Here is a 71,560-nt window from a genome sequence, read left to right on the forward strand (position 1 = left end):
GACCTCAAAGGTCGCGAGATCAATATTGTCTTATGTTTAGAGACTTAGAGTTTTTGCAAGAACAAAGCATCACACCTTTAATAAAAGTAACACTACAATCCTTGTCTTTTGGTCCCGAGCCTCCACTAAACCACAAACAACTCCATGGCATAATGCTTTTTTGTAGGATGAAATCTTCACAACTAGACACTCACAAGTCACAAACCACAACAAAGCAACATTTTTTTTTTGTGAACGTAGGTCCACAACAAAACGTTGAACGAGAATCAACATGGTCTCCTTGCATGGGACTCCTTGTCATGGAAGAAACTTGTGAACTAAGGAGGTGGCTTTACAAAATTCATCTATTGATATAATTATTTCCTTGGTACCATTTGCAATCCACCTTGATTAAACTTACAGAACTCATTTATCATAACCTGCATGATCATGTCGCATAATGCCACATGCAGTCTATCTTGTGTACCTATTGGACATTATATGCCAGAAGCAACACTTGCTAATTCAGTTTAAGACAAGTTTATGGTCTAGTTAGAGGTAAACATGGAGATCTTGTTCTGATTATGATGGATATAGAAATAAAGTAAACTTGGTCCATCTCTAATTCTATACCCATCCTAGCTTTTGGGAGATGTTGTCATCACACTAATCTAATTGATGACTCTCATGTTTCCTTTTGTTGGAATTTTGTTGTCTTTCTTATTATGCTTTAAAAAGCTTTATGCTTAGTTTGTTTGAATTATTTTATGTTTATACCTTCAAATATAGTTCATATCTACCTATCCCCTATGGTAGTCATGAGAAAGAAAGGGTCGCGACTAGAGCCTACGTCGCATCCTGGTGAGGCAAGGGGAATGCCATATGAGTGGAAGCTAGCATGAATGGAGTTGTGATGACATACGCATGAGCTTCTTCTTTAGAGGTGGCAGGTGGAGTATAATTGGGTGGCGTCATAGGCGGGATGAAGAAATTAAGTTCTCATGGAGGACAAGAAAGGTAGAACTTGAGAGAGACCGGGGATTAGTGGTGGGAACATTTATATCCCTACTATATACGGAAAGAAACGGAAATGGGCGTATTAGACAATATTTATGCCCGGTTTGTCAATTAATATTTTTCAAAGTACCCTAAAGTTCAGCTTAGCGTACTATCAAAAAAAAACATATCTTGAATTTCATGTTTTCGCGGAATTAGGTTGCGGATCTCCACGTGACTCCGGGAGGAGTTTCATTCACATGATCCCAAAAACATAGAATAGTACAAACAAAAGGATAAGAGTTATTTTGATTCAATGGATTTCATAGGTGTTTGATTTGGACGATTGCATCCCTTAGGTTTTTTTCCCTACGGAGCTTCTTTGCCTTGTAGGATTTGAAATCATAGGAATATATCCTATGGTCTATGAGTGTGACGTTTTGCAGGCCGAGCTTCATGTAGATTTTATTTTCAAATACATAAAATTCGTATTTTAAAGTATCACAAAAATTCGAAATAAAATTCCAGAGGTATCCAATGATGTATGCAACAATGGTGTAGAATTTTAGTGCAAACTAATTTGTATTCTAGGCTACACGAAGTTTAAAAAATGACAAATTTATAGTCTTGAAATATGCACTATTCATTACAAAATTTGTCACAATTTGTCAATTTTGTGTAGACTATAATATGAAGTAGTTTGTATTGAAATTTTACTACATTGTAGTATAAATCATTGGTTGTCCCCAGAATTTTGTTTCGAATTTTTTAAAACTTTGAAATACAAATTATGAGTGTTCGCAAATAATGGGTTGCGTGTAGCTCGTGGTCTCCGCTTTAAGTCTTACATGATCTACTTTGTGTGCAATTCCATAGAATTTTTTTCCTTATATCTAACCTGATGTAAATTTATTTTGTTTATATAAAATAAAGGAGTTATGCTCTAAAGGCAATAATAAATATTATTATTTGATTCTAATGTTATTATTATTGTTTATGTCTTTATGCTATAACTGATATGGTACTTTGATGTGAGATTCGAAGGAAAACTCATAAACACGTGTAGAGATGTAAATATCAAGTTTTTCCTAGTCACGCCTCTAGGACTAGCTCATGTGTTGTGTGATGACCATGTTTTCTTGGTCATGGGTATTGTTTAAAGTAACAAGGATGCCAACAACAATGAGAGTACAGTGTTGAAAAGGCAAGGGTACCGAACCGATACTATGAGATAGTTTTGTCGGTCGTTGTTAGTATCATCATTATCATGTCATTGTATTATGCACAGGTCTTTAGACCATGAGAGTATAAGTGACCTCGGACGAATTGATGCACTTTGATTATCATTAGATGTTGTCTGTAACAAGGTGATCATAATGATGATGATTGGGTACATCGGAAGGCACGCATAAGAACTTGGATATTTCAAGAATGGGATATTGCTCCTCATGGTGATGGATATATACACCGCGAGCTCGCTCGATATTATGATGTCACAATGTCATCTGGCCAAACAAATTATTATAATGATCACAAGGACATCGGAATAAATAATTAGAAAATAGAGCAATAACAGACTCAGGGTAAGGGATATACTGGTGACTAAGTGTTGTATCACGAGGATACCAAAGTCTCGCCTTGGGTTGTCATTTGTATCATGAGCACATAGGTATTAACATTTGTATCAACTATAGGCTGATATTATCTATGTGTGTGCTTCTGGGGGTTATCATGGTCGTCCAGGTCCCGCTGTTAGTTATTAATCTGAAGGAGTTTTGAAGTCATGTCTACATATTACTGAACTTCTTGGGTCACATGCTTAAAGCAAATCAATCTATTGTGGTAGTTTATTTGTGGTTTACGTTTGATAGTGTCATCGGAATTTTTATTGGGACATTAAAATTATTTCGAAGACATTTGGAATTATTCAAGAATATTTTATAGGACCTCCGAACTTTATGTTGAAGGACTGGAGGGGTACCAAAGAGACCTATGAGCTATAGTATTGTTGCGGCCCCATAGGTGACCGCATGGGCCATATAAGCCCATATGGGCTCAAGCCCCAAGTCACACAGGGATGTGTTCCTTTCTTTGGGATGAAATAAAGGTCGATCAACTAGGGTTGGTGGCGATAGAAGCCAAGGGGCAGCGATGAAGGGGGAGGTTGCACCCTAGGGCTGCCCCTCCTGCAAGATGGTCCTCCGAGCCCCGCCTATATAAAAAGGTGCAACCTCTCCCCTCGGAGCACACATAGTTTCTACTCGGGTATAAGGCTCTTACAATATCTCTCTCTCCCACGCAGATCTCTCCACCTAAGCCGAAAGGCTAAACTACCCTTGTCGTGAGCGCAGCGCCTTGGACAACGGAACACTCATGGATTGATTCATTATACACAAGGATACTAGCAGAGGGATCAACCTTTCGATTCTAGGAGCAAGGATGAGATATAATCCTCGCGGATAGACAAGATACTCCAAACTGCCGGAATCACTGAGTTCAGAATCATCACCGGGCTCTTCCACAGTAAAAAGTCCAAATATATTTTCTTTTAGTTTATCCGTAAAAATCCAAATATAATTTTCTTCCACTATTCTGTGGATCAAATAGGCCCCTGCCCCCGGCATTGATTGATCCGGCGGTCAAAAGGAGCACAGGAGCCAAACGACCCGTCGCGCTCACGCAAACCCGTCCAGCACGCGTCGTCTCCGATCGCCGCCGCCGAAACCCTACAGCCCAGCCCACCCGCCATGGCCGATCCGCCGTCCGCAGCCACCACCGCATCGCAGCAGCCCGACCAGTTCGCCGCCTCTGTCCTCAACCAGCACCAGCAGAACCCCAACCGCCAATTCCCCCCCAAATCCCCCTGTCCCCTGCCGTATCCGACCCGGCGTCGGCTGCTGCGGGGGGCAGATCCATGGACCTCCAGCCGCGGTTGCAGGCGCCTTCTCCCCCGCAGGCGGCGGACGGCTCCGGCGCCCTCGGCGCGATGCACCGCTCGGGCCCGGCCTCCCGCGCCCCTGCCGTCGGCCAGCCTCCACGGTACGCGGCAGCCGGCGCGGCGTACGGCGCGCAGATGAGCTTCCCGGCCGGCGTAGCGCAGGCCATGCTTGGCGCGCAGGGGCAGCCGAGGACGCTGCAAGGGCAGGACAACAGGGCGCGGTACGGGCTCCAGTTCCAGCCACCGATGATGGCGCAGCCAGGGCAGAGGGGCCTAGTACAAGGCACACAATTCAGCGCTGCCACTGCACAATCCATGGGAGGTATTACCGGGATGAACCAGATGAGGACTAACCCGTATAGCGCTCAAGCTCAACAGCGTTTCGCCCAAATGAGGCCACAGCAGCCATCATCACAAAATGGAGCTATGGTGCATATGTTGCCGACGCAGCAGGCGCAATCGTCGATGGCCTCGCCTCTTTCTCCGCATCAAATTCAACAACGTTTTGCGCAGCAAGTGAGGCCGCAGCAGCTACCTGCAGGATCATCACAAAATGGACCCATGGTGCAGATGTCGCCGGTCCAGCAGATGCAAGCGGCGATGGCCTCACCTCTTCCTCCGAATCAACTTCAGCGAGATCAGATGATGCAACTGGTACAACAACTTCAGCAGAGGGGACTGAATAGGCAGCAGATTGCCCAGGCGCTGCAACGGCTTCCCCACCTGAATGCCCAACACCTGAACCAGCAGCGGCAGCAACAGCAACCATCTCCAAGGATGCCAGCACCTGCCTCCCAGCCGATGACACCTTCGTCAGGCGGAACCATGGCCGCTGGTGCGGCAAATCCTCTCCATAGAGGACCACCGGGAGGAAATGTCAGCCAGCTTCTTGGGAAGAGAAAGGTACAGGATTTGGTTACGCAGGTGGATCCGCTCTGCGAGGTCGATCCGGAGGTGGAGGATCTGATTCTGGAGATCGCCGACGACTTCATTAGCTCGGCGGTCGCGTTCGCGTGCAGGCTCGCAAAGCACAGGAAATCGTCGGTCGTGGAAGCTAAGGATGTGCTGCTGCACCTCCAGAAGAATTGTCACCTGTCTGTTCCTGGTTTCTCACAGGAGAGGAAGTGAATCTGCGGAGAAATTCAATGTAGGTGTGGGTAGAAATGTGGCATTTACTTTGAAAACTCGAGTATTAGAGGCAGATAGATGGATATACCATTATAGGTAAATTGCAGAAAAAAGATAGATTGATATAGCCCCTATTAGTCGTTGCATATGTTCGTGCTTACATGAAGCACATTCAGTGTGTATATCCGCGTGTGATATATTTGTATACACCCAAAGAAAATTAGCCGTTCACACATTCCATGGCTCTTCTTCACCGGGTAAATGCTTTGTTCTCTCATCTCTTTCTAATGATCTTGTATGATATTAGAAAGTTTTACCTTGTATCTAGTATAGAAAAAAAAATAGTGACATCTTTCTGGCAAAAAAAAGAGTCTGTGTGTATGATGTGAGAAGACAGCGGTGTGTCTGCAATTAGAAAGTTTTACCTGATATTAGAAAGTTTTACCTGGTATCTTCTTCCTGTACCCATCATCGATATTCTCAGGGAGGTCGAACGATCAGGAATGAAGGAGATAGAATAAATAATATTCTGAATTGCAAGAAGCTATCGGTGTGTCTGAAATAGAGCTGAACTGCTGGACTATGTTGAGCGATCAACTCGACAACTCAAACAAAAATTAAGGAATGAATGAAATTACACAAGAAAACTTTGGCTTTGAAGAAAAGCAAAATAGAGGAATCGGCGAAATTGGTAGATGATACGATTGTACCGGGTCAATGGTGATTATACTCTGTTGAGTATAAGGTGGTTTTATCAATACTGTTTTCTTATAGATCAATAGGGATCATGTATGTTTTTCTTTTTCTTTTTATAGCATAAGGTAGTATATGGCGTTCTGCTCTTGCAAATTTGAAGGCAGTGGCTAACCCTAACTTGGGAACGTTTCGCTTTAACAAACTTATAGTTTTGAAAATACTGAGATGCCAAACGATGCCTTACACTCTATTTTGACAGACTGCGCCTACGTTACCGATGATTCTTACGATTATGTCAATTTATGTAAATTCTTCAAGCGGGAAATAGGCATGTGGAGCATCGCAAAACAGACTATGCATTAGCCTTGCTAGCACATCCCCACCCAGGGATCCCTGGTTGAATTGGCCAGCCCCCATCTGGATAGTACCCTCCCTTTTGTAAGGTGAGTTTTCTGCCTGGCCTGGTAGTACCAAGACTGGGTAGTTATGTACTCTGTCTAGATGCAATACCTTTTGTACGAATTCGATTGAATATTTGGTGATATAGTTCATGTTTTAGTTAAATTCTTCTCTATAGTCTATTCTTTGAAGTACCGAATGCTATTTGTAATGCCCTGCAAAATATAACTCAATTCTGGTTAGACGAATTCCTAAGTAAAGGCATGAAGGATCTATCCTGCATCTCCAAACTTGTTGCTTCAATCAGTTTGACGCGGTCTGATTTAGTAACAACTGGTAGCTGACTGTGTTGAAGAGACAGTTCCAATGCTTCCAAGCATGCCCGTAATTCTGCTGATCATGTACGGAGTATGTTTTTCCTAATCAACACAGATCATCCCCGATCTTATTGAAAAAGATCGATGAAACCTAAGCGAACCGATATTATATACTCCCTCCGTCTCACAAAAAATATCTCATGTTTATATCCTCTACAGTTTAACATCTCTAAAAGTAAATGTGAAATTAGAGCATCTCCAGCCGTCTCCCCGACGAGGCCCCCGGTAGCCCTCTTTTCCATCCGGATGGCGCCAGCCCCGCCCCCGGCTCCTTGTTTTCCTCCGGATTTGGCCTATCCATCCGGAGAGCTCAGGCCATCCCCGGCTTCCCGAGGCCCGGTCGGGGATTCCGGACGAAACAAAAGCACGCGAAACGTCGAGCGGGCCCATGTTGTCGACGACAGAACTGGTAGTTCCCTCTATTAATTTCGTTTTCCCTCCAAAATGCGCCGCATAGAACCATTTTCCCCGCCGAATTTCGAAGGAGCTACCGCCATTCTCCCCCACAGTTGCAGCTCCTCCACTTCCCTTCCACCACCATGCCGCCGAAGAAGCTCGCCGCCGATGGCGCGCCGAAGGCGAGGAAGCCACGGGTGCCAAAACAGAGGCCGACGGGCTGTTGCGGTCAGAAACCCACCGGCGGGCAGCGACTGGCAACACCGTAGAGCCGGGGACAACTCAGAGCTACGGCTGGCCCCAGTCCCTCAGAGCGACGGCCCGCAAAGCCTTCTGGTCACACGTCCGATGCTGTCGCAAAGGGCGTGCCACCTGACCTATACCTGGTCAGGAAGGTGTTGGATGATGCCTCGCTTAGTTTCCTGCATGGCATACACGTAAACGTTAAATACGAGCCTCGATCGGCTCTCAGGTTATCCTGTGAATCGGCTCGAAGAGCCGATCCACCCATGATTCGTACAAGGTGTCCGAATATATGGTGGTCCTGCTTGATCAAGATAAAGCTAATGCGATCTACGACGATTTAGGGTTTTCACCGCATAATCGGATCATCCTACTCACGATTGGGCCTCGCGCTCGCGTACGGTGATCGTAAGCCGATCCTAGACAGGGCCTAAAAACCAACACGAGGTTGATCCCCGGAACATCCTGTCTAGGGCTAGCAAACTACACCCTACACGCCGCTGGATCCTCCAACCCTTTGTAAGGCCTAACTATTGCGGATATTAAACTAATCCTTGAAGAACAAGGAGCAACCGTAACGGATCGGATCTACTAAACAACGATCAAGCGGAGTGCCGCCCCTACACCTAAGATAGGTGTAAGGGCGGCTAGATGCATAAGGGTTGCACTACGACAGCATATGATACGAAGAACAATGCTAACCCTAACACATCTAAGATAACTACGTTGCTCGCCATCAAAAAGGCTTCAGCACGAGCAACGCATGAACAACGTAATAAGCTTGGACTTTCTAATTTAGGTGTGCACCTAACCGTGCACGGGTAAAACTCTAACTCCTAACCGACACGTATCTACTATGGTACAGATACACGGGCAATTAGCCCAAACTGGGTACACAAGGCCGATTCATGTATTTCTTCTATATATATATTCTTCAAGCCCATCTTGATCGCGGCCCACCTCTGACTCGGTCAAATTCTGGTGATAACACATGCCCCCTGGTTTTGGAAATGACATTTCCAAAATCATTACGCTTTTCTTTCGTCGGGTCATGTCGTGGCAGAGCAGAACCGCTGCAGTATCCTTCATCACGATGCCTTGCCTCTTCCACTTCTCCGCGTGGCCATATCCCCTTTTATTTAACTGTTCCAAACAGTTTGCTTCTCCTTCATCCTCCTCGCATTAGCACCCAAAAAACCCTCCTGCGCCACCATGTCTTCCTCCTCCTCTTCCTCTTCCGGTCTCTCCTATGGGTCTTCCTCCTCCCGCGAGACGCCGGAAGACATCCGCGCACCAGAAGAATGGGACCAGGAGGACCACGCCTCCTCCATCTGGTCCGAGGACGACCAGTCCTTGACCAGCGGGGATGAAGATCTCCAGTTCCTCGCCAATGGGGAACTGGAATCGGAAAGCGAGGATGACCAGTTCCCCTGGGACGGCTGCCCCTCCGAAGAAGAAGAAGAAGAAGAGGACGATGACGACGACTCCCTCGAGGGCTACCCGCCGGCGAAACGCCTCCGCATGTGGTGGGACGACGACAGCAGCGATGATGAAGAGGAGGATGAAGCTCCCGTAGAGGGCTACGGGAGCAGCGACGAGGAGCCCATCGGCAGCAGTGCCGATGAGAGCGCCGAGGATGACGACGAGGGCAGCGACGGCCCGTAGACTAGGATCCACTAGTGTAGGCCTAGTAATAATAGATTGGTCAACAGACCCTTCTTTTGTTCTTCCTTCTTTGAGCAGTCGGCTCTTTCTTTGTAAGAAATCTCGTTCATTAATGAAGAAGTTTCCCCAATTTGATTTTGCCGATTCCTTTTAAGCCGATTCTCAATGAGCCGATGGCAACGCATCAGTTTATCATAATCCGTCCTTCATCTCTTTGACGTCGGAGTGGTCGTGAACTTGGTCAATGTTCAATAAGCCGATGTCAGCGCACCAGGCCCTCATGATCTATCCTTCATCCTTTCGATCAATGAGTTTGAGCCACCCTTGACGAAAATCGCGACGCAGGACGAGCCGATGGCCACCCAATCGGCTTTCAAAAACAGAGCATCCGCCAGGCCAGCTGCCCCCCGAGTCTCAGTCAAGGCGAAACAGAGACGAGGACACGCCATTCAGACAAGTGGTCCTAGGCCCAATCCTGTCCGAGAGAGCTACCATGCAGAGCCAGCCGATTTCAACAAAATCGGCTCCCCGGAGCAGAGAACCTTCAGGCGAGCGCCCCGAGCTTCTTCAGTCCACCTTTTGCGCCTTGCTGGTCAGATCGGCTCCTTTCCTTTGGCGGATTTGATGCAACCCATCCTTAACCTGATCTGCACGTCCAGGCTGCTCTTGGTATTAGTCAGGGTTGCCCCAGCTGATACTGCGGACTTGAATACTCGCAAAAGAATTTGGAGGTTCTTGAAGAGAGGATCTGAGCCACCAAACCACTCCATTGAGGAGTTCTTCCATTAGAGTCTCTCTTCGTGACCCACTTCCTGCTCCATTGACCCTCTGCTTATAAAAGTTATACCTCTTGAGTCGATGGCCATGCATCGGCTTTCTATCCTTAAGTCGATGTCTGCGCATCGGCTGTGCTTAAAAATTTTGAATTTTTTTTACCGGCCGATTTATGTATCCGCCCCCATGCTTCAATACCCATCATCAAAGAATATCTTGAAATTTTGAATTTTTTACCGGCCGATTTATGTATCGGCCCCCATGCTTCAATACCCATCATCAAAGAATATCTTGGGCTACCGGGTATTTGAAAGACGCTTCTACTGCATATCCTCGCGTTTTATCCACCTAGGTGCCCCCCGAGCCGATTCTTTCAAGGGATTTGATGGTATCGGCTCTTTAGGTATTCCTTGCTGGATCAAATGTTGAACCCAGACAGAATGGATGGTGAGGATAATTTTGGCCGATTGCTGGAATCGGCCTCCACGTTGAATTGCTCAATGAAGGTTTTGTAATGTTCCTCCATAAATCCTTGGGGCTGATCTCTTGGATCGGCATCGCCACGTTTGTCCATAGACGCTGCGTTCGCTACACGGTCGGGTCCGTGGATAAGACCAACCTAATCCCATCCTGTGTCACGTTGATGCGCTCGCAGTCGTCGAAATTGGGTGCCTCGTGTAATCCTGGAGCACCAAACTCCGCTGGAAGGACGAGCACCATGTTTGTGCCAGCCGATGTCTCATCATCGGCTTTCCTTTGCTTGGGGCGCCACTCTTTTCTTTGTGGCCGACCTTCTTCGTCCAGGGTTCGCTGAATTTTGGCGGCCAGATCAGGCCGTGCCTTCCTCAACGTGTGCGGTATAACCTTTCAACTTCCTCCAACCCACACGGACGCCGAACCCTTCGCTTCGGGAACGGCTGAGCCCATCAGGGCACCACCTTCGCCGATGATACTTGTCTTCTTCATCATCGTCCTCTAGTTCCTCGAGATCTTCCACCCGAGCGGACTCAGCATGCTTGTTCCGAGGCGGGAGAGGCCCTAGACGTTTGAACACGGACACGTTAGCTGCATCCTTCTTCTTTTGTTTACATTCTGGGCAATTGCCGATTGTAGGCAATCGGCTCATTCCCGAATCCCAGCGGTGTCCGAAGAAGGGGCGGTCCCGGTGCCTATCCACGTCGTCTTGCTCCCTCGACTTTTCCTTGGCGTGGCGCTCATATCGCTCCTCGTCGTGATCATGCCGACGACGTCTCCTGTCGTCCCTAGCCGGACGATCTTTTTCATCATCATCGCCGGATCGTCGGCATTGGTCATACTGACTCACATACTTGTTGAGGAGGTGATCAGAGAGAGGTCGTTGATATCTTATGTTCTTCACTTCTCCCTCTGTGACGTAGCGCTTGCCGTCGTGGCGGAGCCGATCGCGTGGAGCGGCTTCCTCTGTGTCCTTGCTATGAGAGCAGCTGCCCTCATCACTACCCTTACCAGGGCGGTACCCAAATTCTACCATGTTGATGTTGAACAAGTGTTCTGGCTGGCACCTCCCAGGGTACATATCTTCCGCCATGTCGACGGCGTATGCCGGTGAACTCGGCACTTCCGGTGCTGCCAATGCGCATGGCAACGGTGGACGGGACTGGAGCGGCACCTCTCCTTGATAGGTCCCGAGAGATGATCCTGACAGAGGGTACTGATGGCTCATGATTTCCTGGATCACGCGCAGAGCGACACGCTCCAAAGTGTTCACCAGGCTCTCAGAGTGGCGGTGCAGCGAATGAGCCACCATGCAGTTGACCTCCTGACGCAGCGACCTGGTGCGTTCTTCTGACGGGGAGGACAGGTCTACTCCATCGAGCGCGCCTTCAGGTGAGAACCCCTTCCACCTGATGCCATGGGAGCGGGTTCTGTGGAAAGAGCCGATGAGGTCGGCTTCGAGGACTGCCTTGATCTCGTCATGCTTCTTCTTGAGCTCGTCGGTCAGATCCTCGTACTTGACCGGAGTGCTTTCCGCCATCTCGGATGTAGATGGCGATGCGGTGGATGTCGAAGATCGTCCCACCGGGCGTGCCAGAATGTGTTGCGGTCAGAAACCCACCGGCGGGCAGCGACTGGCAACACCGTAGAGCCGGGAACAACTCAGGGCTGCGGCTAGCCCCAGTCCCTCAGACGACGGCCCGCAAAGCCTTCTGGTCACACGTCCGATGCTGTCGCAAAGGGCGTGCCACCTGACCTATACCTGGTCAGGAAGGTGTTGGATGATGCCTCGCTTAGTTTCCTGCATGGCATACACGTAAACGTTAAATACGAGCCTCGATCGGCTCTCAGGTTATCCTGTGAATCGGCTCGAAGAGCCGATCCACCCATGATTCGTACAAGGTGTCCGAATATATGGTGGTCCTGCTTGATCAAGATAAAGCTAATGCGATCTACGACGATTTAGGGTTTTCACCGCATAATCGGATCATCCTACTCATGATTGGGCCTCGCGCTCGCGTACGGTGATCGTAAGCCGATCCTAGACGAGGCTTAAAAACCAACACGAGGTTGATCCCGGAACATCCTGTCTAGGGCTAGCAAACTACACCCTACACGCCGCTGGATCCTCCAACCCTTTGTAAGGCCTAACTATTGCGGATATTAAACTAATCCTTGAAGAACAAGGAGCAACCGTAACGGATCGGATCTACTAAACAACGATCAAGCGGGGTGCCGCCCCTACACCTAAGATAGGTGTAAGGGCGGCTAGATGCATAAGGGTTGCACTACGACAGCATATGATACGAAGAACAATGCTAACCCTAACACATCTAAGATAACTACGTTGCTCGCCATAAAAAAGGTTTCAACACGAGCAACGCATGAACAACGTAATAAGCTTGTGCTGCCTAGATCGCAAGATGCGATCTAGGCAGCATGGTGCTTACCGGATAAACCCTCGAGACGAAGGAGTTGGCGATGCGCCGAGATTGGTTTGTGTTGAACGTTGGTTGTTGTTTATTCCATAAACCCTAGATACATATTTATAGTCCCGGGGACTTTCTAATTTAGGTGTGCACCTAACCGGTGCACGGGTAAAACTCTAACTCCTAACCGAGCACGTATCTACTATGGTACGAGATACACGGGCAATTAGCCCAAACTGGGTACACAAGGCCGATTCATGTATTTCTTCTATATATATATTCTTCAAGCCCATCTTGATCGCGGCCCACCTCTGACTCGGTCAAATTCTGGTGATAACACATGCCCCCTTCGACAAGTGCTGGGCCGACGCAAGGGCGCACGCCGCCGGGAGGGATGACAAGCACGACGTGCGGTGGAAGGAGATGCTCGCCAACCAGGGCATCCGGATTGCCTTGCTCAAGGAAACCTTCGCGGCGAAGAAGAGGAACACCTTCCTGATCGGCGACAACGACGCCAACATGGACGAGGAGACGAGTGCTTGGTACGACGCCCATCGCCAAGAAATCCTCCGGCCCGCGTCGGCTGCTTCGTCCTCCATTTCGACGTCAACCCCCGCCGCTGCGATACCGGCAGATGCCGATGCTTCGCCGCCCGATGCCGCGCCAGACGAGGCTCAGGACGGGACCGCCGATGAGCTTGTAATCCTCTAGTTTCTGTTTCGATCGCCGGAATGTGGCTGATCCGATCGCTGGACTTTGGCGATTCTTTTATGTAGTGGAAGACGATTTTTTGAAACTATCGTCACTGATGGGCGAATGCCAGGGATACGATTGGAAAAATGTTGTCCCCCACGCCTTTTTTATATGCAGATGCAGATTTTCTCCCGGGGAACGGGCGGAGATGCTAGCACATCAACAATTCATCCACCAGGAAGTGTCTCAGACAGCTGGACTGGGGTCCACTCAAAGTCCAGTCCAGACAGACACGTGGGCCCTACTCAGAGCGTACCCACCCAGAGACAGCCGTCTGTTAGCCCGGCGTCCGCAGATCCATTCAAACTAGCCGTTACAAACCCCCCACTTCCCCCACTACCTCCTCCTCCTCCTCCTCCTCCTAGGATTCTTCTTCTACTACCTTCCACACGCCATTCCTCTCTTCGCAATCCCCCAAACCCCTGCAAAAATTTCCACTCGAAATTCCCCAATCCGCGGCGGGACAGATTCCAATCCCCGCTCCCCAGGCGCGGCGCGGCGCGGTCCGGCGACGATGATGTTCACGGAGGGCCTGGACGAGTCGGCGATCAGCTGGATCAAGCAGGGCACGGCCGCTCCGCCAGCCACCGCGAGGTCCCCGCTCGCGGAGCGCCAGATCCCGGCCCCGGCGCCGGCGCTGTACGGCAACCGGGGCCCGTGCGCCGCCGCCGCCCTCTTCTCCCCCAAGAGCCTGCCGCCGCCGGTGCGGACCGCCCACTCGGGCCTCCTCGGCCGCCACTCCTCCTCGCTCTACTCCGACGACGACGACGACGAGGAGGAGAGCGTCGCGTCGTGGGGGCTCACCGACGCCTACGGCGGCAACTTCTCCGACGACCGCACCGCCACCGCCGAGGACGACAGCGACTCCAGCCTCTTCCGCAGGGCCAGGGACCTCTACGGCGTCGACGACGAGGTCACGTCGCAGCTCAGCCGCAGGGGCGGCGGCGGGCTCGTAAGGGGCCACTCCAAGGAGAACCTCCAGGTCGAGGTGCGGGCGGCCGCCGCCGCGTTTGCCGGGAAATGCTCCCGTGCTGCTCTGGATACTCCCGTCGACTACACCGCTCATGTAAGGATGCTTGCTGCTGGATATTTTGCACTGCGAATTAGGAATAGATGAATTATGTCGGTTAATACTTCTATGTTCATACATTCTTCATCATAATCAGACGTTTGCGTGGATGCGCGGTTGTGCTTGCAAAAATAAGAACCAACTTCAACTGTTATGTATTATCCAGGAACAGTACGTTGACGAGAGCAGGTTCCAGGATTTCGGGCCACCCAGTGCGCCCCCAATCGCACAAGACGGGGAGGAGCATCGCATTTTCGACGCAGTTGGTGAGAGCATCGATCACTTCTTATGTCAAACAGAATTTGTTCGTATCCCATTTTGCCTGGAAGAGATAACTAAAACCATCACTTCTTGATGCGCAAACAGCAGACCCGAGAGGAGGCTTTGAGAGAACTGGGATGTCATCGGTGGCAGATATACTGGCTCAAGACGTTCACGAGCTTCCTACCAGGTACAGTCGGAGATCATGGTTTACACATAACACTAGTTTGTCCATGACTGCTCTTTTCCCTGAGATCAAAACTGCAATTCAGATCAAACGTTCAGGAGGATGGTGTTCAGATGCCGTACATCGAGAACAATTTGCTAGCGCAGATACCAAGCTTCACAACCAAGTGCGTTTTGATTTACTGCTTGCTTACCCATCGATAAAAGTTCTTGTCTGTTTCCTATTCTTATGGGCCGATGTTTTACCTGGCAGTGTACAAAGCGCATGGCAATCGTTTGTTGCGTACGATGCGTGCTTCCGGCTTTGCCTGAATGCATGGGCTAAAAACTGCATGGAGGCTCCGGAATTCCTTCGTGACGAGTGCATGGTGTTGCGGAGCGCCTTTGGGTATGCAACAACTCATGCGTGAATTAATTTAGCATATGTTACTTGACCGTGATTTTCCTTTGAGCACACAGCTTATGAACTCTCTATGTTGAATAGAATACAGAAATTTTTGCTTCATCCAAGGCGTAAGGATCAAGATGATGGAAAACACGCCTATGATAAGGACGAAACTTGTACCATGAAGGCAAGGAAAATTGTTAAACAGATTGAAGTCGAAGGTATGAATCACCCAACCACTGGACATCCTTTATCTCCTTTACTCCTTAACTTTTCCTTGCACTGAAAAGAGTTTATTGACAAAATTATTTTTGGAAATGTAAAGCTAACAATCAACTCTATGATGAATAGGTTAGGTTGTTTTTTGTGTGAATATGATGAATAGGTTAGTTAGGCATGCTTTCAAAAATTGGTTGTTTGCTCTCTCATAATCTGAGTGTTTGCTAACAGTAAAAAAGATACGTGTTGTACCGCAAAGGCCAAAGCTCCGCGCAACATCATCATTTAGAAATCTCTACATGCAAGCCGGCAGCGAGTATGTCAGACAGATTTCTAAAATACTGAAGAGCCAGCTTACCATGCTGACGTCCACATCAGCTACATCTTTGCCGGAAGGTTAAGACAATCACAATTATTTCTATGACCCATACTTGACAGAGTTTGTCTCTGTTATTAGTAACACAATGTCATACTTGCAGAAATGTTCACATGTACTCTAGAGTTGAAAAGCTCATGCAAAGGTCAACAAAGAGATTCCATTTCTCTGCAATATTTAAAGCCAGGGACTGGTGAATCTCAACTCTTGTAAGTTCTAGCATATCAACTTGCATCTCAATATTAATGGAATTGTAAGATTTGCTCAGGAAATGATCTTGAACCATCTATTAACAGCTAAAACTTATGACTCAGTTATCTAGAGAACCAGGGGGACACTATTCTTGTTGAAGTACAGGACAACAATAGGGCTGTCATAGGCCGTGCAGAAATTCAAGTATCATCATTCACTGATACCCATGTATGTACTAACCAGCGCTCACCCTCATTGGTCCATTGCTGTACTGAAAAGTAGCTAAAATTCACCTCTCAATTGTACACATTGAAACAGCAGGAGGAAATGACTAGATGGTGGCCTCTATACCTTGACGATCAAGAATGTGTAGGCAAAATTCAGCTTTGTATGAACTTGTCTGTGTCTTCCGACAGTTATGGATCTGAAAAGGTTTGCTCTTCTCTGTTCATATCCATGTCATGACGAATGTGCAAAACAATTCAGCATCTATCTTAACCTTGCATCGCATTGTAAAAATAGATGCTACAAGGTGGTCTAGCTGTGGATACTATTATATATGACATGGTTCTGGAAGCAGCGATGAGAGCTCAAAATTTCAACAGCAAAATGTTGCACATAAGTGGTTCATGGAAATGGCTGTTGGATGAATTTTCTGATTACTATGGGGTATCAGACGCATATAGAAAATTGAGGTATCATATTATTTAGTTGCGTACATTCAATGATGGCTATTGAATATAGCAAAGCATGATATTGTTATTAATGGCATTTTGCAGGTACCTGTCTTACATTATGAATGTGGCGACGCCAACAAAGGATTGCTTGGAATTGACATATGAACTGCTTCTCCCTGTCATGAAAGCACGGAATGATAGAACTCTAACGAGACAAGAGGTAATCTTTACAATAAAAAGGTTCCATCCATGTACTTCCAGATGACACTGAATACACAGATCAATAATCATAGATGACCTTGAGAAGTTCAAAATGCCCTATCGGACATATTGTGTACTAATTCTAGGGTAGTAGCACCTTGAATTTTTTTCTTAATGAGGAAGGTGGTTGGTTGGTTTTAACGAGACAAGAGGTAATCTGTGCATTAAAAAAGCTCCGTGCATATACTGCCAGTTGTAAGAAGCTTAAAATGTCTCCATTGACACAATTTGTACTAATTATATGTTACTAGCACCCCAAAGTTTTCTTTAAGAGGAAGGTGTGGCAAAGGTGCAGCACCCAGGGATCCTCTCTTGTCCTCACTTATGCCAGCAAATAAACAGAATAATGACAGAGATCAGGAAGCATTTTACAGGATCAATAGGCCTGATTATTTCTTATGTGTTTACAGAGAAGTTTACTGCTCGACTGCGAAGATAGGATCAACGTTCTTCTCGCGATTGTGTTTGAAAATTATAAATCACTGGATGAGCACTCTATTACTGGCTTATCGGAACTATTTGGCCCTATATCAGATTGTGCTGCACCAGCTTTGGCACCTGCAGTTCAGATATTTAGTGTACTGCATGATATACTCTCGAGTGAAGCACAAAGCATACTTAGGAGCTATTTGCAGGTCAGAATTCTAAATGAATACTTTAAGCATTTTGCATTCGTATACTGTTTATATTTTTGCTCAGAGCAACAAGCTCACAGTATGTACTATATAGGAATGCTCAAAGATTTATATTTACGATATTAAGAGATCATATCTTTGTCTTTTTCAGCCAACTATAACATGTTACTCCCTCCGATCCATATTACTTGTTGCTAGTTGGATGTATCTAGAACTAAAATGGATTGGAGGGAGTACAAAAACGTGGTTCACTATGATTGTTCAAACAGTGTATAAGTTAATGTGTTTAGCATTATGATTATTTCGAACCTTGGCTAAAGAGTACTCAATGTTTGTTAGTCCAGTTTGGGAACTTTACATATTTATCATCGCTGACCTCGTAATAGACCATGCATATGCAGTCGGAATGATTATTTCGAACCTTGGCTAAAGAGTACTCAATGTTTGTTAGTCCAGTTTGGGAACTTTACATATTTATCATCGCTGACCTCGTAATAGACCATGCATATGCAGTCGGAATGAATTTGAAAACATGGTTCATTGGTTGCATGGTGCAATTTACACTAAAAAAACATCCATATAAATGGAGTCATGTTTCACCTGTGGTGCAACTTGCATCCAAGCTAGCTCAAATAAAGGTTATAGACATTATAGTAGTATATACTTTTTGGGGAGTGGTGTTTTGGAACATGGGAGCATATGCTCCCTCTATTTTGAAATTCATCTTACACATATTTTGAATTTCAAAAAAAATGAAATGAAAAATTCGCACGTATATCTTCACGTGCTACACGCTTACAAAGTTGTTTCATAAAAAATGGACTTGTCATGTGACGTGTGTAAAAAAACAAAATTCAGTGCTAAAAATAATGCTTTTTTACAAGATAAATTTCCTCTTTTTTACTTAGACCACAAAAAATATTAATTTTTCGTGAAACTTGACGAATGCACATATATTATGGAGATGTACATGTAGAATTTTTTGTCAAATTTTTTTTACAAGTCAAAATATAATTTTTTGGTATAGGGAGCATACGCACCGGGGAGCCGAATTGAATTTCTAATACTTTTTGATGTTATACTTCTAGCCATCAGTAAACAGATAAATCTCCCTTTCACAGACTGCTGCTGCAAAGAGGTGCAGGAGGCATATGATTGAGACAGACGAATTCATGTCGAGCAATAATGACAGCCTTCTCACTGATCCTATGACTATTTCTGCTGCATATCTCAAAATGAAGATACTATGCATTAACATAAGTCTTGAAATTCAAGCAGATATCAAGATTCACAATCAGAATATACTTCCAAGGTAGCAAATATATGCTTGCTCTAGTAAAAATATTTCCATATGTTCAGATACTACTCGGAACTTCCCTGACGTTTTCCCCCTTCAGTTCGATAGATCTTCCGAACATAGCAGCATCCCTCTATAGTACAGAACTCTGCAAACGATTGAAGGGTTTTCTTTCTGCAAGTCCCCCATCAAGACCGCTACAACATGTTGCTGAACTGCTCATTGCAACTGCTGATTTTGAGAGAGATCTTGACTCCTGGCAATTGAGGTTAGATACAGTTGATATACCGTTATACCGCTACTGTTTTCTACAATTGATATGTTTCTCCAAGGCCCAAAGTGCACATACTTTTCAGCTGATTCATTTCGTTGCATTTATACAATTTTAGACCTGTCCATGGGGGTGTACTTTCGAGAGAGTTGTTCCATGATTACATCATGGTGTGGGTTGAAGATACCCGGTTGCACTTGCTTGATTATTGCAAAGCTGAAAAGGTAATCATAAAAACACATACTAGACAACAGATCGCTTGGTTGAGATTAGCAATTGGACTTCCTTGCTTAATATATCACCTGTCTTTGCAGTTAGCATACCCTGCAGCATCAACAACTTCACCATTTGTCGAGCAAATATACGAGCAAATTAAAGAAAGCATAAATGAGTATGGAGTGGTTATCAACAGATGGCCTCAATATCTGATGAGTTTGGAGAGTGTATGTCACACACTTGCACTCCATGAATCAGCTCCCTCTGTTTATCATGCAATTTGTTGATGTGCCTTTTCTTATTCAGGCTATTGCTGATGTCGAAAGAGAAGTTATGAAGGCATTGGAGAAGCAATATATGGAGACTCTAATGCCTTTGCGAGACGGCATACCAAAAATTCTTGAGAAGCATGTTCAAAGACTGACAAGAAGACAATCGATAGCTCCATATGCTGTGCCAAATCAGGTATATATATGCTTGCATCATATCACACATTTTGTTCAGTGACGTTAACGGGGGCCACAGTTCACTAATGACCAGTTGATTGTTCTTCATCACAGCTAGGAACATTCATGAATACAGTTAAAAGAATGCTAGATGTGTTACACTGCCGAATTGAGGATATTCTCAAATCATGGGCAGCATATCTAACCATAGCAAATGGGACCACGGTTTTTGGAGAGCAAATGAACTCCATCACAGTGATGTTGAGGAAGAAGTACAAGAAATATCTGCAAGCAATAGTGGAGAAGATTGTCAGTGATGTAAGAATTATTGTGACACATTCAAACACTAATGTCGCTCTTCATCCAGTTTGAACTGAGACAGATCACACATGTATAGGTCTAATTTTTTTTGTTAATTTCAGACACAAGCTAACCGTACAACGAGGCTAAAACGGATTCTTGAAGAAACAAAAGAGACTGAAGGTGAAAGCGAGATGCGTGAAAGGATGCAAGCTCTCCGTGCTCAGCTCTCTGATTACATGCACAACCTCCACGAGGTCTTTTCCAGCAGAATATTTGTTGCTATTTGCCGAGGTTTCTGGGATAGGCTGGGCCAGGTAAATATGAGAAAGAAACTCTGTGTCCTAATGTTGCCATGAAAAATTGTGCTTATATATCAACTTTATTTTTCAGATTGTGTTGAGATTTCTTGAGAGCAGAAAGGAGAATAGGATTTGGTACCGTGGATCCAGTTACGCTTTAGGGGTAAGACCACACTCACCAAGAATTATCTTATAACAGGAGACCAAGAATTATCTTATAATAGGGAAGCAGCTCTAAGAAATGAAAACTATTATTACCAAACAAAAGGAAATTATAGCAAAGTGCAATAGCACGAATTGAGATAAATTACCAAGATAATTCTTATAAATCGGTTCATATAGAACCTGGTAATCACATTTTCAGTGTTTGTTTTTTTATGCCTTATCAAGGGGGCAGCAAGTTCTGTATGAAATTATAGGCACGGTGCAATATTTTGACAACAAGAAGCGAATAGCTACCATTTGTGAATGATGAAACAAATAATATGTACTGTATAAATCCTCTTACCCTGAAGAGCTATGTTGTGCAGATCCTGGACGACGTCTTCGCATCAGAGATGCAAAAGCTGTTAGGCAATGCTCTCCAGGACAAGGACCTGGATCCTCCGCAATCAGTGATCGACGCCCGGTCTATCCTCTGTTGAGGGCTTGTGAGAAGAACCTTGAATTGTTCAGATCGATCTCTACTCATAATTCTGCTGAGAAGATCTGAAATATGGCCAGAGCAATATTTTGGTCGCAAGAGGTTGAAGCTTATTGTTTGGTGTGCAGAATATATGTATACAGGTCGACGGCCTACATTCTTTTTGTCCATAGCGTGTTGTTAATTGTTTCAAAACATAAGAGGAAAGTTGTGTAGTGGTAAGCAAGATTTGCTTTCCAAAGTGTATATGATTAGTGTAATTGCGTGTACTGGTTGTTCGGCAGCTGTTGAATTCTCTAGACTTTTGGAGTTAATTTACGTGATAATGACATTTCAGGTGTCAGGCAATGAAATACTGAGAAATTTTGGCTGACACAGGGCTCGGTCTACAGGTTGGTTCCTGACTATTAAATCTTGCATTACAGTTATTGAAAAATACTCTTTCCTTCTACAGAGCTTCATAAGAGTATGAGAAACATGTATCTGATCTTACAAGAGGAACGCAAAAGACCAAATTTTAAACAGGAGGTGGAGCTCTTCCTGACTGTTAAATCTCGCATTACAGTTATTGAAAAATACGCTTGCCTTCCACAGAGATAAGAGTATGAGAAACTTACATCTGATCTTACAAGAGGAATACAAAAAAAACAAATTTTAAGCAGGTGGTGGAGCTCTTGATAAGTGGATGAGCTAGCTCTAAGAAGAAGATCAACCTTTTGGGGGAAGAGCTCGCTACTATTGAAAATAAAATAATTTTGGATCATATCAAACAAGCAATTGACATGCTGAAAGGGCCTTACATTTTTCAAGGAGTCCTTAAAAAACCTGACAAGTTTCAGGTAATTTAGACATTCGGTGGCGCCTCCCCCGATTTTGGTGAGGGTCGGTCCCATCGCGATGGTAGTGGAGTGTCAATAGTTGTAACTGCTATTGTACCTCCTTCGTTCCTAAGAGAGAGATGATGAGGGCTTCGTTTTTGTTACTATTTTCTTCGGTCTGTTTAGGGTTTGTGTCATATTCAGGAATACATGGCGGTGACGACTCCCTGAAGATGGAATAAAGTTCTCCCAGCCCAACCCCTCTCTCGGCAATGCATCTATCATCGTCAAAGGGCATGTGGAGGTTTGTCTTCGGTGAATCTCGCTGGATTTGGTTTGTGTTCCTTTTGATCTACACTTCTCTTCATCGGCGATAACAACTGCTCTCGTGTGTTTGTCCTTTAGAACCTTAGCAAGACGACTGCCCGTCTGTCTACTACATCAATCTTTGCCTTGCTCCAACGAGGGGGAGGCAAGGACGGCGGCGTGCCTTTGACTCATTTGAGTGCTTGCAGTCGTCGCTAGTTGGTCCAAAGATCTTTTGTAGATTTTATTACTTTTGGATTTTATTGTAGTATCGGTGGACTTTCTGCCAAACAAAAGACTTTTACCAACTCTTTCAATTAAGAAAAGTGATTTGTTACATCCGGAAACAAGTATACATACCTCCATAAGTTTTTTAAAAAAAAATGAAAAGAGAACCCCTCAATTTAAATTGGCTCACATAATCCCCTCAACCATGCAAAACTAGACAAATTGACCCCCATTTTAGGGTGGTTTTGTAGGTGGTATTTGCTTATGTACTTTTAGTTCTCAAGCGTCATTAGAAACACAAGATCATGGACCACAACAGCTATAATACCATAGTTGCAGGCTTGAAGCATTGAAGTGGTACATGATTTGGGGATCCTCATGACTCCAGCGGCACTGTCCATGGACATCATTTCGAGGTTTGATACGTCTCAAACGTATCTATAATTTCTTATGTTCCATGCTAGTTTTATGACAATACTGACATGTTTTACATACACTTTATATCATTTTGATGTATTTTCCGGCACTAACCTATTAACAAGATGCCGAAGCGCCGGTTCTCGTTTCTGCTGTTTTTTGTTTCAGAAATCTTACACAGGAAATATTCTCGGAATTGGACGAAACAAAAGCCCACGGTCTTATTTTGCACGGAGCCTTCCAGAAGTCCGAGGAGGAGACGAAGAGGGGCCGCGAGGCGCCCACACCCTAGGGCGGCGCGGTGGGGCCCCTGGCCGCGCCGGCCTATGGGGTGGGCCCCTCGGTCGCCTCCCAACTCTGCCCCTTCGCCTATTTATTCACTCCATCGCGAAAACCCTAGTACCGAGAGCCACGATACGAGAAAAGTTATTGTGACGCCGCCACCGCCAATCCCATCTCGGGGGATTCAGTAGATCGCCTCCGGCACCCTGCCGGAGAGGGGAATCATCACCGAAGGACGCTACATCATCATGCCCGCCTCCGGATTGATGTGTGAGTAGTTCATCCTTGGACTATGGGTCCATAGCAGTAGCTAGATGGTTGTCTTCTCCTCTTGTGCTATCATGTTTAGATCTTGTGAGCTGCCTATCATGATCAAGATCGTCTATTTGTAATGCTACATGTTGTGTTTGTTGGGATCCGATAAATATATGGAATACTATGTCAAGTTGATTATTGATCTATCATATATGTGTTGTTTATGATCTTGCATGCTCTCCGTTGCTAGTAGAGGCTCTGGCCAAGTTGATACTTGTAACTCCAAGAGGGAGTATTTATGCTCGATAGTGGGTTCATGCCTCCATTGAATCCAGGGCGATGGACGAAAAGTTCTAAGGTTATGGATGTGCTTGTTGCCACTAAGGATAAAACATCAATGCTTCGTCTAAGGATATTTGTGTTGATTACATTACGCACCATACTTAATGCAATTGTCTGTTGTTTGCAACTTAATACTCGGAAGGGGTGCGGATGCTAACCCGAAGGTGGACTTTTTAGGCATAGATGCATGCTCGGATAGCGGTCTATGTTCTTTGTCGTAATGCCCTAAGTAAATATCATATTAGTCATCATGATATGTATGTGCATTGTTATGCCCTCTCTATTTGTCAATTGCCCAACTGTAATTTGTTCACCCAACATGCTATTTATCTTATTGGAGAGACACCACTAGTGAACTATGGACCCCAGTCCATTCTTTTACATCTGAAATACAATTTACTGCAATCATTGTTCTTTGTTGTTCTTTGCAAACAAACATCATTCTCCACACCATACGTTTAATCCTTTGTTTACAGCAAGCCGGTGAGATTGACAACCTCACTGTTAAGTTGGGGCAAAGTATTTTGATTGTGTTGTGCAGGTTCCACGTTGGCGCCGGAATCCCTGGTGTTGCGCCGCACTACACTCCTTCACCAACAACCTTCACGTGGCCTTCATCTCCTACTGGTTCGATAACCTTGGTTTCTTACTGAGGGAAAACTTGCTGCTGTACGCATTGCTCGTCCCGAGCAGGTAAAACGATAACAAAGATAATTTCTGGAGTGACATGCCATCATAAACTTGATCATACTATTTGTAAAGCATATGTAGTGAATGCAGCGATCAAAACAATGTGTATGACATGAGTAAACAAGTGAATCATAAAGCAAAGACTTTTCATGAATAGCACTTCAAGACAAGCATCAATAAGTCTTGCATAAGAGTTAACTCATAAAGCAATAATTCAAAGTAAAGGTATTGAAGCAACACAAAAGAAGATTAAGTTTCAGCGGTTGCTTTCAACTTGTAACATGTATATCTCATGGATATTGTCAACATAGAGTAATATAATAAGTGCAATAAGCAAGTATGTAGGAATCAATGCACAGTTCACACAAGTGTTTGCTTCTTGAGGTGGAGAGAAATAGGTGAACCGACTCAACATTGAAAGTAAAAGAATGGTCCTCATAGAGGAAAAGCATCGATTGCTATATTTGTGCTAGAGCTTTGATTTTGAAAACATGAAACAATTTTGTCAACGGTAGTAATAAAGCATATGCATCATGTAAATTATATCTTATAAGTTGCAAGCCTCATGCATAGTGTACTAATAGTGCCCGCAATTATCACCGCAATACATATGCTTTAACCAAGTTTCACAAAGGGGTACCTCTATGCCGCCTGTACAAAGGTCTAAGGAGAAAGCTCGCATTTGGATTTCTCGCTTTTGATTATTCTCAACTTAGACATCCATACCGGGACAACATAGACAACGAGATAATGGACTCCTCTTTTAATGCTTTAAGCATTTGACAACAATTAATTCTTTTCTCATTAGAGACTTGAGGATATTTGTCCAAAACTGAAACTTCCACCATGAATCATGGCTTTAGTTAGCGGCCCAATGTTCTTCTCTCACAATATGCATGCTCAAACCATTCAACTCAGTGTAGATCGCCCTTACTTCAGACAAGACGAACATGCATAGCAACCAAGGTTTAAAATAGCGCGCTATTTCTCCGTTAATACCACGCAATAGCATATTTGGAGGGTCTGCGCTAAATTTTAGTAATTTTACTCGCTATGGTGCTATTTGTGAAATAGCATGATATATCGTGCTAAAATTTCATAGCGTTAGCGCGCTATTTTTTCAAGTAAAGTTACTTTCACTTTTTCGTGACGATGAACTGCAATATTTTGGTTCCTCTTTTAGATTAGAACTTAATATCGCTAATGCTCGATGATTCTTAATAAATAATTTATACTATGTTGTTGCCTTGTGGAATATTGATGTTAGCCTTCTGAAAAATTCGAGATCTATTTGTTGTATGTGGCTATGTATGTATGTTTCAGTCATTTTTTGGACTAAATATCCAAACTTTTTAGCGAAACCTTTATTTATAGACTACATTTGATATTTTTTTCAAAATGCTATTTGAAATATAGCACGCAATTAGCACGATATAGCGTCCATAGCGTTTGAAGGAGACCGACGCTATTTCATTTAGCACGCTATTTTAAACCTTGATAGCAACTCACATGAAATTCAACAATGAGTTGATGGCGTTCCCCAGTAAACATGGTTATCGCACAACAAGCAACTTAATAAGAGATAAAGTGCATAATTACATATTCAATACCACAATAGTTTTTAAGCTATTTGTCCCATGAGCTATATATTGCAAAGGTGAATGATGGAATTTTAAAGGTAGCACTCAAGCAATTTACTTTGGAATGGCGGGAAAATACCATGTAGTATAGGTAGGTATGGTGGACACAAATGGCATAGTGGTTGGCTCAAGTATTTTGGATGCATGAGAAGTATTCCCTCTCGATACAAGGTTTAGGCTAGCAAGGCTTATTTGAAACAAACACAAGGATGAACCGGTGCAGCAAAACTCACATAAAAGACATATTGTAAACATTATAAGACTCTACACCGTCTTCCTTGTTGTTCAAACTCAAAACTAGAAATTATCTAGACCTTGGAGAAACCAAATATGCAAACCAAATTTTAGCATGCTCTATGTATTTCTTCATTAATGGGTGCAAAGCATATGATGCAAGAGCTTAAACATGAGCACAATAATTGCCAAGTATCACATTACCCAAGACATTTATAGCAATTACTACATGTATCATTTTCCAATTCCAACCATATAACAATTTAACGAAGGAGAAACTTCGCCATGAATACTATGAGTAGAAACCAAGGACATATTTGTCCATATGCTACAGCGGAGCGTGTATCTCTCCCATAAAGTGAATGCTAGGATCCATTTTATTCAAACAAAACAAAAACAAAAACAAACCGACGCTCCAAGAAAAAGCACATAAGATGTGGCCGAATAAAAATATAGTTTCGGGGAGGAACCCGATAATTTGTCGATGAAGAAGGGGATGCCTTGGGCATCCCCAAGCTTAGACGCTTGAGTCTTCTTGATATATGCAGGGGTGAACCACCGGGTGCATCCCCAAGCTTAGAGCTTTCACTCTCCTTGATCATGTTGCATCATACTCCTCTCTTGATCCTTGAAAACTTCCTCCACACCAAACTCGAAACAACTCATTAGAGGGTTAGTGCACAATATAAATTGACATATTCAGAGGTGACACAATCATTCTTAACACTTCTGGACATTGAATAATGCTACTGGACATTAGTGGATCAAAGAAATTCATCCAACATAGCGAAAGAGGCAATGCGAAATAAAAGGCAGAATCTGTCAAAACAGAACAGTTCGTATTGACGAATTTTAAAATGGCACCAGACTTGCTCAAATGAAAATGCTCAAATTTAATGAAAGTTGCGTACATATCTGAGGATCATGCACGTAAATTGGCATAATTTTCTGAGCTTCCTGCAGGGCAGTGGGCTCAGATTCGTGACAGCAAAGAAATCTGGAACTGCGCAGTAATCCAAATCTAGTACTTACTTTTCTATCAACGGCTTAACTTGGCACAACAAAACTCAAAACTAAGATAAGGAGAGGTTGCTACAGTAGTAAACAACTTCCAAGACACAAAATAAAAACAAAGTACTGTAGGTAAAAACATGGGTTGTCTCCCATAAGCGCTTTCTTTAACGCCTTTCAGCCTAGGCGCGAAAAGTGTGTATCAAGTATTATCGAAGAGTGGTACTTCTACAGCGGGGTGTGGGCTCTTCTCAACCAGACATATTATATTAGATACATAAGTTTTAGCATCTCCCTTTTCATTAGTCTTAGGCGTGCTACTCTCATCAAACAAATTTTCAGGAACAAGCCAAGCATAATTATTTTCTAGTGCATCATTCATAGCTAGGAGCTTGCATGGTATTGGTGCTTTGATCTCCCCACCATCATCAATATTATTAGTGTATCTTATTCTATCCATATCCATCTTTTCAAGGAGACTAGCAAAATTAGTAGGAGAACCAAGCATATTAAATTTAGCAAAGACCTTTCTAGCTTCTCTTGCTAGACCACCAAATTCTCTAAGAAGGGTTTCTAAAACAAAATCTTTCTTTTCCCCTTCTTCCATATCACCAAGTGTGAAAAACATGTGTTGGATTATAGGATTGAGATTAACAAATTTGGTTTCCAACAAGCGAACTAAATGTGCAGCAGCAATTTCATAAGTAGGCGCAAGGTCTACCAAGTGTCTATCTTCAAAATTTTCAATGGTACTAACATGGTTGAAGAATTCTTCTATGTTATTTCTCCCAACTATAGACCCACGTCCTACCGGTATGTTCTTTGTGGTAAAATTAAAAGGAAACATGATGAAATAAGTAAAGTAAATGCTAGTAACTAATTTTTTTTTGTGTTTTCAATATAGCAAACAAGATAGCAAATAAAGTAAAACTAGCAACTAATTTTTTTGTATTTTGATTTAGTGCAGCAAACAAAGTAGTAAATAAAATAAAGCAAGACAAAAACAAAGTAAAGAGATTGAGAAGTGGAGACTCCCTTGCAGCGTGTCTTGATCTCCCCGGCAACGGCGCCGTAAAATATGCTTGATGGCGTGTATTTCACACGTTCGTTGGGCAACCCCAAGAGGAAGGTATGATGAGCACAGCAGCAAGTTTTCCCTCGAAAGAAACCAAGGTTTATCGAACCAGGAGGAGCCAAGAAGCACGTTGAAGGTTGATGGCGGCGGGATGTAGTGCGGCGCAACACCGTAGATTCCGGCGCCAACGTGGAACCTGCACAACACAACCAAAGTACTTTGCCCCAACGAAACGAGTGAGGTTGTCAATCTCACCGGCTTGCTGTAACAAAGGATTAACCGTATTGTGTGGAAGATGATTGTTTGCGAGAGAAAACAGTAAAAACAAGTATTGCGATAGATTGTATTTCGAGTAAAGAGAATTGGACCGGGGTCCACAGTTCACTAGAGGTGTCTCTCCCATAAGACGAACATCATGTTGGGTGAACAAATTACAGTTGGGCAATTGACAAATAAAGAGAGCATGACAATGCACATACATATCATGATGAGTATAGTGAGATTTAATTGGGCATTACGACAAAGTACATAGACCGCCATCCAACCGCATCTATGCCTAAAAAGTCCACCTTCGAGGTTATCATCCGAACCCCTCCAGACATTAAGTTGCAAAGCAACGAGACAATTGCATTAAGTATGGTGCGTAATGTAATCAACAACTACATCCTTAGACATAGCATCAATGTTTTATCCCTAGTGGCAACAGCACAACACAACCTTAGAACTTTCTACATCACCGTCCCGGTGTCAATGCGGGCATGAACCCACTATCGAGCATAAGTACTCCCTCTTGGAGTTAAAAGCATCTACTTGGCCGAAGCATCTACTAGTAACGGAGAGCATGCAAGATCATAAACAACACATAAGCATAACTTTGATAATCAACATAACAAGTATTCTCTATTCATCGGATCCCAACAAACGCAACATATAGAATTACATATAGATGATCTTGATCATGATAGGCAGCTCACAAGATCCGACAATGATAGCACAATGGGGAGAAGACAACCATCTAGCTACCGCTATGGACCCATAGTCCAGGGGTAGACTACTCACTCATCACTCCGGAGGCGACCATGGCGGTGTAGAGTCCTCCCGGGAGATGATTCCCCTCTCCGGCAGGGTGCCGGAGGCGATCTCCAGGATCCCCCGAGATGGGATCGGCGGCGACGGCGTCTCAGTAAGGTTTTCCGTATCGTGGCTCTCGGTACTGGAAGTTTCGTCACGGAGGCTTTAAGTAGGCGGAAGGGCAAGTCGAGAGGCGGCACGGGGGCCCCAGATGACAGGGCGGCGCGGCCAAGGGGGGGGGCCGCGCCGCCCTAGGGTTTGGCTCCCATGTGGCCCCACTTCGTTTCGTCTTCGGACTTCTGGAAGCTTCGTGAGAAAATAGGCCTCTAGGCTTTTATTTCGTCCAATTCCGAGAATATTTCTTTACTAGGATTTCTGAAACCAAAAACAGCGAAAACAAAGAATCGGCACTTCGGCATCTTGTTAATAGGTTAGTTCCAGAAAATGCACGAATATGACATAAAGTGTGCATAAAACATGTAGATAACATCAATAATGTGGCATGGAACACAAGAAATTATCGATACGTTGGAGACGTATCACGCATCACACCTTTCTCTTGGGGTTCCCAACGGACGTGTGCTTCACGCGTTATCAAGGTTCCATCCACTATCGTTGCTTGTGTGCAAGCTATGATTGGTGTAGTCTTAGGGATTTAGGAGTTGTGCTAACTCGTAGATCACCAGCCGTCGGGCTCTCCCCTTTATATATATCTGCATGCAACATGGGGCAAAACCGTTAGTTGGTTAAGGTGTCCCCGATCAGGGCCTTTAGGAGATAAGCCACATAAAAGAAAATGTCTTGGGTGTTGATCCCATCGGCCCTTCTTTTATCTTAACTTTAAGTGTTATTTGTCTTTCTCTTTTATATGTTAAAACTGACAGATCAACCCAACTTTCTCCCACTTGATTGTTAGGTTTAACTTCATTCACCCGTTCTCAGTAGGAATTATAAACCAAACGAGGTGTTACAATAGAACATGAAATGTCGTTGAACCTCAACACTTATGTCATACCTCAGTTAAGAAGAAACAATAAGCAGAGCTAAGAAGACACAAAAAACCAGATATCGACTCGGTCCAGAGTGTAGCATTTAAGTCAGGATCTTACCATTTATTTTATCATGTGTAGTGCTCTTCTCGGACCTTGTCTGATTTGCTTTGCAGAGGACGAGGATAGGAAAATCGTACCCACCTTTTCTTTCCACGAAGCCGATGCTTGTCTCTTCCTACAACTAGATAATTTCTAAATCAAAATGGATAACATTTTACTTATTGAGAGTGTTTCTTATAGTGGTCTCTTTATTCCATAATCATAAGGCTTTTAGTAATCCCATATTGGTAAGATGTTCACGAAAAATACTAGGTGGTAAGCCTTTCATTAGTGGATTTGCAAGCATACGAGTTCGTACTTATATGTTTAGTAATAATTGTTTGATCCAAGATTATATATTTCACAACATGATACTTAATGCCAATGTTCTTGGCAACAACACTTGACTTGTTGTTACTCCTATAAAAACATGTGGGTTCACTATTGCGGTACAATACAAGTGGTATTAAAATTTCGGCAAGCACTTTAAGCCCGTGAATGAAATTCTTCAACCATATAGCCTACCCAGTGGCCTCGTAACGTGTTATATACTCTGATTGCATCATAGATATATGATGAAACAGTCATTGTTTGTTCTGAGCTTTTCTAAGACATGGCTCCTCCAGCAAGTGTGAAAACGTATCTTACATGGATTTCTTACTATCTACACAACCGGTATAATCAACATATGAATAATCAATAAGTTCAAGGTTATCAGACCTTCTATAACTAAGCATGTAATACTTTGTGCCTTGCAAATAAAGCAAGACTTAATTGGAATCTGTCAAGTATCCCGGTTACGGAAGACAAGTCATGATGAGTATAGACTTGTGCGTACATGATGCTTCCGACAACTGCAGCATAAGGAACCGATGATATGTCTCAAACGTATCTATAATTTTTGATGCTCTATTGTTCTACACCAATTTATATATATTTTGTTTACACTTCGTGGTACTTTTATGCATTTTTCGGAACTAACCTATTAACAAGATGCCACAGTGTCAGTTTCCTGTTTTCTGCTGTTTTTGTATTTCAGAAAAGTTATACATAAAATATTCTCGGAATTGGACGAAACAAAAGCCGAAGTTAACGTTCCATCGTAACGAAGACGGAGTCCAAAGCAGAGACGGAGGGGAGCACCGAGGTGGCCAAACCACCCCTAGGCACGGGCCCACCTCTGGCAAGTTGTATTGGGTGTGTTGGGGACACAAGAGACTTTAGTATCGTAATTGCAGGGTTGCTTGAAAGGGATAGCTTTATCCTCTACCTCCCTGAGTTCGATAAACCTTGGGTGATCCACTTAAGGGAAACTTGTTGCTGTTTTACAAACCTCTGCACTTGGAGACCCAACACTGTCTACAAGAATAGAAGCGTGCGTAGACATCAACCGACTTCACTTGATCGATTTCATATTGGTTCCTCGGACATTAAAATGTCCCAAAATTGTCGCCCTTGCCTACAAGAGCATCCGAGCCTGAGCACTTAGGCATATTGTATTTATTCAGTACTCTCTCAAAGTATGTATTTTGTGATAGTACAAACATACCATTAGACCTATCTCGATGAATCTCTATCCCAATGACATACGAGGCTTCACTGAGATATTTCATATCAAATTTGGAAGACATAAAATTATTGGTAATGTGGAACATATCCTTATCACTGCATACCAAGAACATGTCATCCACATACATGACTAAAAGTGTGAACCTGTTTCCCTTAAACTTAATATAAATGCAGTTGTCCATTTTTTTTTCCGTAAAACCAAAATTGTAATAATCTTGTTGAACTTGAGGTACCACTGTCTTGAAGCTTGCTTGTCTTGAAACTTGCTTCAAGCCATAGATGGATTTCTTCAGACAACAAGCCAAATGTTCCTTTCCTTCCATAACAAAACCTTTCGACCAAGACATGTAAATATCTTCATTAAGATCACCATTTAGAAATATCATATTAACATCCATTTGAGTATTAACATCCATTTGATGCAATTCTAGGTCGAAGCGAACTACTAGAGCCATGACGGTCCTAAAAGAATTTTTGGATTACATAGGAGAGAAGGTTTCATTGTAATCGATCTTTTTTTCTCTATGTGAAACCTTTTGTCAAAATTCAGCTTTGAACCTTTTGACATTCCCTTTGGAGTCATACTCTGTTTTATATATCCATTTGCAGTCTACTCTTGTGGCACCATTAGAAATTTCTACTAAGTTCCAAACATTATTTGCATAGATTTCATCTCGACTTCCATGACAACTTGCCACTTGGAGGGATTCAACCTCTTAATGGCTTATTTATACGAGGTTGGATCCTCCACCTTTCCAGTATCATTTACATCCTCACTCATGTAAGTGATACATCATTTGTGACGATTTTCCTTCTTTCTCGGTGTGATATTCTCACATGAGAAGGTGGAGGAGTATTACTGTAACGAGGAACATCTTCATTATCTGATAGTGATTCTCTTCACCTTATGGATTTTCATTACTATTAGTTTTAGGATCACCATTAGGTTGAGGACCCGAGTTGTGAGATGATGCACATGAGAAGGGATTCTCCTATGTATCGATAGACGTTCTCTTGGATAGTCAAGGATGGACCACACCTTTTTTTTCCAGGATCGACCTTCCTTATTTCCGTGACTTCATTATCATAAAAAATAACTCAGTAGGATGGAGCTTGTTTTTAAACCTAACAAACAACTGAGCTAACAAAGGATACAAAACTCTGAAGACCAAGTCGTTCATGTCTATCCGCAGATCCCAAGCCGCGTAAACAAAAGCCCTTCATGAAGGGCCCGTTAGAACCATTCTGTGGCCGAGTTGACCAAGCAACTCGCGTTACGAAACCCAAATTCGGCCCGCTAACGAAAATCTCTTCTCATTTTGCACGGCCCTGAAGGAAACCCTAGCCCCATCTTCGCCCCTATTTATACTGACCACCCGGAGGTCTCTACAACCCATCTCAGAAACCCTAGCCGCCATCTGCCTTGAGCCCCACCTCAGAGTGTGTAATTCATCTCGTCTTTCCGTTCGTCTCTTGATTTATCGTGTTGCCATTAGATTGGATTAGTAGGAGATTGCTTGTGATGATTCAGGTCCGAGAGGATCTTAGCGGATTTCGGTGAGGCGAATTCGTTCGCCGTTGATCGATTCATGTTGTTACACACGCTGAAGCCTTTTCTCCGATTCATTCGATTCTCGTTTCCCCTCTTAAATAGTTCGTGCTTTTTTGTGTGAAGATTTTCCGATGAGCTGAGATTGGAATAGGTTGGCTGGTGATGATTCAGGTCCGAAAGGATCTTAGCGGATTTCGGTGAGGCGAACTCGTTCGCCGTTGATCGATTCATGTTGTTACACACACTGAAGCCTATCCGATTCTTTCTCTCTTCCATTGCTTATTGGTTTTGATCTTTTTGTCTCGAGATCTGTGATGCGATGATGATTCATATAGGTTTTCGGCAGTGGTGGCATCTGTCACCGTGAGCCTACAAACCAAAAACGACTTCTCTTTCCACTGAGCATTGCTTTGATTAATTTCTTCATTTTATTGCTTCTTTTGCTTCCGTTTCGTAAATTATCTCAGTGAAGAGCTCTTGACCAGGAAGTGCCGTATGACACTGTAAACAACAGCTGCTTCTATGGCGCTGCAAGTGTCCATCCTTGGTCATAACCTTTGTGGTTTGGTCTTGGATGGGATACCATTTGCATCGGCTTGATTCAGCTGTGTGCGTGATTTTAAACGGGTCTCTGAGGGATTTCGTACTTAATTTATTTCGTATTTGGTTTCTCTGATTTGGGCACGATGCCACGTCTCCGGTAGCCACAAGCATTGACCGGAGATGCTACATTGTGCCGACAGCAAGTTCTTTCACATTTGATAGGAACCTGTGGCTGCAAATCTATGGTTACACAGAGCCGTTTTTTGTGATTACATTGCAATCTGGACTTATGTTACTCTATATTTATTGTTTGTTTGAATTTGGGAATTCTATCCATGGCGATGATGATAAAACTAAGGCTTGTTTCTCAAACATTCGCAGTTGCCGCCTAAGAGCTTTCGCCCAGCCAGGCTTGAGAGCTAATGCTGCTAATTCCTTCCTTGGATGTCTGAGCCATGCTAAATTTCCCATTTTGATTTCTTCGATGTGCTGTTTTATTTTCTAATATTTTTGCAGATTATAGTCCAGATGAGTTTGCTGCTGATGAACCAGTTGAGTTGCAGGTGATGAATACAATGCCTTTCCCTTGTGCTAGGCTGAGCTGTTTGTAGAATGCGAAGATGATAACGTAGGATTAGAAGGATTTTGGGATGTGCTGAATCATACATGTAAACGAAGATGCATTATCTGGCTGTAAGAGTCAGGTACTTGTAACATTGCTCTTTATAATTTGTGTAAATCAATTTGTACGGTACTTGTTTATAATGATTGATAAGTGGCTGTGCATTTGAGATTAATGCTGCTAATTGTTTTTGTGCAACGATGTAAAAACCGCATGTTGTGTTTGTAATCGCAGATGTGATGTTGCCATTAGATTTCGGCTGCGTTGCTGGTTGCTTTGAGTTTGCATATTGAATTGAATACTTTTCTAATTAGGAAATGAATCTGTATGGAATTAATATAATCAATGTGTTGGTATGCGAAGATGAAAACGTAGCTTTAGAAGATTGCAATGTGACCGATAGACACCCTGAGACAAAAACCTAAAAAGCAATCAGGTCCCTGGGCGCGTCCACCACCAGTCGCCGGCGACCTCGAGACGTTGCCGTCGAGATGCGATGCGAAGATGCTCGATAGCATGCTTCCGGCGATGTTGCTGATTTGCCGATCGCTTCTCCTCCTCCGGAGATGAACCACTTGGCGGTGGAGAGACGACGAGCTCCGACGAATCGAGCACTGAGCCTCCTTCTCGGAGGTTGAAATTGAGCCGCTCATTGGGCCAAAGATCATGGCGCCGCTGGATCTAGACCGCCACCTCCACTACTGGGCACACAGACCTTATTACTGGAGCAGCTGCCAACCTCCAACCTCTCCCCTCCGACGAGGACAACGAGGAAGAAGAACAACAGCAGTCGCCGGCTCTGGCCTGAGACTACCAGCGAGCTCCGCCCGGCATAACGCCAGGCCAAAACTACACCTAGTATATACACTACAGAGACCGCAGCCTTCCCTCAGCACGTCCCGACTGGCGGCGCTGGCGAGAACGGCCTCGGGTTGGCCCAGCGATTGGGGATCGGCTCTGAGGTACTGTAGCAACGAGTTGGGGAAAGGAGAGAGGTCTCCCGGTCATCCGTGTGTCTATTGTATGAGGCTATCGGCGACCTATAGCTCCTCGCCTCCGCTAAAAGAGCACATCAAAATTTAGAAGCAAAAGTTGTTAGCGAAAAGAGCAAAATTTTACATTTGACAAAGTGTCAAACACTAGGTGTGCAAAGCTCTCCAATGGAGAGACAACGCCAGTGCAGTGCAGTTCATTGCCAACGGATGCACCTATGAAAAAATCTGCTATCAAAATGTATAACTAATAGCAAATACTTACAATGCACTCATAGGTGCATCCGTATTGGGCTACATTTGTGAAGCCACTCACCAACCTGAAGGTAAGAAAGAAAAATAATTTCACTATGCACTAGCGGCTGATAGGAAGGATGTGGAGATAACATTTGAGATTTTGCAAGCTCAATTTGCTATTATAAGAGGTCTGGCGAAATTTTAGGACCAAGAGATCCTTTGGTAAATGTTGATCGGTATCATGATCATGCATAACATCATCATCGGGAACGAGTGTGGTCAAGATTTAAACGATTATCACTATGAGTTGATGGGCTAACCGATGCGGGTGCGACGCTAACGAGACCACGTCACCCGCTTCATTTATAGCTACCACGAGATACGTGATCAAGATACCTATGAACATTTTCAGAAGGATCTCATGGAGGAGTGGTGGACATAGTTTGGGAAACAAATGAGTTGGTGGTCGTCATTGAATTGTGTGATGAACTATGTGTTTGTCGATGAACTTTGAGTATTTGTGAGTTGATTTGTGTGTAACTTAATGATGAACTATTTGTGTGATGTGATATTGTATTATTTGGAACTTACTGAGAGTGGATTTTGTACACCCACGCATGGGTGTGGGTGTTTCCTTCACCGTCCATTGTGCTTTGAGATTCGGATAAAAAGAGGAGAGAGAAAGGAATCTTTCCATCTACCATGGTGGGCACGAATCTCAAAGAATAAATGGACGGTGATGGAAACACCCACACCCATGCGTGGGTGTACAAAAGTATTTCCGGAACTTATTTGTGTTTTCAAATTATTTAGGTGTGTTTTGTCCATATGTTTGTAGTTGTGAAATATACGTCACCTAGGGTGGTGATGTAAAATACATCATCTGCTGGATCACACTTGGAGCAGATTACAAAAAATTCAGGTGATGTAAAATCTGCTGCAAAAAAAAGATGATATATAATTAATGGTTACACAGACCTGTTTTTTTTTTGTTACACTGTAATCTTTTCATAAGCTAATTTATATTTCATTTGGGAGTGGTAAATTCAATTCAAGGTAATGGTGATAAAACTAAGGTTTGTTTTTTAAAACATTCGCAGTTTCCCCCTAAGAGAGCTAATGCTACTAATTCGTTTGAGCAATGCTAACTTCCCCACTTCAATGTTCTTTTTTGTTTGCTATTTACCATTTGGACTTATACAGACACAAGTCCCAATCGCTTGAGTGGGTTGGTGCAGTGTGCTAGGTCATGCAGACCGAGATGTTTGTGGAATATGAATGTACAATTGTAATCATGTCGGCTGTATATCTCTCAAATTGTAAATATGGCCTGTGGCATATCTATTCCTCTTTGGTGCACATGCTTCTGAAAACGTAGCATTACAAGGATTGTGGATTGTGTTGAACGTTACATGTAACAAAACACACCAATTTGGCTAGAAGATTCAAGAGAGCCTTTGTTTTGATCCCATTGCTCTTTTAACTTGTGTTAATCGAGGCCGTGAAAGTCAACTGATAGTGATGATGATGGAATTAAGGCTTGTTTTTCAAAAACATTCTCTGCCGCCTAAGTGCTTTCGCCCTGCCAGGCTTGAGAGCAAATGCTGTCAATTCCTTCCTTGGATGTTTGAGCCGTGATGTTTCCTTTCATATGCTTGTGTGTAGTATCAAAATGTATAATTGATAGCAAACAGTTACAATGCACTACCGAAGCAATTCATGTTAATCAGAAACCAGTGTACACTTTTTTGAAATAAGTATTGGCAGTGGGGTGCCATCAGTTGTTAAAACGATTAACCTTTCCACTGAATATCCTGTTGAATGTAGATGGGCTGCAGCCCAGTAAGGCAGCCCATATAGTCTACAATTCCTGAAATCTCAAGGCCCATCACGTTGGCAGCTTGGAACAGCCTTGGGGGACAAAGTTTAGTCCCACATTTCTAGTTGGGAGTGAGTTGGAGTGGTATATATGGGCTGCTGTTCTACTCCTTCCAAGTGAGTGAGAATAGAGAGAGCCCTCGCGCACTCCTCCTCCTCCGCCCGCCCCGCCTCGCCTCGTCACGCACGCACGCACGCACGTCGCGTTTCGTGACTCGAGTTCGAGTTCGAGACACACTCAAAGGAAGCCTAAATTTTTGCTTGGTGCACCAACTGTGTTGGGTACGTGTCGACCTGCATGTGCATGCTCGCCGCGTGTCCCTGGCTTCCTACGCGCGTGTCAACGCGGTCAGGGCGGCTCTCCTCCCAGGCTATACAAGGAGACCGATCAGATCTGGAGAACAGTGCTCTTAGATCTCTCTCTCTCGCGAAGTTCCTTTTGCTGTGCTACTCTCTAGTCTTCCCCATCCCGGCGATTGCGTGCACGGCCGTCTGGGAGAGGAGGCCTCCGAAACCCCGTCCGTTGAGATCCTGCACCGGGAGACGGGCGATAAGGTTTTTGGGGAGCGTCTCGGCGCGACTGCTCGCTGATGTTCGTGTTCATCTTCGCCGGTTCGACTGCTTCATCGACAGATCCGACTACACCATGGGCGACATCAACAACTCCCATGGTGGTGGTGGTGCTTGCTGCTGGTGCGACCTTCCCGGTCGCGATGTACGTGCTTTTATTCTCCTACCTTGCACTGCTACTTATTCCATGTTCATATCTGATGCATGTGCTTAGTCTGATGTGTATGGTTAAGTATGCTTGTGCATCTGTAATCTTGCTTTCGGTAATTAAACTCACATGTAAATTGCCTAATAATCCAACAATTCAAAAACCTTATTTGCATAGGCAATTTTCACCGTCTGGTTTTGCTGCTGCGCTCAAATCGAGCCCTTTTACGGGTTCTCATTTCAAGAGATGGCAGAGTAAAACCCTCTTGTGGCTCACTTCTATGGGCGTGCACCGAGTTGCGGAAGGTACTCCCGGAGGTCCGCTTACTCTCGACGAGGATAAAGCGTTCGGGGATGCCACCGTAATCTTTGTGGGTGCCGTCCTAAGTGTGCTTGGAGACAAGTTGGTTGATGCTTATCCGCACATTCGAAATGGGAAGGAACTGTGGGATGCACTGGACGCTAAGTTTGGTGCTGCCGATGCCGAAGGTGAACTGTATGCTATGGAGCAGTTCAATGACTACAGAATGGTTGAGAACCGATCTGTAGTAGAACATGCTCATGAGATACAGATCATGGCAAAGGAACTCGAGCTTCTCAAGTGTGTGCTACCGGACAAGTTTGTCGCGGGATGCATTGTCGCTAAGCTTCCCTCTTCATGGAGGAACTTTGCCACTTCTCTAAAACATCAGAGGCATGAGTTTTCTGTTGAGAATATCATGGGCTCTCTGGATGTTGAGGAGAAGGCGAGGGCAAAAGACAAACACACTCTGGAGGAACCGAGGGACGTTCGCTGCCAATATGGTACAGAAAAATGCCCACAAGTCCAAGGGAAAGAACAAGGGAGTCTCCCGGACTACCAACTTCAAGAAGAAGGGGAAAACGGAGAAGAAAGATCCTTGCTTGGGTGTGTGGCGAGATCGGCCATTGGGCTAATCGTTATCCACAACGCAAAGGAAAGAAATGTCGAGTTGGACGGAACTCAAATTACGTAAGCATGGTCATTGGCAACACAGAGGAAGTAACTACAGGGTATGGTAATATGTTACCTATTGTTCTTTCGGTGTTTCAGCCCACGGAATGGTGGGTTGATACAGGTGCCAATGTTCATGTGTGTGCTGACATCTCCATGTTTACCTCTTATCAGGCCCGAGGTTCCTCAGTAATGATGGGGAATGGGTTACATGCTACTGTTCGTGGTGTTGGCACGGTAGATCTGAAGTTTACTTCCGGAAAGATCGTGCAACTGAAGAACGTGCTGCATGTCCCTTCTATCAAGAAGAATCTCGTTAGTGGCTCCCGTCTTATGAAAGATGCGTTTAAGTTGGTATTTGAGTTCAATAAAGTTGTACTGTCTAAGTATGGAACTTTTGTTGGAAAGGGATATGATTGTGAGGGAATATTTCGCTTCTCTCTAGAAGACTTCTGTGATAATGTTGTGAACCATGTAAGCACTAGTGTTAATGAAACTAATGTTTGGCATTCACGACTTTGTCATGTTAATTTCGGTTGTATGACGCGGCTTGCTGATATGAGTTTAATTCCGAAATTCACCTTTGTCAAAGGCTCTAAGTGTCATGCTTGTGTGCAAGCAAAGCAGCCTCGCAAGCCTCACAAGCCTGCGAAGGAAAGAAACTTGGCACCGCTAGAGCTCATACATTCAGATCTATGTGAGATGAATGGTGAGTTGACAAGAGGTGGAAAGAAATATTTCATGACCTTGATTGATGATTCCACTAGGTACTGTTATGTGTATCTACTGAAAAGTAAAGATGAGGCTCTTGATTTCTTTAAAATCTATAAGGCTGAAGTTGAGAATCAACTTGAAAGAAAGATAAAAAGGGTTCGGTCCGATCGTGGTGGAGAGTACTTTTCTAATGAGTTCAATTTATTACGTGACGGAACATGGTATAATCCATGAGAGGACGCCTCCCAATTCCCCACAATCCAATGGGATTGCGGAAAGGAAAAACCGTACTCTAACCGATTTGGTTAACGCCATGTTAGATGTGTCGGGTTTATCCAAGGAATGGTGGGGGGAGGCTATATTGACTTCGTGTCATGTCCTAAACCGTGTTCCAACCAAGAATAAAGAGATTACCCCTTATGAGGAATGGGAAAAGAAAATACCAATACTCTCCTACCTACGAACTTGGGGCTGTTTGGCAAAAGTGAATTTGCCAATCACCAAAAAGCGAAAGCTTGGACCAAAAACCGTGGGCTGTGTCTTTCTTGGCTATGCTGCCCATAGCATTGCTTATAGATTTCTTGTGGTGAAATCTGGTGTGGACGACATGAATGTTGGCACCATCTTTGAATCAAGAGATGCTACATTCTTTGAGGATATATTCCCTATGAGAGATATGCATGTCATGTCTAGTTGGGAATCTGATCCAATACATGAAACTCCTATGGAGTCTGATGAGGAATCTGATGATGAGAGTTCAGATTCCGATGAAGATGACAATGAAGCTCCCACAAGGAGTAAGAGACAAAGGACTGCAAAGTCTTTTGGTAATGATTTCATTGTGTATCTTGTGGATGATACTCCCACTACAATTTCGAAGCTCTCGCATCTCCCGATGCGGACTACTGGAAGGAAGCGGTTCAAAGCGAGATGGATTCCATCTTGGCTAATGGAACGTGGGAGTTAATTGAGCGTCCTTATGGGTGCAAACCTGTAGGATGTAAATGGGTATTTAAGAAGAAGCTTCGAGCTGATGGTTCTATTGAGAAGTATAAAGCTCGGCTTGTAGCCAAAGGCTATACCCAAAAGGAAGGCGAAGATTTCTTCGATACTTACTCACCTGTGACGAGATTGACCACCATTCGAGTACTACTGTCATTGGCTGCCTCACACGGTCTTCTCGTTCATCAAATGGACGTTAAGACGGCTTTCCTAAATGGAGAGTTGAACAAGGAAATTTACATGGAACAGCCTGATGGTTTTGTACTAGAAGGTCAAGAAAGAAAGGTGTGTAAATTAAAGAAATCTTTGTATGGTCTTAAACAAGCACCCAAACAATGGCATGAGAAGTTCGAAAGAACTTTGACATCCAGTGGGCTTTGTTGTCAATGAAGTCGACAAATGTGTGTACTACCGCCATGGTGGGGGTGAGGGAGTTGTCCTATGCTTGTATGTGGATGACATACTAATTTTGGGGACAAGTCTCAAAGTGATTAAGGAGGTAAAAACCTTCTTATCTCAATGTTTCGAGATGAAAGATCTTGGAGAAGCTGATGTTATATTGAACATCAAGCTATTGAGAGATGAGAATAATGGGATTACACTTGTGCAATCTCATTATGTTGAGAAGGTGTTGAGCAGATTTGGCTATGCTGATTGCAAATCTTCTCTCACACCTTATGATCCTAGTGTCTTGCTTCGAAAGAATGAAAAGGCAACTAAAGATCAATTGAGATACTCTCAAATCATTGGTTCACTCATGTATTTAGCTTGCGCTACGAGGCCTGATATCTCGTTTGCTGTGTGCAAACTTAGCCGGTTTGTGGCCAACCCGGGAGATGATCATTGGATGCTCTTGAGAGAGTAATGCGCTATCTAAAGGGAACCATGAGTTATGGAATTCATTATACCGGGTATCCAAGAGGACTTGAAGGGTATAGTGATTCCAATTGGATTTCTGATGCTAAAATGAAAGCCACAAGTGGATATGTTTTCACTCTTGGTGGTGGCGCTGTTTCCTGGAAGTCTTGCAAGCGAGACCATCTTAACGAGGTCAACTATGGAAGCAGAACTCACGACATTAGATACGGCCTACCGTCGAAGCGGAATGGCTTTGTGAGCTCTTGATGGACTTGCCTATGGTTGAAAAACCAATACCGGCCATCCTCATGAACCGTGATAATCAAGCTCGTGATTATCAAAGTGAAAAGTTCTAAGGATAATATGAAAAGTTCCAAACATATCAAGAGGAGACGAAGTCCGTCGAAAACCGAAGAACTCCGGAGTGATAGCATTGGATTATGTCCAAAGTGCTAAAAATCGCGCAGATCCTTTCACAAAAGGACTATCAAGAAATATGATAGACCTAGCATCGAGGGAGATGGGTTTGAGACCCACTTGAGTTGCCGAGGGGTAACCCAACCTATGTGATCGGAAATTCCGTGAAGTAGGACCGGGAAAACAAACCGGAGTAACCGAGTTGAGAGAAAATTTAATACTCCCACTCCGCTGCAGATGCAAATTCTCTCATAGCTACCGTAAGGCAGGTTGACAATGTCTTAATGTGTTCCGAGCGGCTCTTGATGAGCGAAGACGCCGTCCTACGAGGCGATCTTTTGAAGAACACACCTATACGAGCGACACTACCGGTCATAGTGTGGGAGATTTGGGTGAATCTCTAGTAAGCTCATGAAGGGCCGAGGAGTATGACTTATAAGCTCCACCCGAGGGGAAGGCTATGGTAGCCTAGTACCGTGCCGGCATTGAGCGAAACTTGCTCGCACAAAGACCGACAATTCAAGGCATAGTCCATTGTTCGGTTGTAGTCAAGCGTAGCACCTTGCCTAGGTGGAAGTTCAACTTAACAGTCTCCACCGAAGTGCAGGTATATTAAACAGTGAATGGAACTAATGTGTCATCTGATGTGCATATGAGATCTGGTGGGGGATTGTTGAATGTAGATGGGCTGCAGCCCAGTAAGGCAGCCCATATAGTCTACAATTCCTGAAATCTCAAGGCCCATCACGTTGGCAGCTTGGAACAGCCTTGGGGGACAAAGTTTAGTCCCACATTGCTAGTTGGGAGTGAGTTGGAGTGGTATATAAGGGCTGCTGTTCTACTCCTTCCAAGTGAGTGAGAATAGAGAGAGCCCTCGCGCACTCCTCCTCCGCCCACCCCGCCTCGCCTCGTCACGCACGCACGTCGCGTTTCGTGACTCGAGTTCGAGTTCGAGACACACTCAAAGGAAGCCTAAATTTTTGCTTGGTGCACCAACTGTGTTGGGTACGTGTCGACCTGCATGTGCATGCTCGCCGCGTGTCCCTGGCTTCCTACGCGTGTCAACGCGGTCAGGGCGGCTCTCCTCCCAGGCTATACAAGGAGACCGATCAGATCTGGAGAACAGTGCTCTTAGATCTCTCTCTCGCGAAGCTCCTTTTGCTGTGCTACTCTCTAGTCTTCCCCATCCCGGCGACTGCGTGCACAACCGTCCGGGAGAGCAGGCCTCCGAAACCCCGTCCGTTGAGATCCTGCACCGGGAGACGGGCGATAAGGTTTTTGGGGAGCGTCTCGGCGCGACTGCTCGCTGCTGTTCGTCTTCTTCATCGACGGTTCGGCTGCTTCATCGACAGATCCGACTACACCATGGGCGACATCAACAACTCCCATGGTGGTGGTGGTGCTGCTGCTGGTGCGACCTTCCCGGTCGCGATGTACGTGCTTTTACTCTCCTACCTTGCACTGCTACTTATTCCATGTTCAGATCTGATGCATGTGCTTAGTCTGATGTGTATGGTTAAGTATGCTTGTGCATCTGTAATCTTGCTTTCGGTAATTAAACTCACATGGAAATTGCCTAATAATCCAACATATCCTTGGTAGATACATGTCTTAGTTCTTTTCATGTGGAAAGGTTGAACACGAAAGCAATTTATGTCTACAAATACAATGATGGATAAGTTTCTTGGCACACTTGAATTCTACACCCTTTTCGTTTGCCATTGGTCTATAAGGACGGATGATGATTACAAGTGCATAGTTCAGATGATCTGACGGCCTTACTGCAATTGCTGTTGAAAATTTACAACCAGATTATGCTTATTACTGTTTCAATCTTAAATATTTTTTCACAAAAAGACAATCAAATGGAAAAAAACTTCTCCCGTTGCAGCACAATACAATCTCTATAAGCATATTTGCAGATGAAACGGCTTTCACAAGTTTGCCGTGTTATACCGTTATCCGGATTCTACATGTTTAGAGCTATCCATTGCATCTCCAGCGTCACCTCCCCTGACTCGGTGCGCTGCAGTTTCAAGGAGACCTCCTGCTTCACCTTGCCCCCTGTTATCATGACAGCGCTGTCGGTGGTGAGAGCGTTGTCAGCTGACTTGAGCCACCGGCCGATCTGCATGTCGCCGAGGTGTTCTGGATCGCCGAATGCTGCTGCCGCGTTAATCATGGGCTGCAAGTCGATCTCGGCCTCCCCCATCACGTCATCCTTGGATACCATGTCATGGTCTAGCACTTGCTGTTTATTATTAGCACAGGAGTTTGTAAGATAATATTATTGCCAGATGAACATATCATAATTGTTTTTATTTCTTAGAGCTTATTGTTACCAGTTTCAGAGGCCCGTAGTGCTGAGGAACAGAGAGCTTGAGTTCTTCATTCCAGACGGGATTCAGGTTTCTTTTGATCACTGAAGTCTGCGCTTTCTGCAGACAAGAATATGTTTCCCTAAACTCCTAACTCGATCAGAGGAAGAAATTGAGGGAGAGAGAGGATGAACTCGACGAACACACAGAGAATTTTGTGCTGCGCTCAACTGCAAGCAGCTTTTCTGTTTCTCTCCTTTTATTCATTCAAAGGGAAAACGTGGTGAGCAACGTGCTCCACTACCGATCATGCCATCCCATGATCCGAGCTTCGTGCTACACGATCTAGACTTGGTCCTGCGCCGTGCAAAGCGCAGCTGATAACAGAAAACGACTAGCTACTCCCTAACTGACGAAACTGACGGAACTGACAGCGGTGTCTAACAATGACACTTGTCTAAAATTATTTTGAGCAGGACAGGGCGAGGGTTTAAGCAACAATCTCCCCCTCAACCCGAGCTCATGCCCTGAGTGTTGATGATGCCAATCTTGCCGCGAAGCTCTTCAAATCGAACACGACCAAGAGCCTTCGTCAGAATGTCTGCCTTCTGTTCTCCTGTGCTGATGAACTCTGCCCTGATCATGCCTTTCTCCACGTAATCACGGATGAAGTGGAACCGCAGATCAATGTGCTTGGACTTGTCATGCAGCACTGGGTTCTTGCACAGGGATATTGCAGATTTGTTGTCTATGTAGATGGTGACCGGCGCTGCTGCTCGATTCAGTAGTTCGCCGTACAGACGAGCAAGCCACACGCCCTGGCTAGCTCCCGTCGCCGCTGCGATGTACTCCGCCTCGCAGGACGATGTTGCCACCACCGACTGTTTCTGAGATTGCCAGCTGACAGGACTGCTTCCAAGAAAGAACAGAACCCCTGAGGTGCTCTTCCTGCTGTCAATGTCGCCGGCGTGATCGGAGTCACTGAACCCGATCAGCGTCTCGTCGTCACCGCGGTTGTACACACAACCGTGGTTCAGTGTGCCTGAGATGTACCGCAGGAGATGCTTCACAGCCGCCAGATGATCCGCCGCCGGTGCTTCCATGAATCTGCTGAGGAAGCCCACGGCGAACGCGATGTCAGGGCGGGTGTTCACCAGGTACCTGAGGCTGCCGATGACACTGCGGTAGAAGGTGGCGTCGACGGGCGCCTCCTTGCTGTCCTTGCTCAGTTTGCATCGAGCCTCCATGGGCGTGCGTGTGGAGTTGCAGTCCGCCATGCCAGCCCGCTCCAGTAGTTTGCTTGCATAAGCTCCCTGTGACACAGAGGTGCGCCCTTGTCCCTGTCTCACCTCGAGTCCGAGGTAGTAGCGGAGGGCACCAAGGTCACTCATGGAGAACAAGCTCTTCATCTCCTGCTTGAACTTGTTCACCTCTAGTTGTTCTGCTCCTGCGATCACCAGGTCGTCGACGTACACGCCGACGATGAGCAGTGTGCCATGACTGCCCCTTGCGTACACGCCGTGCTCTGACAAGCTGCGCCTAAAGCCTAGAGACACCAAGCTTGCGTCTAGCTTGGCATTCCATGCTCTCGGAGCTTGGCGCAGCCCGTACAGAGCTTTGTGGAGCTTGTACACCTCTTGTTCACGTCCATCGGCGGTGAAACCCGGTGGCTGTGACACATACACCACCTCTTCGAGCTCACCGTTCAGGAACGCAGATTTCACGTCCATGTGGTGCACCTCCCAGCCGCGGTGCGCCGCCAGTGCAAGGATCAGCCGCACGGACTCGAGCCTAGCGACTGGCGCGTACACCTCCTCAAAGTCCACCCCAGGACGCTGAACATATCCCTTGGCAACAAGACGGGCCTTGTGCTTGACGATGCGCCCGTTCTCGTCCTTCTTCACCTTGTAGACCCATTTGAGGCCAATCGCACGGTGGCCTGCAGGGAGGGAGGTGAGCGTCCAGGTTTCGTTCTCGTCGATGGACTGCAGCTCGTCGAGCATCGCTCGACGCCAGCAGTCCTCCTTCTCAGCCTCTGCGAAGGACGTTGGTTCTTCGCCGACCATGAGGTGCAGTGCCTCATCGTCCTCTTCTTCGTCTTCCGCAGATTGTGGGCGCGGTGCCAGCTGCGCCGGGGCAGCAGGTCCACCCACCAGGTCAGAGACGAGGCGAAAACGGTGAGGAGCGTCGGCACTGTCCGCCGCATCGAATAATGCGGAGCGTGCCGTTGGTGGCGACACGAAGTAAGACGGCGTGCCGCCCGTGGGTGTCGCAGTTGCTCCTCCGCTGCGTGTTGGTGATGGCGTGGTCGACGTCGAGACTGAGAGGGGCGTGGGTGGTGCCGACGCGCCGCTGCTCGAGGGCGGTGACCCAGCTCCCCCGGTAGCTAGGCGTGTCACGTAGACAGGGTGCTCAACAGTGAACACGCTGCTCGCCGGCGGCTCCCCCGGCGCGTCCCAGTTCCAGCAGGCGCCCTCGTCGAAGACGACGTCTCTGGAAACGTGCAAGCGCTTGGTGGAGGGATCGTAGAGGCGGTACGCCTTTGAGCCCGTCTCGTATCCGACGAACACCATCGGGTGGCTTCTGTCCTCCAGCTTCTGAAGGTTTGGGCGCGTCACCTTGACGTGGCCGATGCAGCCGAAGACGCGGAGGAAGCGCACGTCCGGCTTCTTCCCATGCCACGCCTCGTACGGTGTCATGGCGTCGACGCTGCGGGTGAAGCATCTGTTGAGGATGAACGTGGCCGTGAGGACGGCCTCTCCCCAGAATCTGTTTGGCACCCGCTTGGCCTTGAGCATGCTTCTGGCCATGCCGAGGAGCGTCTGGTTCCTGCGCTCCACGACGCCATTCCCGTCGCGGCGTGTACGGAGCCGTGAGATGCCGCTGCACGCCTGCCTCCTCACAGTGCTGGTAGAAAGTGGCGGAGGTGAACTCGCCGCCACGGTCGGTGCGCAGCACTCGCAGCTTGTGCCCGCACTCCACCTCTGCCGCCGCTTGTATTTTGACGATGGCCCGTGCTGCTTGGTCCTTGGATGCGAGCAGCTCTGCCCACATGTACCTGCTGCGATCATCGATCAGCAGCAGCACGTATCGGCGCCCTCCTGGCGTCTGTGGCGTGATCGGGCCACACAGGTCGCCGTGGACGAGCTCGAGGGGCTTCTCCGCCCGGTACTTCGCCCGTTGCGGGAACGGAGAGCGTCGCTGCTTCCCAGCGAGGCACGCGTCACAGAGCTCGTCGGCGTGGTCTATTGGAGGTAGACCACGCACGAGTCCGCCGCGAGCCATCCGCTGCATCCCGTCGAAATGCAGGTGCCCGAGCCGGGCGTGCCAGCGCCAGGCCTCGGACACGTCACCAACGGCGAGGCACACTGGATGTACAGGGGTGAAGGTCAGTTTGTACAGCCGATTCTGAGATCGCTTTACCTTGACCAGGAGGCGTCGATGCTGGTCGTGGATGGTCAAGACTCCACGGCGGATGTTGATGTCGAACCAGCTCTCATCGAGTTGCCCAAGGCTGACAACGCTGCTCTTGAGCGCGGGGATGTAGAACACCTGCGTGAACGCACGGTGATCACCGCTGCCGCCGGCGAACACGACGGTGCCGCGCCCGTGGATGTCCACCACGGAGCCGTCAGCGAAGCGCACCTTTCCAGACACCGAACGGTCCAGATCGGCGAAGGCGTTGATGGAGCCTGTCATGTGGTTCGTGGCCCCTGTATCCAGGAACCAGACCTCGCCGCTTTGACCGTCCACGCGCGAGGGGGTGATCATGGCCTTCTCTTCGTTGAGGTAGACGCGTGCGCCCTCGTGAGCTCGAGGTGCCTCCGTCATGACGACGGTGGGAGCCTCGATGATCTCTTCGACGCATGCCATCATCATCGCTGGCCCGTCCTCTTCTTCGGCTTCGACGAGGTTCGCCGCCGCCGGAGCCGCCTTGCGCTTGGCGGCCTCGTCGCGCTTCTTCTTCCGGCGATCGCGGGCCCAATGCCCGGCTTTGCCGCAGATGGCGGCACTTGTCCCCGTCGACGGTCTCGCCCGCCCCGGTGGGCGGTGGCTTACCGCCTTTCTTCCCACGGTCGTCGCCCTTGCTTGAAGAGCCACCGCCACCGCGAGGTTGGCGCTTGCGCGCCTCCCACTGCTCCTCAGTGAGCAGGAGCTGGCCGCCAGGCGCGTCGCTCCCTTGATCTCCATCCAGGCGCTCCTCGATCGCGCGCAGATGCCCGGTCACCTCCTCGACAGTCATTGTGGCAGGGTCGAGGAGGGTCTCCATGGAAAAGGCAATTTGAATGAATTGCGATGGGACGATGGACAGGAACTTACGGACGATCTTTTCCTCGGCGACGGTGTCGCCCAGTGAGCGAAGTCCGGCGACGAGGTTGGAGAGGCGGAGGGAGAAGTCCTGGACTTTCTCCCCGTTCTTGAACGACACGGTCTCAAATTCCGTGTGGAGCCGTCGGAGGCGCCCGTCGCGGACGCGATCTGGCCCCTGGAACTGGGTGCGGATCGCTTCCCACGCTGCCTTGGACGATCCTTTCCCGATGAGCATGCAATGCATGTCCTCCGGCGTGGATCGGAGCAGCGCCGCTAGGGTCTTCATGTCGTCGACGCGCGCGACGTGATCATCCGTGATGGCGTCCCAGAGAGACGCCGCCAGAAGGTTGACCTTCATGACCATTGCCCAGGTCGTGTACCCTCCCCGGGTCAGCATCGGGAAGTGCAGGTTTGCGCCGGAGCCGCCGCCGGACTCGCGCACTACCTGCTGTACCACCACCTCGCCGCCGCCGTGTCGCGACCGGTCCCTACCGCGGCTCTGCGAGCGCCGTCGCTCCACGGGTGGAGGGGTCCGTGACTGGTGCGGCGATCTGCTTGACATGGCCGCAAGATCGCAACGCTCTGATACCAATTGTTTCCCTAAACTCCTAACTCGATCAGAGGAAGAAATTGAGGGAGAGAGAGGATGAACTCGACGAACACACAGAGAATTTTGTGCTGCGCTCAACTGCAAGCAGCTTTTCTGTTTCTCTCCTTTTATTCATTCAAAGGGAAAACGTGGTGAGCAACGTGCTCCACTACCGATCATGCCATCCCATGATCCGAGCTTCGTGCTACACGATCTAGACTTGGTCCTGCGCCGTGCAAAGCGCAGCTGATAACAGAAAACGACTAGCTACTCCCTAACTGACGAAACTGACGGAACTGACAGCGGTGTCTAACAATGACACTTGTCTAAAATTATTTTGAGCAGGACAGGGCGAGGGTTTAAGCAACAGAATACTCTTACGTTCAGATTTGCTTGTCAAAATTGCTGAAATAAATAATTCTGCAAGAATGCTCAAATTTCGATGTCAACTGTAACTGTTATTATTTGTTGGAGAAATAAGAACTACTATGATTTTACCTGCTGTCCGAGGGTCAAGACTACATAAGGATCGCTGCTATACATATCCCTGACAGCTAATTTGGTACCTCCAATAACTTTGACATTTAGTATTCCGATGAACTCAACCATTCCAATCTGCGTAGAGGAACATGTGAATTGTATGACATCCTAAGAATCATAGAGCTTGTGTTAATATGCAATCATGGGCAGCCTTGCCTCACTTTTGGAGCTACCAGAATGTGAGGTGCTGGCTGCGTGTTTTCCGACATCACTAGGATAATTAGATACGATCCGTAGGCTGGGCTGTAGAAATTCCTGGAGCTCATATTTTGACCTGAAACATTGAGGCATGGCTAATCATTAGTATTAAGATAACAGTAATATGGAGTTCATGGATGCCTTTTTTGGAATTTTTCAAGGTAAGCATTACAAAGGGATAAACTGAACCACATGGCATTTCCAGATGAAAAAGAAGATGAAATACTTGATGAAATTATGTCGCTCTTCCTGGGCAGAATCTGGATGTGGCTTGCTGTAGCCCTTTGGGAGAAAGGCCTCGTAGATTGCATTGGCTTGCGAGTTTCCACCAACTTCTATCATGAAGTTAATATCATCGTCAGTCCACTTATCTAGTGTCACTGACATGACCTGGACCAAGTAAAAGGTTGACCATATTAGTTTCACATAAAGCAGCTCATTTCCAGCAAGAATAGAAGATCGAAATCAAGCATTCAGATACACTATGCATTGCTACTTGCAAGTATTGGTTGCAATTCTAGGACTAGTTAACACACTAAGACGATCAGGTGTTTTTCCTAAAGGAATAAAATAAATTCTACATGCATAAAATTATTGTTGAGTTCAGCTAGTTAAACCTTTGAGATATGTGTACCAAGGCTTCTGTGAACGCCAGAACATTTTACGCATATGAATACCCCAATGTTAGCTGATCTGTAAGGAAATACTGAGTCATATGCAAGGAAAATAGTTTCTGATAACTGCACATTAGTCTAATTTTGTTCCGCAAGATCTTGCATACTTTATAATTCCTCCCAAAATTGTGCTAGTATTTTCCCTGCAAAAGCATTGCCAGGACCACAAGGTATCTTTGTGTACAGAAGGGTTTACATATAAAATGACAGATGCAAGTAAGTAATTACTGTTTGAATAGTGAGGCCTTATATCATCATCTGGTTATTAGAACGTGATAACTCATGCAATAGCTATCTGAGGTTGGGATGCAGACACTCACGCCCATTTGGGATCAGGTGCGCCGCAGTCAGCGCAAATGCGATTTTCCCTTTTCTGTAACAATGCCTTCAGCTTTGCCATCCTACCTGCAGTTCGAAGGTAAAATCTGAGCTCACAGTAGCAAAACAACACTGCCACAGGACGGGTGCTACATTGGCGGGAGCGACGGCGTGGCGGTGATATTTACCACTGCCAGACGCGTGTGAGAATGTATTATTTTCAGTAAATATTAACTGGAGAAGCATTGAAAAAAAAATCGACAACGGTCAAGACGAGAAGAGGAAGAAGTGAAGATGCTATGTCATTTGCTGTTGCGTTTCCTTGTGCAATTGCAAAAAGCCACAAGTCAATCGCTGCTTTGCATACTGTGGTTCCATCACCTCCATGTCATCCACTCATCTCGGAAAAATCCCCATTCAGCTGGAATGGGGATCATGCAAAATTAGCAGTTCCCTTCCTGAATCAGCTGAGCAGACTGATTTGTGGAATCCACTGATCCAGAAGGAGTCCAACTTGAAGCAATCAAGCAAGACACGATGAAGGAATAATTATATAAATAACAAGGATTGACCTCTTTCTATCTACTGATGAAGTGATGATACAAGCTATCCATCTATAATCCAAGAGGTAATTCACCAAGATAAGTTCTCATCAAGCCATGCACCAGCACCATGGAAGTAGCAGAAACGAAATCAACAAATGGTCTCTCTCTTTTCTCTTTACAAGAGACGGAGAAAGAGAAACAAGATAGAAATTACAGGGTTACCTACCTCCGTAGCTAGTCCGATCTCTCCTCTCCCCGCTGCCTTCGAAAGGGTTTTTCAGGGGTGCCTGCCTGACTCCTCAGATCTCTCTTTCTCTCTTCAACAGGTGTGGTCCAGGTGGCCTGGTTGGTGAGCTCACCCAATACACAGGGGTAGTAGATTATGTCCTAAAAACTTCCCTTTGTGCTTGCTTTAATGCTAATAATGATACCATGCCAGCTTGCTTCTATTGCTTCCGAACCATCCGATCTGAAAATATTGCTCTAGATGGATCTCGGATGCAATCCTATCCTTTGACTTATATGTTTTAAGTAGTATTTTTTTCTTAACCTTCCAGGCTGTATCCTTGAAAAAAAATCACGCCAGGAGCCATTCAGCCTAAGACTGTTTCATCACTTATACTAGTATAATGGTTAAAAATCTGAAAATAGTGCCAATACTTTGAGAAAGACAGCTACCATATAATGGCAGTGGAAAGGATATCTATAGTATTGCTCTTTCTAGAACAACGTTGGATCTACAAATCGCTGAAGCATACCCATGCAATTGGATTTTGCAGATTTGTCATTCATGTGCATGTATCGATGCAAAGGCCGGAGAGCAACCACATCTTCCATTATCTTAGAAAAAACTATCATTTGATTTTCTTGGAAAAGAAGAACAACCCCTTTTTTTCACGAACGCAAAAGACTTGCGTTTCGATGCATTGATAGAAAAAAGAAGGTTATATGTACAAGTCCAAGAAAGGACCAACACCGCACCATACAACTCAACCAAAAAAACCTAATCTAGGGGAGTAGTTGGCGAAGACCCCGGCCACCCGCGTCCGCCCGCTGCCGCGCCTCGGTCCTGATGTCGTTGTGCAAGGAAGCCACCGAAGGTTGCACGTTGTCGAAGACCGCAACGTTCCTGTGCTTCCAAATTCACCATGCGGTGAGCATGATCAGCGACAATGTGCCCTTACGCAACTGGCGAGGGGCGGTCTGCACCACCAGCGACCACCACTCCGCAAAGTCGCCCTCACCCGTTGGAGGCCCTGAGGTGGCCCTAATCCACGAGAGGACCTCACTAGTAGGAAACTAGCTATAGGTGAGATGCTATTCTGTGGCGCACCAATTTGCATGCGTCACAAAATTTATTTCTGTGGCGCACCAGACAATGTGCGCCACTGAAATAGAGTATTTTTGTGGCGCACATGTCACCCATGCGCCACAGAAATAAGGTGAGCCCCACCCCTGCCAGCCCTAATTTCACTATTTCTGTGGCGCACATGACCACGTGCGGCACCACAGAAATAAGACTTTCTACGGCGCACATGGGCTGGTGCGCCACAGAAAATACACATTTCAGTGGCGCACATGCGCTCCATGCGCCACAGAAGAATTTTTTGCTCCTCATGCAACTCCATCCCCCCGTATCGCCTTTTTTAGCACTGTAAAATACAAAAGAAATAGATAGAAATTTCAAAAAGTAAAATCCTTCGATTTGCCCATATAGTATATCATCGAGTACCACTGAGAATTAACAAACATGAATTTCGACTTTTTTTGCAAAATTGCGTTGCAAAATCATCAAACTGGATTCCTGATTGCATACGATCTTGAAAAAACGTATAATATATCAAAATGACCGGGAGAAAATTCTACATCTGAATTCACCGGGGATTACCCAGTTAGCCAATTTTTAGAATCACCAAATTCGAAAAGAGTAAAAAGATACGACAAAGTAAAGATTTTTTCCTGCAAAAATAGAAAATTTGAAAAAAAAATTCTATGGCGCATGGAGCTGCCCATGCGCCACAGAATGTTACTCGGAAATTTGAATTTTGTAGAGACCTCCTCCTCCTCTCCTCCACTCCACTTACCACTTCTCCTCCTCTCCTCGACTTGTCCTTCTCTCCCCCACTTCTCCTCCACTTCTCCACTTCTCCTCCCCCTCTCCTCCACCCGATGATACATCCAATTTGCATAACTATTTTATATCATAATTTGCTGTTATTCATTGATATATTTCATATTTGGAGATGATACTTATGTTATTTCATCTATTTTGCATGTTTCATGATTATTGGAGGATCGCGCACGGAGCCGAGTTACTTGGAAAAAGCACCGTCAGAATGCAATATTTCGGAAGATCAACAATTGACGGGAATTATACGAAAAATCCTATTTTTCCAGATGACGAAGGGAGCCAGAAGGGGGAGCCGAGGAGGGCCGCCATGGGCCCCCCTCAAAGGCCGGTGCGGGCCCTGCCCTGGCCGCGCCGCCCTGTGAGGAGGGGGCCCACAACCCCTCTCGCCTCCTTTTCTTCGCGTACGCCTTCGTCCCGAAAACCTAAGCTCCGGGGGTACGTCGCGAAGAGCCACGGCCGCCTCTGCGGGGCGGAGAACACCGCGAGAGAAAAGAGCTCTCCGGCAGGCTGAGATCTGCCGGGAAATTCCCTCCCGGAGGGGAAATCGACGCCATCGTCACCGTCATCGAGCTGGACATCATCTCCATCACCATCACCATCATCTTCATCATCATCACCGCCGTCTCCACCGCTGCACCTCGTCACCACTGTAACAATTTGGGTTTGATCTTGATTGTTTGATAGGGAAAACTCTCCCGGTGTTGATTTCTACTTGTTATTGATGCTATTGAGTGAAACCGTTGAACCAAGGTTTATGTTCAGATTGTTATTCATCATCATATCACCTCTGATCATGTTCCATATGATGTCTCGTGAGTAGTTCGTTTAGTTCTTGAGGACATGGGTGAAGTCTAAATGTTAGTAGTGAAGTATGGTTGAGTAATATTCAATGTTATGATATTTAAGTTGTGGTGTTATTCTTCTAGTGGTGTCGTGTGAACGTCGACTACACGACACTTCACCTTTATGGGCCTAGGGGAATGCATCTTGTACTCGTTTGCCAATTGCGGGGTTGCCGGAGTGACGAAACACGAGCCCCCGTTGGTATATCGATGCAGGAGGGATAGCAGGATCTCGAGTTTAAGGCTGTGGTTAGATTTATCTTAATTACTTTCTTGTAGTTGCGGATGCTTGCAAGGGGTATAATCACAAGTATGTATTAGTCCTAGGAAGGGCGGTACATTAGCATAGGTTCACCCACACAACACTTATCAAAACAATGAAGATTAATTAGCCGTATGTAGCGAAAGCACTAGACTAAAATCCCGTGTGTCCTCGAGAACGTTTGGTCATTATAAGTAAACAAACCGGCTTGTCCTTTGTGCTAAAAAGGATTGGGCCACTCGCTGCAATTATTACTCTCGCACTTTACTTACTCGTACTTTATTCATCCGTTACATCAAAACCCCACGAATACTTGTACGTGAGCATTTACGGTGAATCCTTCATCGAAACCGCTTGTCAACACCTTCGCTCCTCGTTGGGATCAACATTCTTACTTATCGAAGATACTACGATACACCCCCTATACTTGTGGGTCATCAAGACTATTTTACGGCGCCGTTGCCGGTGAGTGAAGCGCTATTGGTAAGTGGAATTGGTAGGAAATTTCTACTGTTTGTGCTGATTTTATTTACGCTTGTCTGCTATAATTCATTATGGAGAGATCTTCTCTTGAGTGTTTATTTGGGAAATCTACTACTACTCGCAAAGGTAGTGGATGAGGCGCCGAGTAAGGAAGAAATACCATACAAAATACCTATGAAAATTATTGAACGTGTAGTGGATAACCGTTATACGGGGGATGGAGCTGTCCACCACTGGAGATCATTTACTTGTTCTTACATGAATTATGCGGTTTATTCAAGTGTGCAGGTATTGCTATGGATGAAGTGAGGAAGAAACTATTCTACTGTATCGTCTGTCCGGTAAAGCGGCGCATTGGTATAAATTCTTGGATAATGGGGATTCTCTTGAATGGAATGATATTGTGCCCGGTTTTATTCTAAGTTCTATCCTCCAAGTGAGATTCACAAAGATCGGAATCGCATATATAATTTTTGGCCTCATGAAGGAGAGAGTATTGCCCAAGCGTGGGGAGATTGAAGTCTTTAATGCTCAAATGCCCCATTCATGAGCTCCTGGTAATATTATTATTGATAATTTCTATGCAAGACTTTCTTTTCAAGACAAGATCTTGCTGGATACTTCTTGTTCTGGATCATTTACACGCAACAAGGAAGAGTTTAAAAGGGACCTTCTTAATCGGATCCAAGAAAATACTTGAAGGATGGGAGAACGACAAGGATAGAGAATCGGGTATAAATTATGATTATAAATGCATTGAAGCTTTTATGGATCTTGATAAATTTCGTAATATGAGTGCTACTTATGGTCTTGATTCTCAAGTTGCTTGCAAATCTTTATAAAGCTTTTGCTTCTCATTATGAATTGCCTAAGAAGAACTTTGATAAGTATCATGAACCGTATAAAGATAAAATTGATTCATCTATAAATAAATGTGTTGTAGTTGAAGCTGTTGATCATGTTATTCCTGAAGCTTATATTGAAAAAACTCCTTTCCCTGCTAAAATGAAGGAGTACTCTGTTATAAATAGTGCGGTTCATAAAAGTGAAAAGAAACCTATAGAACCTGAAGAACAAATAAAAGTTGAACCTGCTGTTGCAATTGTTAAAGATCTTGTGACTGAAAATGTAGAAGATGGTCATATTATTTTATGTGAAGATGCTTCTAATATTGTTTCGCATCCTAATAAGTCTAGGAAAGCTAGTGTTCCTATGCTATCTGTTAGAATTGGTGATCATTGTTATTATGGTTTATGTGATATTGGTGCAAGTATTAGTGCTATTCCTTATGAGCTTTACACGTAGATTATGCACGAAATTGGTTCTTGTGAACTTGAAGATATTGATGTGGTTATTCGGCTGGCTAATGGAGAAACTATCACTCCAATTGGTATTGTTCGAGATGTGGAAGTTTTATGTGGTAAGATTAAATATCCTGCTGACTTTTTGGTACTTGGTTCTACTTTGCTAGTAAATATTGTCCTATCATTTTTGGTAGACCTTTTCTAAATACTTGTGGAGCTATTATAGATTGCAAGAAAGAGAAAATTTTGACTAAATTTGATGGTGAATCTTATGAGTTTAACTTCTCTAAATTTACCAAAACTCCTTATAAAATTGATTCGCCTAATAGTGATTTTAAAGTTGAGCAGTGTGCATCTATTGCTCTTGCTCCTAGTAATCCTTTGCAGCAGCATTTGGAGAATAGTGAGAGTGAAGTTTTTAGGGAAGAAAGAGACGAGCTTGATGAAATTTTCCTTCGTCAACCTATTCTTAAGCATGATTTACCGGTGGAAGACTTGGGTACAACACCACCACCAAAGGAAGATCCTGTCTTTGATTTAAAACCATTGCCTGATAATCTTAAATATGCTCATATTGATGATAAGAAAATATATCCTGTTATTATTAGTTCTAAGTTTTCGATTATTGAGGAAGAAAGGTTATTGGAAATATTGAAGAAACACCGAGGTGCTATTGGCTACACTCTTGATGACTTGAAGGGGATTTCTCCCTCTATTTGCCAACACGCCATTAATATGGAAGACGATGCGAAGCCTGTTGTTGAACCTCATCGTCGTCTAATTCCTAAGATGAAGGATGTGGTAAGAAATGAGGTATTAAGACTCCTTGAGGCTGGTATTATATATCCTATTGCTGATAGTAGATGGGTTAGTCCTGTGCATTGTGTTCCTAAGAAAGGAGGAATGACTGTTGTGCCTAATGATAATGATGAGCTCATACCTCAAAGAGTAGTTGTAGGGTATAGAATGTGCATTGATTATCGAAAAGTTAATAAGGTTACTAAGAAAGATCATTACCCTTTGCCTTTTATTGATCAAATGTTAGAAAGGTTATCTAAAAATACTCATTTTTTGCTTTCTTGATGGTTATTCCGGGTTTTCACAAATTGCTGTTAAAACTAAAGATCAAGAGAAAACCACTTTCACTTGTCCCTATGGAACTTATGCTTATAGACGTATGCCTTTTGGTTTATGTAATGCTCCTGCTACTTTTCAAAGATGCATGTCTGCTATTTTTCATGGCTTTTGTGAGAGTATTGTAGAGGTATTCATGGACGATTTTTCCGTCTATGGAAATTCTTTTGATAATTGCTTGCGAAACCTTGATAAAGTTTTGCAGAGATGTGAAGAAACTAACCTTGTTCTTAATTGGGAGAAATGCCACTTTATGGTTAATGAAGGAATTGTATTGGGACATAAAATTTCCGAGAGAGGTATTGAAGTTGATAGAGCTAAAGTTGAAGCCATTGAGAAGATGCCCTATCCTAGGGATGTTAAAGGTATTCGTAGTGTTCTTGGTCATGCTTGGGTTTTATAGGAGGTTTATTAAAGACTTTTCTAAGATTTCAAAGCCTCTTACTAATCTTCTTCAAAAAGATGTACCTTTTGTTTTTGATGATGATTGTAAGGAAGCTTTTGAAACTCTAAAGAAAGCCTTAACAAGCTGCCCCTATAGTTGAACCTCCTGATTGGAACTTACCATTTGAAATTATGTGTGATGCTAGTGATTTTGCTTGTAGGCGCTGTTCTTGGACAGCGAGTAGATAAAAAGCTGAATGTTATTCATTATGCAAGTAAAACTCTTGATGCTTGCTCAAAGAAATTATGCTACTACTGAAAAAGAATTGTTAGGCTGTAGTCTTTGCTTGTGATAAATTTAGATCTTATATTGTTGATTCAAAAGTTACGATTCACACTGATCATGCTTGCAATTAGATACCTTATGACAAGGAAAGATGCTAAGCCGAGGCTTATTAGATGGGTACTTCTTTTGCAAGAATTTGATTTACATATTGTAGATAGGAAAGGTGCTTGATAATCCTGTTGCTTGATAATTTGTCTAGATTGGAAAATATTGCTTATGATCCCGTTCCTGTTAATGATAGTTTTCGAAATGAACAATTGGCTGTAATAAAGGTGAGCTCGCGAGACGAGTCCTTGGTATGCTTGATTATGCTAACTTTATTGTTTCCAAGTACTTGCCTCCAACCTTTTCGGCTCAGCAAAGGAGGAAATTCTTTTATGACTTGAGGCATTATTTTTGGGATGACCCACACTTATATAAAGAAGGAGTGGATGGTATTCTACGAAGATGTGTTCCCGAATATGAACAACAAGAGATATTGAGTAAATGTCATGGTAGTGCTTATGGAGGACATCACGCCGGAGATAGAACCGCACAAAAGGTTCTACAATCAGGTTTTTATTGGCCAACTCTCTTCAAAGATGCAAGGAAGTTTATTTTATCTTGTGATGAATGTCAAAGGGTTGGTAATATCTCCGGACGCAATGAAATGCCTATGAATTATACTCTTGTTATTGAACCGTTTGATTGTTGGGGATTTGACTTCATGGGACCTTTTCCCTCTTGGAAGGTAACACTCATATACTTGTTGTTGTTGATTATGTTACTAAATGGGTGGAAGCCATACCTACAAAAAGTGCTGATGGTGAGACCTCTTTAAGAATGCTTTTAGATATTATTTTTCCTAGATTTGGAGTTCCTAGATATATTATGACAGATGGAGGTTCTCATTTTATTCATGGTGGTTTTAGAAAAACTCTTGCTAAATATGGTATTAATCATAGAATTGCTTCCGCTTATCATCCTCAAACTAGTGGGCAAGTAGAACTATCAAATAGAGAAATTAAATCTATCTTGCAAAAGACTGTTAATAAAACTAGAAAGAATTGGGCTAGTAAATTGAAGGAAGCACTATGGGCTTATAGAACCGCTTATAAAAACCCCATGGGAATGTCACCTTATAAAATGGTTTATGGAAAAGCTTGTCATTTACCTTTAGAACTAGAGCACAAAGCTTATTGAGGTCTGTTAGAGAACTAAATAAAGATCCTAAACTAGCCGGTAATAAGAGGTTGCTACAATTAAGTTCTCTAGATGAATGGAGAAGTGAAGCTTATGAAAATGCTAAACTCTTTAAAGAGAAAGTTAAGAAATGGCACGATAGAAGGATTATCAAAAGAGAGTTTAATATTGGGGATAAAGTCCTATTGTATCGGTCTCGTCTCAGAGGGAAATTACTCTCGAAATGGGAAGGACCATATGTTGTTGAGGAGGTGTATCGTTCAGGAGCAATTAAAATTAGTTCTCTCCAAGGCAATGCCACACAAGTGGTGAATGGACAAAGACTCAAACATTATATCTCAGGTGATTCTCATAATGTGGATGTTGATATTATTCGAGTGGAAACACCGGAGGCTTTCATCAAAGGTCAAATTGACAGTCCGCCAGAACTCGACTTTGAATAGGTAACAGTACATGTAATAAAGAGTTCACGATTTACTTTCCGGACAATGTTTTTGCTGTTTTTGGAAAATATGAAAAATTACGAGATCGAAACGGAGTGGAGGAGACGCACGAGGGCGTGCCCCCATAGGCCGGCGCGGGCCCCAGCCTAGCCGCGCCGCCCTATGAGCTAGCCTCCTCGTCGCCCCTTTCCGACTCCGGTTCGACCTGGTACTTTCCTTATGACATAAAAATTCCTGCTATATAATCCCCCGGACCCCTGGAGGTCCGTATATCGTTTTCTCGACGTGTTTTGTTTTGAGCTATTTCTGCCAGGATTTGTTTCGGATCTAGAGGTATCATGTCTTCGTCAGGAACTCCGAAGGATAGCTCCTGCAAGGATGGTGACAACCTGTACATGAACGAGCTGAGGATGCATCCCAAGGAGTTGCTGCTCGTTGATGGGGAGCTGCAGATCAAAGATGTCCAGGGTCCTAAAGGAGAAGGAAGTTTGGAAGACAGGATGGAGAAGTTAGAACAAGAGGTTTTCAACTACAAGAAGATGGCTGAGCGTGAGGTGGATATCTTCCACAAGATTGTGTCTGAACTCATTCTTGAACACGAGAAGGAAGCCGCAAAGCTATGGGGCGACATCCTCTCACTTCACGACACCACCAACAAACTCCAAGCTCAACTCTATGACGTTCGAATCAGAATTGTGAGTATGAAAACAGGTTTAAACACATAAGCCATGCTGCTAGTTTCAGGATTCCCGAGACCAAGATGTCGTTTGTTGATGGAGAGCCTCTTCCTTGGAAGTCTGAAGACGGGGATTCATCACCACCATCGCCAGAGGAGTAATTCATCATCGGTATTGTCATCCCCTTGGTTTGTTCCAAGCTTGGGGGAGTGCCGCGGTATCACATCATCACTACCTTTTTACTTTTTACTATCAAGTAGTGTCATATCATGAGTAGGGAAGTTATCATATAAGATGGGTTGCGGTATGGAAGTATCTCTCCTTTAGTTGGTTGTCTATGTATCCCTTGGTGTGAGTTATCGTTATGAAATATTAATGAGAAGTCTTATCATTTACATATTGCACACCTTATTTTAGTTTGCAACTTCTATTATATGATTGATCTTGATTCTAGTATTGGTACCACTTTGGGAGCATTGAGTAAATCTATTTGGTTTTGGCAAACTTAGCATTGGTCAATAGCAATAACACCTTGAGGTTTAAGTAGAAAAGAGAAATACATATAGTTGTTTCATTGTCTTCCTTTCTTGTTAGCTCATAGCTTATTATTCTGAAGTTAAAATTGTTTGTGCTTACAAGAAAGATGCATGATTGTTTCTATCACATTTATATTCGTTTGTTTCCCTCAACTCTTATGCTTGCTAATTAACCTTGCTAGCCAAAGACCTGTACTGAGAGGGAATGCTTCTCGTGCATCCAAACCTCAACCCAAACCTATGCCATTTGTGTCCACCATATCTACCTACTACATGGTATTTCCTGCCATTCCAAGTAAATACTTCATGTGCTACCTTTAAACAATTCAAAATTTATTACTTCTTATTTGTGTCAATGTTTTATAGCTCATGAGGAAGTATGTGGTGTTTTATCTTTCGAGTCTTGTTAGGAAGCTTCCACTAATGGACTAGTGGCTTCATCCACTTATCCTATAATTTTGCAAAAAGAGTCGGCAACGGGGTTCCCAGCCCAATTAATCAATTCTCATTAATAATTCTCTTCACGTGTTTTGCTCTGATTCATCGGTAAGCAACTTAATTTTGCAATAGACACTCCTCCATGGTATGAGATTGTTGGAAGGCACCCGAGGATTCGGTTAGCCATGGCTTGTGTAAGCAAAGGTTGGGGGGAGTGTCATCCTTAAATAAACTAAAGTACATGTGTAAACAAAAGAGAAGAGGGATGATCTACCTTGCTGGTAGAGATAACGTCCTTCATGGGAGCCGCTCTTTGGAGGTCCTGTTTGGCAAGGGGGTTGGAGTACCCGCTACCGATCGTTGACAACAACAAACACCTCTCAAAATATTACTTTTATTCTCTTTATATGATTTCAAAAGCTGAAAAAGCTCTAGCACATGATTTAATCCTCGCTTCCCTCTGCGAAGGGCCTGCCTTTTACTTTATGTTGAGTCAGTAAACCTATTTCCCTCCATCTCAAGCAAGCATTTGAGTTGTTGTGATCAAACTATTATATTGTGATTTGCTTCATCATGTCTTTTATCCTTCCTTGTTTAGTACAAGTTTTATCTGAATGAATATAGCTTTGAAAGTTATCAATGATCATTATGATTGAGTATGCAAGATGAGCCATATAAACTTTAACATGAGAGCGCTGCTCAATAGATAAGTATAATATGTTAACTTGTTCTACGACCAAGAACAAAGTTTGCCATCACCAATTATGATTTCTTATGCACCTTTATTTGTGATTACCTTATACTTGTTTCAAGTTGAGTTATATGAGGAAGTTGTTTACTAGAATGTCTTGTGTGAATGAATATGATGCTTCTTGTCCATATTTGATTTATCGACTCTTCACTCCATAAACATGTGGTCCTGTTTACCGAGTTCGGTTTCGCTTGGGGACAAGCGAAGTCTAAGCTTGGGGGAGTTGATACGTCCAATTTGCATCACTATTTTATATCATAATTTTCTGTTATTCATTGATATATTTCATATTTGGAGATGATACTTATGTTATTTCATCTATTTTGCATGTTTCATGATTATTGGAGGATTGCGCACCGGAGCCAGGATTCTGTCTGGAAAAAGCACCGTCGGAATGCAATATTTCGGAAGATCAACAATTGACGGGAATTATACGAAAAATCCTATTTTTCCGGATGACGAAGGGAGCCGGAAGGGGGAGCCGAGGAGGGCCGCCATGGGCCCCCTCACGGGCCGGCGCGGGCCCTGCCCGGCCGCGCCGCCCTGTGAGGAGGGGGCCCACAGCCCCCTCTCGCCTCCTTTTCTTCGCGTACGCCTTCGTCCCGAAAACCTAAGCTCCGAGGGTACGTCGCGAAGAGCCACGGCCGCCTCTCGCGGGCGGAGAACACCGGAGAGAAAAGAGCTCTCCGGCGAGCTGAGATCTGCGGGGGAAATTCCCTCCCGGAGGGGGAAATCGACGCCATCGTCACCGTCATCGAGCTGGACATCATCTCCATCACCATCACCATCATCTTCATCATCATCACCGCCGTCTCCACCGCTGCACCTCGTCACCACTGTAACAATTTGGGTTTGATCTTGATTGTTTGATAGGGAAAACTCTCCCGGTGTTGATTTCTACTTGTTATTGATGCTATTGAGTGAAACCGTTGAACCAAGGTTTATGTTCAGATTGTTATTCATCATCATATCACCTCTGATCATGTTCCATGTGATGTCTCGTGAGTAGTTCGTTTAGTTCTTGAGGACATGGGTGAAGTCTAAATGTTAGTAGTGAAGTATGGTTGAGTAATATTCAATGTTATGATATTTAAGTTGTGGTGTTATTCTTCTAGTGGTGTCGTGTGAACGTCGACTACACGACACTTCACCTTTATGGGCCTAGGGGAATGCATCTTGTACTCGTTTGCCAATTGCGAGGTTGCCGGAGTGACGAAACCTGAGCCCCGTTGGTATATCGATGCGGGAGGGATAGCGAGGATCTCGAGTTTAAGGCTGTGGTTAGATTTATCTTAATTACTTTCTTGTAGTTGCGGATGCTTGCAAGGGGTATAATCACAAGTATGTATTAGTCCTAGGAAGGGCGGTACATTAGCATAGGTTCACCCACACAACACTTATCAAAACAATGAAAATTAATTAGCCGTATGTAGCGAAAGTACTAGACTAAAATCCCGTGTGTCCTCGAGAACGTTTGGTCATTATAAGTAAATAAACCGGCTTGTCCTTTGTGCTAAAAAGGATTGGGCCACTTGCTGCAATTATTACTCTCGCACTTTACTTACTCGTACTTTATTCATCTGTTACATCAAAACCCCCTGAATACTTGTTTGTGAGCATTTACAGTGAATCCTTCATCGAAACTGCTTGTCAACACCTTCTGCTCCTCGTTGGGATCGACATTCTTACTTATCGAAGATACTACGATACACCCCCTATACTTGTGGGTCATCACCCGACGACATCCACATTTCCTCCTCCTCCACCTCCGGCCGGCCTCCTCCTCCTCCACCCACCCACTCCGGCCAGCCTCCTCCTCCTCCACCTACCTCAACCCACCCCACCCCACCAACCCACCCACCTCCGGCGACCTCCAGCAATTTTTTTTTTAAATTCTGGCGAAATTCTAGCGGCCCCAGATCTAGATCTAAATTTGGCCACCATTTTCTTTTAATTCAAATTTTTTTCTGCGGCGCACCATCGCTGGTACGCCACAGAAATAAGACTTTCTGTGGTGCATGGATCCGCGCGCCACATAATTCTTATTTTTTGTGGCGAAGATTCTGTGGCACACCGCCCATGCGCCAATAGCCTTTTTGGTGCGTCACTAATGAGCCTTTCCCTACTAGTGCAAATAGTCCTAGAGAAGGAACACCCAGTGAGAATGTGTGCCACAGTCTCCACGGACTAGTAACAGAGCGGGCCTCTTGTCACGCGTGGTAGGCCACGTTGTGCCAGCCGCTCGCTCGTCCAACACCTATCAAGGCATGCCAACCAGATAAAAAACTTCATCCTAAGCGGCACCCAAAATTTCTAGTTCAACCTCCAAGACCCTAATAAGACCGCCCCCTGAAAGAGGGTGTCGTAAGAGGATCGAGAAGAATACTGGGCATCCGTCATCCAACTCCAAACCAGCCTGTCCTGCTCCGACGATAGTTGCATGCCCTGAGTGTGCTCCACAAAAAAAAAACAACGGACATGGTGTTTTAGTTCATAGGTGCAAATGCACCTATTATGGATAATGTATTAAAATTTATTTTGAAATGTCAAAAAAATTTGGAATTTTTTTAGGTGTACATCTTGATATTCTATGTTTACACACAAAATCTTCTAAGAAAAGGACAATTTTTATGAACTGTGCAAAAAAGACAAAACAACATCTTGCAAAAGGGCTATTTTGCAGGACCGCAAATTGTCTTTTCTACACAAGTCGCAAAAATGCCATTTTATCGTGAAATGGTGTACACTTTTCAGATTTTTATGACATTTTAAAATATGTTTTTTAAACAATGGGTGCATCTACATCTATGAGCCAAAAGTGATATCCGAAAAACAACTCCCTTTTAAACACTACAATTTTGTGCATTCTAAAATATGGGCGAACAAAACCGTTGACTGGTAAGGTAATATATGATCAGACACGTAGCTCAGGCTACATTTGCATAATGCATTATTGTGAATTGTGATACACCACTAATGTATGCTGTGGTTTATTTTTACTTATATATAAATACTTTCGTTTGGTTACCTGAGAAACAAATGCACTAAATGTTCATGTATATAATTTGTACGCTAGATGACGAGAACCTAACAAAAGTAAAAGTATTCTTCTGATCCTGACCCCCTGAAGCAAGCCTACTAGGGGTTTGCCTCCCTTGAACGCACGATGGCCAGACAACGGGCCAAGATTGCTTGGCTTACGGAAGGTGATGCTAACACGGTCTTCTTCCACCAGCACGCGGCTTACCGCCGGCAGAAGAACGTTATCCACAGCCTCCAGGTTGAGGGCGCGGTCGTTTCAGACCATGCGACCATGGCAGAAGCTTCCTTCACACAGTTCGAGGGGCTTTTTGGTACTACGGTAGACCGCCAATACTCGCTGGACTTGGACTTTCTAGGCACACACTCAGAAGACTTGTCCAAGCTCGAAGTGGTGTTCACAGAGGATGAGATCTAGGAGGTGGTTCGGCGGCTGCCTCACGGCAAAGCGCCAGGGCCAGACGGGTTCACCGCAGAGTTCCTCCAAAGCTGTTGGGGAACTGTGAAGGCGAATTTCATGTCCGCGTTTCATAAACTGTTCACAATGTGCGGGCGTGGGTTCTAGGGCTTAAACCAGGCCCTGCTGATCCTGTTGCCCAAGGGCCCAGATGTGTCTGCTTTGGGTGATTATCGGCCGATCAGTTTGATCCACATCTTTGCCAAGCTGGTGGCAAAGACGCTGGCTTCTCGCCTGGCCCCTCGAATGGAGTCGCTGGTGGATCGCAATCAATGCGCTTTCATTCGCAAACGATGCATCCACGACAACTTTATGTTGGTACATCAGACGGCTATATTCCTACACAGGATGAAGGAACCACGGGTGATGCTCAAGCTCGACATTTCTAGGGCCTTTGACTCAGTCTCTGGGGTTCCTGGTCGAGGTCCTACGCAAGATGGGCTTTGGGCCTAGGTTCTGTGAGCTAGTGGCCATTCTTTTGTCCACAACAAGTACCAGGGTGATGCTCAATAGCGAGCCAGGTCCCCCCATCTAGCACAGGAGGGGTTTGAGACAGGGTGACCCCCTATCGCCGTCGTTGTTTGTGCTGATCATGAACATGCTCAGTACGGCGCTGGCCAAGGCGATCGAGCTGGGTATTCTTAGGCGCCTGGCGCGATGGGAGTTGGCCACAACAGTGTCGCTTTATGCAGACGATGTGGTCATCTTCTGCCACCCGGACGAGACGGAACTGCGCGCCATCCGTGGCATTCTTGAGCTCTTCGGACACGCGACATGCCTACATACCAACTTCACCAAGTGTTTGGTGTCTGCAATAGCCTGCACGGAGGAAGAGGCGGATTCCGCGACAGCGGTGATGGAGTGCCAGTTGGCACCTTCCCCGTCAAATACCTTGGCATCCCCCTTTCCATCCGTCGGCTGCCGGGGGAGGCGTTCCAACCTGTGGTGGACCGTTTAGCTGACAAGCTACCTACCTAGAAGGCGTCGATGATGCCCCAGGCTGGGCGCTTGGCGCTGGTCAGGTCGGTGCTGGCGGCAATCCTGCTACACCAACTCATGGTGCTCACCTTCTGCAAGAAGGCGCTGAAGCAGGTTGATACGTCTCCGACGTATCGATAATTTCTTATGTTCCATGCCACATTATTGATGGTATCTACATGTTTTATACACATTATATATCGTATTTATGCATTTTCCGACACTAACCTATTAACGAGATGCCGAAGAGCCAGCTGCTATTTTCTGCTGTTTTTGGTTTCACAAATCCTACAAAGGAAATATTCTCGGAATTGGACGAAATCAATGCCCAGGGTCCTATTTTTGCACGAAGCTTCCAGAAGACCGAGGGGGAAAGGAAGTAGGGCCACGAGGCGCCGACACGCTAGGGCGGCGCGGCCTGGCCCTTGGCCGCGCCGGCCTGGTGTGTGGGGCCCTCGTGTGGCCCCCCGCGTTGCCCTTCCGCCTACTTAAAGCCTTCGTCGCGAAACCCCCGCACCGAGAGCCACGATACGGAAAACCTTGCGAGACGCCGCCGCCGCCAATCCCATCTCGGGGATTACGGAGATCACCTCCGGCACCCTGCCGGAGAGGGGAATCATCTCCCGGAGGACTCTTCACCTCCATGGTCGCCTCCGGAGTGATGAGTGAGTAGTTCACCCCTGCACTATGGGTCCATAGCGAGTAGCTAGATGGTTGTCTTCTCCTCATGTGCTTCATTGTCGGATCTTGTGAGCTGCCTAACATGATCAAGATCATCTATACTGTAATTCTATATGTTGTGTTTGTCGGGATCCGATGGATAGAGAATACTATGTTATTTTGATTATCAATCTATTACCTATGTGTTGTTTATGATCTTGCATGCTCTCCGTTATTAGTAGAGGCTCTGGCCAAGTTTTTGCTCCTAACTCCAAGAGGGAGTAATTATGCTCGATAGTGGGTTCATGCCTCCATTAAATCTGGGACAATGACAGAAAGTTCTAAGGTTGTGGATGTCTTGTTGCCACTAGGGATAAAACATTGATGCTATGTCCGAGGATGTAGTTATTGATTACATTACGCACCATACTTAATGCAATTGTGCATTTGTTTTACAACTTAATACTGGAAGGGGTTCGGATGATAACCTGAAGGTGGACTTTTTAGGCATAGATGCATGCTGGATATATAGCGGTCTATGTACTTTGTCGTAATGCCCAATTAAATCTCACAATATTCATCATGTCATGTATGTGCATTGTTATGCCCTCTCTATTTGTCAATTGCCCGACTGTAATTTGTTCACCCAACATGCTATCTTATGGGAGAGACACCTCTAGTGAACTGTGGACCCCGGTCCATTCTTTACATCTGAAATACAAATCTGCTGCAATACTTGTTCTTTACTATTCTCTCGCAAACAATCATCATCCACACTATACATCTAATCCTTTGTTACGAGCAAGCCGGTGAGATTGACAACCTCATCTGTTTCGTTGGGGCAAAGTACTTTGGTTGTGTTGTGCGGGTTCCACGTTGGCGCCGGAATCTCCGGTGTTGCGCCGCACTACATCCCGCCGCCATCAACCTTCAACGTGCTTCTTGGCTCCCCCTGGTTCGATAAACCTTGGTTTCTTTCGAGGGAAAACTTGCTGCTTGTGCGCATCATACCTTCCTCTTGGGGTTCCCAACGAACGTGTGAGTACACGCCATCAAGCTCTTTTTCGGCGCCGTTGCCGGGAACCGAAGAAAAGCTACACCACAAAGATTTCCAACTCCCACGGCAAGCGCCGGCTCTTTTCTGGCGCCGTTGCCGGGGAGATCAAGACACGCTGCAAGGGGAGTCTCCACAATCCAATCTCTTTACTTTGTTTTTGTCTTGCTTTATTTTATTTATTACTTTGTTTGCTGCATTATATCAAAACACAAAAAAATTAGTTGCTAGCTTTACTTTATTTACTGTCTTGCACTCTATATTAAAAACACAAAAAAATTAGTTACTTGCATTTTACTTTTGTTACCATGTCTAGTTCTGCACTTGTTACTTCTTCACCTGAGAAATTAGTCTTCACTTTTAAACAAGGGGATGAGGAGAGTTTTAAAGATGCTTGGTCCAGAATTTTTACTTCTTATCGTAAAACTGAACCTCAAATGACTCTAAGCTTGCTCCTTAGTAATTTTTATTTTGGTCTTATGATTCGCTATAGATATGCCTTGGATGCTATAGTGGGAGGCGATTTCCTTCATTGCAATGGGGATCAAGCTTAATGCCATAAAGAAGTTGGTTGCATCACATGATTCAGCTAATAACTTTGATTCAGCCCTTATCGGCATTTATAATAGATTAAACACTCTTGAGACAAGTGCATCTCGCTTGAATGAAAATTATGGATATGTTCGTAACCGTCTTGATCAAGTTTTAGTGAACTCTGAACCTTCATTATGGGATCCTACTATTAAAATTGTTATAGGTGACCAAACTCTTCATGCTAATTGTGATATTATGACTGAATTTTGCCTAATGCCTAAGAGTATTCATAAATCTTTGAAACTTTGGGAATTCGCTGAAGGGGGAGAAGGAATAACTCTTATTGATAACTCTGTTATAATTCCTAAAGGAATAGCTGCGGGTGTGCATACAACCATTCTTGGGAGAACAATATCCATTGATTATCTTGTTATTGAATGTGCGAGGAACAGGACAAATCACACTCGGAAGATCCCTGCTGAAACTATTGGGAGCAGTCATAGATATGGGAGAAGGTACCCTAAAATTCACCTCCACACCTGGGGGTAGACATATATTCCCTAAACCAAAGAGTAAGAAAAAGAACAAGAAAGGTAAGGGTAGAGCCCAAGGTAATGCCGATGCCTCATCTCTCGATAATACTTGATACACACTTTCTGCGCCTAGCTGAAAGGCGTTAAAGAAAAGCGCTTATGGGAGACAACCCATGTTTTTACTACAGTATTTTTATTTTATATTTGAGTCTTGGAAGTTTTTTACTACTGTAGCAACCTCTCCTTATCTTAGTTTTGTGTTTTGTTGTGCCAAGTAAAGTCTTTGATAGTAAGGTTCATACTAGATTTGGATTACCGCGCAGTTACAGATTTCTTTGCTGTCACGAATTTCGACCTGCCTCTCTGTAGGTAGCTCAGAAAAATATGCCAATTTACGTGCCTGATCCTCAGATATGTACGCAACTTTCATTCAATTTGGGCATTTTCATTTGAGCAAGTCTGGTGCCTCAATAAAATCCATCTTTACGGACTGTTCTGTTTTGACAGATTCTGCCTTTTATTTCGCATTGCCTCTTTTGCTATGTTGGATGAATTTCTTTGATCCATTAATGTCCGGTAGCTTTATGCAATGTCCAGAAGTGTTAAGAATGATTGTGTCACCTCTGAACATGTTAATTTTTATTGTACACTAACCCTCTAATGAGTTGTTTCGAGTTTGGTGTGGAGGAAGTTTTCAAGGATCAAGAGAGGTGAATGATGCAATATGATCAAGGAGAGTGAAAGCTCTAAGCTTGGGGATGCCCCGGTGGTTCACCCCTGCATATTCTAAGAAGACTCAAGCGTCTAAGCTTGGGGATGCCCAAGGCATCCCCTTCTTCATCGACAACATTATCAGGTTCCTCCCCTAAGACTATATTTTTATTCCGTCACATCTTATGTACTTTGCTTGGAGCGTCGGTTTGTTTTTGTTTTTTTTTGTTTGAATAAAATGGATCCTAGCATTCATTGTGTGGGAGAGAGACACGCTCCGCTGTTGCATATGGACAAGTATGTCCTTAGGCTTTACTCATAGTATTCATGGCGAAGGTTGAATCTTCTTCGTTAAATTGTTATATGGTTGGAATTGGGAAATGCTACATGTAGTAATTCTAAAATGTCTTGAATATTTGATACTTGGCAATTGTTGTGCTCATGTTTAAGCTCTTGCATCATATACTTTGCACCCATTAATGAAGAAACACCTAGAGCTCGCTAAATTTGGTTTGCATATTTGGTCTCTCTAAAGTCTAGATAATTTCTAGTATTGAGTTTTGAACAACAAGGAAGACGAGTGTAGAGTCTTATAATGTTTACAATATGTCTTTTATGTGAGTTTTGCTGCACCGGTTCATCCTTGTGTTTGTTTCAAATAACCTTGCTAG

At 44.8% G+C, this 71,560-nt stretch overlaps 2 protein-coding genes, 7 non-coding genes and 1 pseudogene across 9 annotated transcripts; 9 read left to right on the plus strand and 1 right to left on the minus strand.

Annotated features, from left to right (window-relative positions):
* Window positions 1-3,715: 3,715 nt before the first annotated feature.
* On the plus strand, window positions 3,716-5,342 carry LOC124686760 (annotated as a pseudogene).
* A 14,618-nt stretch (window positions 5,343-19,960) lies between these two features.
* LOC124686761 lies at window positions 19,961-21,324 on the plus strand. The gene is made up of 4 exons (XM_047220662.1): window positions 19,961-20,056; window positions 20,161-20,355; window positions 20,432-20,503; window positions 20,871-21,324. The coding sequence occupies exons 1-4, from the start codon at window positions 19,979-19,981 to the stop codon at window positions 20,982-20,984; spliced, it is 459 nt and encodes a 152-aa protein (XP_047076618.1). The 5' UTR covers window positions 19,961-19,978; the 3' UTR covers window positions 20,985-21,324.
* A 12,201-nt stretch (window positions 21,325-33,525) lies between these two features.
* Window positions 33,526-33,625, plus strand: LOC124693904. The gene has a single exon (XR_007000348.1). It is a non-coding gene; the product is annotated as a small nucleolar RNA R11/Z151 (small nucleolar RNA).
* A 92-nt stretch (window positions 33,626-33,717) lies between these two features.
* On the plus strand, window positions 33,718-33,817 carry LOC124693902. The gene has a single exon (XR_007000346.1). It is a non-coding gene; the product is annotated as a small nucleolar RNA R11/Z151 (small nucleolar RNA).
* Window positions 33,818-33,877: 60 nt separating this feature from the next.
* Window positions 33,878-33,971, plus strand: LOC124693906. The gene has a single exon (XR_007000350.1). It is a non-coding gene; the product is annotated as a small nucleolar RNA Z152/R70/R12 (small nucleolar RNA).
* Window positions 33,972-34,024: 53 nt separating this feature from the next.
* Window positions 34,025-34,204, plus strand: LOC124693890. The gene has a single exon (XR_007000335.1). It is a non-coding gene; the product is annotated as a small nucleolar RNA Z112 (small nucleolar RNA).
* Window positions 34,205-34,244: 40 nt separating this feature from the next.
* On the plus strand, window positions 34,245-34,384 carry LOC124693935. The gene has a single exon (XR_007000376.1). It is a non-coding gene; the product is annotated as a small nucleolar RNA snoR2/U65 (small nucleolar RNA).
* Window positions 34,385-34,443: 59 nt separating this feature from the next.
* Window positions 34,444-34,563, plus strand: LOC124693649. The gene has a single exon (XR_007000119.1). It is a non-coding gene; the product is annotated as a small nucleolar RNA SNORD14 (small nucleolar RNA).
* Window positions 34,564-37,474: 2,911 nt separating this feature from the next.
* On the plus strand, window positions 37,475-37,593 carry LOC124693663. The gene has a single exon (XR_007000132.1). It is a non-coding gene; the product is annotated as a small nucleolar RNA SNORD14 (small nucleolar RNA).
* A 6,622-nt stretch (window positions 37,594-44,215) lies between these two features.
* Window positions 44,216-52,371, minus strand: LOC124686762 (ADP-ribosylation factor GTPase-activating protein AGD12-like). Its single transcript, XM_047220663.1, has 8 exons — window positions 52,237-52,371; window positions 51,468-51,552; window positions 51,091-51,166; window positions 50,700-50,863; window positions 50,432-50,549; window positions 50,234-50,350; window positions 44,860-44,955; window positions 44,216-44,768 (listed from the first exon to the last, which is right to left on the minus strand). Exons 2-8 carry the CDS (start codon window positions 51,545-51,547, stop codon window positions 44,487-44,489), a joined length of 933 nt encoding a protein of 310 aa, XP_047076619.1. The 5' UTR covers window positions 51,548-51,552; window positions 52,237-52,371; the 3' UTR covers window positions 44,216-44,486.
* Window positions 52,372-71,560: the final 19,189 nt, after the last annotated feature.

This window comes from Lolium rigidum, chromosome 2, assembly GCF_022539505.1.
Source record: "Lolium rigidum isolate FL_2022 chromosome 2, APGP_CSIRO_Lrig_0.1, whole genome shotgun sequence".
Lineage (NCBI taxonomy): Eukaryota > Viridiplantae > Streptophyta > Magnoliopsida > Poales > Poaceae > Lolium > Lolium rigidum.

Excerpts from the sequence above, each read along its gene's own strand:
- LOC124686761 (XM_047220662.1), top strand. The coding sequence starts at position 19,979 with ATGAACTCCATCACAGTGATGTTGAGGAAGAAGTACAAGAAATATCTG. Across the intron at positions 20,057-20,160 it reads TGGAGAAGATTGTCAGTGAT|ACACAAGCTAACCGTACAAC; the intron begins GTAAGAATTATT and ends TGTTAATTTCAG. Across the intron at positions 20,504-20,870 it reads GATCCAGTTACGCTTTAGGG|ATCCTGGACGACGTCTTCGC; the intron begins GTAAGACCACAC and ends TATGTTGTGCAG.
- LOC124686762 (XM_047220663.1), bottom strand. The coding sequence starts at position 51,547 with ATGGCAAAGCTGAAGGCATTGTTACAGAAAAGGGAAAATCGCATTTGC. Across the intron at positions 51,167-51,467 it reads GCACCTGATCCCAAATGGGC|ATCAGCTAACATTGGGGTAT; the intron begins GTGAGTGTCTGC and ends ATTTCCTTACAG. Across the intron at positions 50,351-50,431 it reads CTGGTAGCTCCAAAAGTGAG|ATTGGAATGGTTGAGTTCAT; the intron begins GCAAGGCTGCCC and ends TCCTCTACGCAG.